This window comes from Lampetra planeri, chromosome 39 (genome assembly GCF_965212315.1).
Source record: "Lampetra planeri chromosome 39, kcLamPlan1.2.h2, whole genome shotgun sequence".
NCBI classification, from domain to species: domain Eukaryota; kingdom Metazoa; phylum Chordata; class Hyperoartia; order Petromyzontiformes; family Petromyzontidae; genus Lampetra; species Lampetra planeri.
The window spans coordinates 3,230,387-3,285,758 of record NC_136145.1 but is presented as its reverse complement, the minus strand read 5'-3'; the positions used below and the strand labels follow the sequence as shown (position 1 = coordinate 3,285,758).

General features: G+C 52.1%; 2 protein-coding genes across 4 annotated transcripts; both read right to left on the bottom strand.

Annotated features, from left to right (window-relative positions):
* Nucleotides 1–4,922: 4,922 nt before the first annotated feature.
* Nucleotides 4,923–39,419, bottom strand: ELP1 (elongator acetyltransferase complex subunit 1). Of its 3 annotated transcripts, XM_078612598.1 has the most exons (35): nucleotides 39,333–39,419; nucleotides 38,219–38,387; nucleotides 37,118–37,270; nucleotides 36,514–36,676; nucleotides 35,612–35,697; nucleotides 34,360–34,459; nucleotides 33,715–33,805; nucleotides 32,700–32,823; nucleotides 31,648–31,750; nucleotides 30,913–31,161; nucleotides 30,125–30,407; nucleotides 27,854–28,072; nucleotides 27,260–27,366; nucleotides 26,244–26,347; nucleotides 25,309–25,362; nucleotides 24,950–25,052; nucleotides 24,137–24,252; nucleotides 22,780–22,853; nucleotides 22,458–22,536; nucleotides 22,291–22,370; nucleotides 21,251–21,433; nucleotides 20,330–20,415; nucleotides 19,217–19,389; nucleotides 18,751–18,874; nucleotides 18,315–18,412; nucleotides 17,329–17,533; nucleotides 16,601–16,662; nucleotides 16,106–16,168; nucleotides 15,544–15,604; nucleotides 14,418–14,531; nucleotides 14,112–14,238; nucleotides 13,271–13,398; nucleotides 12,340–12,488; nucleotides 10,148–10,226; nucleotides 4,923–8,731 (listed from the first exon to the last, which is right to left on the bottom strand). In XM_078612598.1, the coding sequence occupies exons 2-35, from the start codon at nucleotides 38,366–38,368 to the stop codon at nucleotides 8,652–8,654; spliced, it is 4,170 nt and encodes a 1,389-aa protein (XP_078468724.1). In that variant the 5' UTR covers nucleotides 38,369–38,387; nucleotides 39,333–39,419; the 3' UTR covers nucleotides 4,923–8,651. The 3 variants fall into 3 exon arrangements, with proteins under 3 accessions (XP_078468724.1, XP_078468721.1, XP_078468722.1); XM_078612595.1 differs by lacking the exon at nucleotides 4,923–8,731 and having other exon boundaries at nucleotides 8,738–10,226; XM_078612596.1 differs by lacking the exons at nucleotides 4,923–8,731; nucleotides 39,333–39,419 and adding an exon at nucleotides 39,211–39,321 and having other exon boundaries at nucleotides 8,738–10,226.
* A 6,582-nt stretch (nucleotides 39,420–46,001) lies between these two features.
* LOC144731498 (uncharacterized) lies at nucleotides 46,002–50,708 on the bottom strand. Its single transcript, XM_078612594.1, has 2 exons — nucleotides 50,447–50,708; nucleotides 46,002–50,032 (listed from the first exon to the last, which is right to left on the bottom strand). The coding sequence occupies exon 2, from the start codon at nucleotides 49,718–49,720 to the stop codon at nucleotides 47,681–47,683; it is 2,040 nt and encodes a 679-aa protein (XP_078468720.1). The 5' UTR covers nucleotides 49,721–50,032; nucleotides 50,447–50,708; the 3' UTR covers nucleotides 46,002–47,680.
* Nucleotides 50,709–55,372: the final 4,664 nt, after the last annotated feature.

The window sequence follows — 55,372 nt, the reverse complement described above, 5'->3', positions numbered from 1 at the left end:
AAATTAATAAAAATAAAATAAAAATCACGACGTTTCGGAGGCAACACAAGTCTCCGTCATCAGGTGTGGACCGTCACAGCCAGATATGCTGCATCAAGTGAGGCAGGGATTCAAGATGCAAGCTCTTAAATACAAGTTGAAGGGGGGAGGAGAGGGGGGGGGAGCTTATCAGAATGTGGTAGCCAATGAATGGAACGTATCGGGAGGGGGGGGGCGGGGCTAAAAGAGGTCACGACGTGCTCGGAGGCCAGCGGTCGGGAACCTATGGCTCGCGAGCCATATATGGCTCTTCTGGTGACGGCATATGGCTCCCAGACAATTTTGAGTTGAAAAAAAAAATCAGTTTGGAACTGATTTTAAAATACTTGTGTTATTGCTTAATAATACTGTGTCATTTTAAAGTAAACAGAAATTAGTTTTGAAGATAAATTTCACGGGTCACGGGGCCTCAATGCCTGCACGAAGCTCAACCTCACCACGTACGAACCAGACTACAAGGCCATCAGCAAAACCATGCAGCACCAGAAGTCGCATTAAAAGTAAGACATTTAATTTATTATACGTTAAAAATACTATATGGCTCTCAATGCAATATATTTAGAAATATTTGGCTTTTATGGCTCTCCCAGTCAAAAAGGTTCCCGACCCCTGTCGTAGGCGATGACGACGTGGACGTGTTTGTGCGCAAGTCCCTGTTGTTGCACATGATAACGTATTGGAAGGGAGGGGGGGTTATTTTTACGGAAACACATGATCTATCTGTACACAATTATTCTTGTCGGCTTCGTGCAACGTTATTGAGGCACCAGTGTAAAGTGAACTAAAAAAAATGCGCCGTGTCATCTCTCGCCACACTGCCTGAAATGTTGAACTGTTATCTACTTAGTATCTCACGGGACAGTGTTAACGATGATTGTGGTGAGTCTCTTCTTTTTAGATTCGTGCATCGTACATTATATATTTTTTGAAACACACACTCATTCGTGATGTTGTATTGTTAGGAACACTATTACAAGTGTAGCCGAAACGTAGAGTTTATTATTCTTGAAGAGCTTAAATAGTAAACAATATGGTATCTGTTAACATTTGTGTAAGAGACGGCGCATCTGCCAAGTGTAATTGACGGTCATAATTATATCTGCGTTTTGTAAGAAAAGTAGCACATTTGCTTTCTTTCACTGTTGTTAAACAAAAATAACGATCTTAATATTATCTTCAGTTTTTATCCGAATATGAATGTTCCTATTTGACCAATTTACACATTATACATACAGCACATTATTATTCTGTTCAAAAGTAATTTCACTTAAGCTATTTTTACTTACACCTACATACAAACCAATCATTGTGGATTTTTGGTAAAAAAAATACTTGCCTTAGAAATATATTTTTTCATGCATTCATACGATTCAGTAGCAATATCATCAGCGTCGCTTTGTTTTTTTTTTCGAGTTGCATTGTTTTTTACTCCCAAGTTTTGCGAACGCATTCGGAAATTAGTTGAACGTTTGTAAATACATTGCAAGTGTACACGTGGTCTGTTGCTTCTCGCCGCACACAGCGTTAGATTTGCTCTCCTCGTCGCGTTAAGTGTTTACTTTGTTACTGAACTCTAGTAAAAAATATATAAAGTACTAGAAAACAGTGCACTGCGTTTGTCACTCCCCCTAAAAATGCCCCCCCCCCCCCGCCTTTACATTTTTACTTCCCAGCCAGGAATGTGTGATGACAATAGATCCTGCGTGCAGTGTGAGGGGACTAGTGGCCACGGGAGGTAATGACAGGGGAGTCAGCCTGCAGTGCAAATGGACTAGTGGCCAGGGGAGGTAATGACAGGGGAGTCAGCCTATGGTGTGAGTGGACTGGTGGCCACGGGAGGTAATGACAGGGGAGTCAGCCTATGGTGTGAGTGGACTAGTGGCCACGGGAGGTAATGACAGGGGAGTCAGCCTGTCGTGCAAATGCACTAGTGGCCAGGGGAGGTAATGACAGGGGAGTCAGCCTAAAGTACGAGTGCACCAGTGGCCAGGGAAGGTAATGCCAGGGGAGTCAGTTGTGAGCACGTCGGAACTGGTGGCTACGGGAATGTTCGAGAAGGGAGCCGTGGTCAGGTGAAGGAAGAGGACGGTGGAGTCTGCCGGTGGAGCGAGCATCCAGAGTCAGCGAGAAGGTTCTAGAAAGGGGGCGTGGCCTCGTGTCGGTATATAAAAGGGAGATGCGCGGGAGACTCGGGGCTGTTGCAGTGGGGATCTCCGCCTGATGTCAAGTGAACGTGTCTTCAATGAAGTGCCATCTCAAGAGAAGTGTGTCATGTCGTCATTACACATGTACAGAGACCCACAAATATAATCGGCTGAGCCAGCGGACCCAAACAGCCGAGGGGGCAAAACCACGGCACGTGAACCAAAGCTATCGACACGAAGAGGAGTTTCAGGAGAGAGAGTTCATTGTAGTGTTGCTGTTCCTCCGTTGAAGGTCCAGACTACAGTGTGGGTGGGGGGGGTTATGGGTCCACAATTTATGGGCCCTCTTCAGTTTTCCATTCAGGAAGGGAGACGTGCCCATCGACCCGCTTGGTGATGTTCCCATGCGGTTGATGGTTACACCCCAAGTGCCATCGGAAGAGGGACTTCAAAAGAGCCAAGGAGGTGCGACGTGAATTCATCCACGTGGCTGTTTGCCAAATCCCTTGGAGCAACACGTTCTTACATTTAGTTCGCATTGGATCACATACCTGTCAACCCCTTATCGGTGCCGACCTTATTACACACCAATTCGTTTTTTTTGTTTAGGTTAATTAAGAGCAAATTAAAAAATACCGTGCTACCACTAGGGGCGCTATTTTCTCACCCCCCCCCCCACTCCTTTTAATTAGTAAAAGTGGGCTCAACACCGCACTTCGAGGCAAATCCGAGCTTAAATTTTGCTCCCACAAGCGGAAAATTCCGCCTTAAATGCCGCTGCAAAGCCACCAGGGGCGCTCTTGATCACAACACCAAACTTTAAACCTAAAATTTCACAGAAATCACCCCCTCCCCGACTGCATGTCTTCGTAGAGGTAAGCTTTGTAACCGGGGTGAGACTCAAACCCCCCACGCTTAAGTATGCCCCTCGGGGCCGTCCATAAATGACGTCACGCACCTAGGAGTGGGGGGGGGGGTCATACATTTGTGACGAGGTCTTTTTGGTTGGGGTAGTATGGGTTTCTCTCCTCAGCTCCACCTCTGAAATTGTCATCTGGATCTACAACGTCTTCCTCGCTCTCTGACTTGCTGCTCTCTTCTAAAGACGACTGCTCTCTCTCTGGAGGAGTGGGTAGGGGAGCTCATGGCAGTGTGGCACCGGGGTGATGGATGAAGGAAGGTGCAGATACGTGATAGGAGGTGCATTCTTGCCAGTCCGACGTTTGGAAGGGTCCACCATGCAGAAGTAGCAGTTGCTTGAGCGGTCAGTGGGTTCCCGACAAATTCTTGGGATAGTGAACTTCATGGCTCTCGTTTCCCCTCTGTACCATCCTACAAAAATACACTTATTTCACCCATGACTTATGTGTAAGAGATTATCGCAACATTTTTCATATTTGATATATATATTTTCAATAACATTTAAAAGTGTAAACAATATATAAAATTAAAAACTTTCACTATTTTTTTTAACAAATTCTATAACATAAATTTCCAAGCAACAATTGTCCATTTTACCTTCCAGAGTTTTTTTGCATTGCTCGCAGGTGAAATGAGGTGCCCAAGGGTTCGTCTTTATCCCTGACAGGCATGCTGAAATATGCCTTGTAGGCCTCACACATCTTAGCAGATGCGTCCACAGAGTACTTTTTCGCTCTTATCTTGATAAATTGGCCGCAGACATCGCAAAATGCGTCTGCCGGATGCTTGCAGCCTCTTGATGCCCTCTCAGAAAAATGCAGATTTGTATCCACTTAGGCAGCTGGAACTAAACTGAACTGGTGGGCTTAAGGCCCCTGTATTTATACTACTATTTATATTACTGGAAAGTTCTAGAATGTTCTAGAAGTTACTCCAAGTTTACTCAGCACTGAACATATCTGGAATGTCCTGGTCACAAAAGCAAAGTTTGTGGGGAATAATAGCAATTTTCTGTACTTTTGAGGCATAGGCAATTAGGAAATAACACTTACTACCCAGGAACAAACATAAATAAATGTTCCACAGTGTCATATATGCATTGTCTTTGAAACGGACTGGTCTACACCAGAGATGGCCTTCTTTATAGCTAGTCTCACCAGTGACAGACCAGAGAACGCCAAAAGACGACCAGTGGATATGAGAACATTTATACTGATAGGAACCTCCTGGTTACACCAGCCCACAGGGTATTGTGTCCGTCCGTCCGTCGTGCATCCAAAAATGGGAGGGGAGGGGCTGGGTGGAGAGGGGAGAGTGGGGAGGGGCTGGTCACCCCGTGGTGCCCTTATAAAACTCAACGTTTAACCTACTCACGCCGGCTTGTGCCCGCCCTCACAGTCGGCCATATTTGCGGAATACAGCACGCCGCCGTTGACCCTGGCCATTGACCAAGCAACCCAACGTTCCTACCAGTTCCCTCCGCAGGAATGTGTTCTCGGGGTCACCCTGCAGCACAGCTCCTGTCAATATTTAAGTTTTTCCAGTGTGATGAATGTAGCGGCCACTAGTGGCTGCAAGGGAGTACATAAATACATAGACCAGTGGAACCCAACTCCTCTGGACCTTGCGGATCGCTGTAAACCCTCAATATTACCCTCCTGTAAATCGTGGCGTCTGCTTCTACCACAGATTTGAAACCACTGACAAAAAGTATCTCAAAGGGGAGCGCGGTGGCAAAGTGGTTAGCGCACTGCACTCTGAATCGTACGCAGACATACCGTAGAGACTGTTTTTACAACAACAAAAAACATAAAGGGAGCGGGAATGATATTTGTGTTTATTTATAAGAACGGATGACAGATACATTCTCTATACTGCACATACACCGCTAAATTGGCAACTGCAAGGAGCCTGTAACTGTGGCAGACAGTTTTGAAAGCGAGACAGGACGCAGCTTATAGCCCCTCTGTGAATTCCAATATCTTCCACGGTTAAAATCAGTTGTCAATAAGCTTAACTCGGAGTTAAACACTACACAAAGTACATTCACTGCTCAATCCAGCAGATGCAGCAGCTAACTCGGAATCGAGCGGACTTGGACCTTGCCGACTTTCTATCAGCCTCAAAAGCCACGGGAGACGTATTACTCGATTCACCAATGTTTGGTGGAAATCGTAAATTATTTTTAAATACTTTATATTAAGTTCACTTGCTTGCTTGCGTGCGCGCTTACGACCGTGCAAATCTTTCGGTCGTTTTTTAACCCACTTCCCGTGATCCAATCGAGCTGACATTTTGCACACAGACTCGTTGTGCGTGACAATTTATTCTCGTGAAAATGTTTTTCCAAAATTTTACACTTTTTAGGAAAAAATAATTATATTTAATTACCAATTGCTTAATGGTGGCAGGCAATCATCTGACCCATAGGTGGCAGCCATCTCAAGCCAGAGGACGAGAGGACTCTAGCCGCCACGCATATAAAGGATTTATAGTGAAAAACTTTGTTTTTACGGGTTAATTTTTTGCGATCGTTGAGCACGAGATACGCAAGCGAGCTTCAGGCTGGCCTTGTCCTCCGTGGTGAAACCCGTCCACCTCCTCCAATCCACGCGAGTTTGTGGGGGCAGAATTCTAAAAGTTGGTTTTCAGATCGTTGCGGTCTTAAGCAGAGACTCAACAACGGTTGTGCCAACATTTAGCCTCCTAGCCCCTTTTAGAACACCATTTCAACTTAACCTCAATCTGTTACAATTCATTTGCAATGTGTGGCCACGTACGACGCGAAATAAGTTTTACATACATAACGGTCACTGGGTTTCTGATAAATAGGACAAATGACATGGCACTTATATATGCGTACATTCAGCCCTTTATCAATCCACCACTGGACAAGGCCTCCCAACGGTGTTCTCGGTCATCGGGGTTATTTGACCATATTTCACCACGCCAGTGGTGCTGGTGAAGACGGTGACCCAGGGCCGGTTCAGACGTCACTCGCCAACTGGTGTTAGCCCTGGCCCACAATCAAACTTTGATCGCCGGGTTTACAGCGGAGTGCGCTAACCACTGCACCACTGGTCTCAACCCCTAACGGCACTTATTTTGGGTGAAAAGGTGAATTGTATAATCGATATTTTCTGTAATTGTGATGTTTGATGGTGTTGCTGCAATGTTTTTATTTTGTGTACACAGTAAAAAATGTGTTCAGATCATGAACTAAGCCCTCTTTTTCAACGTACATTGATTATATATTTTACTAGGCTGGGACATCTTCATGCATTTCATGAGGTACAGTATTTTAAGGAGAGTAATGCCATTATTAGCCCAAGAAATCCTCACGGAGTCTCTCAAGACTTGTATTCAGGAGAGTCCTGCTACATTGGGCGCCACCAGTGGCGAGATGTTGCGTCCCTCGCCTGGTACGCAGGTGGTCGTGGGTTTGATCCCAACCCTGATGATGCCTGTTGTAATATTTGGAGTCCACGTGATCTCTCTCTCTCTCTCTTCGTGATGGTCGCATGGATTTTTCATGGGTCTTCTGGTTGTGCCCTCTACATTTAGAAGCATGTGTTTAGATGATTTGGCTACGATACATTCCCACGTTTGATGATGATAAGCCACTTCTATGAGCTCGCACGTGTGATCAGGTCACCTCAGTGGGCCTTACCTGGTCAAATAAAACAGTTTATCTTCTTGGTTCTTTCGGTAAAGTCACGTAGAAGGGAAATAATAAAATAATAAAAATAAAACATAATAAAATACAATTCTCACGACGTTTCGGCCACAACGCAAGCAGCCGTCCTCAGGTGAAGAACAGGTCTGTCGGAAAGACAGCATCTGAATGAACACCACCAAGCTTGGCAGCATATATTTAAGCTAAATTCCTCTGTTGATTTAAGCTAAATTCCTCTGTTGATATGCAGATTCCTTTGTCAAGGCGCCCTTCCTCCTCTAACTCAGCTTAAATATACGCTGCCAAGCTTGGTGGTGTTCATTCAGATGCTGTCTTTCCGACAGACCTGTTCTTCACCTGAGGACGGCTGCTTGCGTTGTGGCCGAAACGTCGTGAGAATTGTATTTTATTATGTTTTATTCGTATTATTTCCCTTCTACGTTAGTTTACCGAAAGAACCAAGAAGATGAATCCCTGCAGTCACGAAAGCTTTAAATCGAAATTAAACAGTTTAGTTTAGAGTGTCTGGTTTGTGGGAGGCATTCGGGAGTACCCAGCGAAAACATGAATGGGCGATGTTCAATCTTCTGGCCAAATATCACAACTGCATGCCTACAACACCTGGCAAGCCCCGAGGTAGTTGCCCATGCACAAACTAACCGGGCTCAAACCTTGCTAAAGATTCCAGCGATTTGGCCAGAGACATTGATCGAACTCTTTTACAATACATTACGAGTATGTCCGTCACGACGCTTCGATTCACGCAAGCAAAACCGATTCTTCCGGTCGCAATGCATGCATTGAATCATGCATGTGAGAATAAGTCATTTGCGTTCATAACATACATGCAAATCATATGCTCATTCAGGCTAATCGGGCGAACGAAACTGTACAAACGGGAACAGACGGTAAAAAAAAAAACGAGAAACGATATGAACCTAACAATAGAAACAAGACCAAAAAGACAGTCGACAAATTTGACAATGCCTTCAATCTCCGAGTGGTGGGTTTCACAACCGCTGTTGGCTGCTGGCCATCGAACAAAGACGGTGGTCACCGCATCGCACGGCGCTTTCAGATGCGCTTCTGCGGCCGTCTGGAACGCTCTTCCTTCCGATATGAGGAAGCCGCCGGAGCTGTGCACTTTTAAGTCTCGATTGAAAACTCATTTCTTTAGAACTGCTTTTTGTTTTCTTTAGTTTGTTGTCCTTCCCCCCCCCCGCCGCCACCTCCGATCGGCACAGGTGGCTACGTACGGTGGCGAGAGAAGTTCAACATATACGTACGTACACACGCATGAGCTTCACCGTTTGGCAGAACTCCCAACACTCGCGTTGGGATTCACACGACGATGGACGCAGCTGAGCGACGGCGCACAGCGCGCTGCACAGCGACTCCCCCCACAAGGCGGCCGGCCGAGAGCCTAAGTTCGAATCCAGGAAATCCGCCCGTAAACGACTGCGTAAACAACCCATGAGATTACATTTACACTTATATTTGGATACATTCCAGCTTTGAGGATTAGTGTGGGAAAGTGCACTCACCAGTGTGTAAAGAACTGAGAGAGGCCTTTAACTGACGCAAAGTGCACTACATAAATAAGGAGCGAGTCACGCTAGGGGATCTCAGATGTAGCTCTGTAATATCCGCTTCTGTGGATGGTGTGGGGCCCACTGCTCTGCGAGTTTCCCATTTTACTCCGTGTCTCGTGGCGCGGCGGCGCGATCGGGATAGCGTTGGGAGAAAAATCCAAAACAGAAAAAGCACGCTTCACACGCTCGTGCGACCTCCACTGAGGATTCCACTGCGGACACGGGTGGCTGGGTCGATCCGCGTGTCGCTCCGCGTGTCGTTCCGCGTGTCGATCCGCGTCAAACGCTCGCCGGGTCCAGCGAACGCAGCTTCCACTCGATGCTCTTGCTGAGCCGCGGAGCGGTGAGAGAGTCGTCGTCTGCGAAAGGAGAGCGGCGGCGGCGTTGGACGCGACTCCCAACCTGAGCGGCAGCCCCACAGAGATGGGGGGGTGCCGCCACTGGGCGTGCCCCCTTTCAAATGTGTGCGAGATGTGATGTTAAGTGGGGAGCGGTGGTGTAGCGGTTAGCGCCACGCTGCGATACGAACCCGGCGACGCGAGTTCGATTGCCGCTCACTGCCAACACCAGTGACCATTATCTGAACTGATTCTAGGCCCTCCCCTAGATCGACTCAGCCTCAAATAAGTACCTGGTGTGGTGGGTAAACATTGCCATTGCGCAGACAAAGACGGCCGGGCGTGGTGTTGGCCACCCACCCCCTCGTGTGCCGTGCCGGCCTTCATAGGTGCTCGCTAACAACAGCACTTGCCTCAACAGTCTGTTAAGGCTATACAGGGAATCTTTGTCTTTGTTTTTTTATATTAAACCCTCTGAGATGCCTCCTGGGTATAAAAGGGGCACTGTCAAAATCACGATCGTCGATTGAAAATAAAAACTACAAACTGACAAAAGGTAAAGGTGGAGGGCTGCAATTGACTTGCTCCTGTCACTGTTGGAGAAAAGGCCTCATCAAGCATGAGCATTGGAGAGCCCCCTCTGAGGGTAGTTGGCCTACTCTTCCAGAGGTGGGAGTACCCACATTTTGCTCCACCACACACGACCTACCAATCAACTGTAGTGAGCCACTTTGCTGTGCTGGGTGGGCAGGGGTGGTGTTGGATTCAACAAACTCCTCCCATTGTTTGAAGTGCCATGCTGGGTGATTGAATCCGGCCCACTTCTGGGTTGCAATTCAAGTGGGCGCCACGGTAGCTAGGAGATGTTAACTACCTCGCCCGGTATACAGGAGGTCGTGGGTTCCATCCCAACCCTGACACCTGCGTAGTTTGAGTTTGCGTGTCTCTCCCTGTGGTCGCGTGGATTTTTTTCCGGGTTCCCCGGATTTTCCCTCCACATTTCGAAACAACATCATGCATTTAGAGTATTTGGTTGGCTGCTAAACATTTCCACGTGATAAGCCACCTCATCGAGGTATCATTTGTGGCCAGGTCGCTTCTGAAAAACAGCTACAAAGCTCAGTGGGGCCTTACCTGGTAAAATATAAATAGTTTCGTTTTAGTTTAGAGTGCTGACTGTTACAAACCGACAGACGATACCACGCACAAAAATAAATGCACAAAACTGAGGGAAAGTCAGCAAGAAGCAACACAATGAATGTATAACTACGAGCCAACAGGAGGGGAACACAATGCACACACATTTAATTTATCGCTGATGTAGCAAATTAACGACGTAGCAAATTAAAACTTAGTTCTTTCCGACGAGCATCTTAAGCGCACTTTTAAAAGTCACACACCATGCCAACGGCAAAACCAGGCCGTGGCGATACCAACCTTCCTGACCAGGGCTCGTTTCCCTGGGCTGACTCAGAGACGCTGCAATGCTGTTCACAGTTGAGTCCGGTCCAAACACCTGCAGGCCACCACAGGTTTGAGAACAACCGTCAATGTTAATAGCAGCAGCAGCAGCAGAACAAAAATCAATGACGGTTATGGCGATATCTGCACAAGCGGATAATCTCTCCACGTTCATCTGCAGAACTCCTCCTTGGCGGGCGGCTCCACCAATTTCAATGTCAATTTAAAGATTATTACGTGCAAACACTTAATAATGGGAGTTGGCCAAATACCACCAATGTAGGACCACAGAACTTGGGCAATTGTTGGCGCCAGGTCTGGCCGCCTTCCCCTCTGGTCTGTGGTTTTCTCCTTCCAACCGACACCTTCGATATCCGATTGATATTCGCATCTTTGCTGTACCGCATTTTTACTTTGTTTTGGCCTTTGTCATTTTCGTGACCTAGGGCATTCTTTTCTGCGGCCGTCTGGAACGCTCATCACGAAGTCGCTGGAGCTATGCCACTTCTAAATAATCTAGATTGAAAACTCATTTCTTTAGAACTGCTTTTGGTGTTTAAATTGTTGTTCTTCACCCCCACACCTCCGATTAGCACGGTTGTCTACGTTCGGTGATTAAGTTCAATATACATACTTACAGATGCAACTTTCACGGACATGGCTATATAAAAAGCAACTAATATTATTTATTTATTAATTCATAAATTTACATCATCGTTAAGCTTACGGGATCGTTGTTGAAATAACAAAGCACGTGACCTTTCACTAAATAATTTGCCAGTTTTGTCGGCCCCAGCGATAGGCCAAATTAACCACTGCACAACTCTCCCAAGTGTGCCAACGACACTGCATTGTTGTTGGTTACCAATGAAACAAATAAAACAATCAAGACTTAATCACACCTTGCCGTACATATATAATGTACTTGTTCTAATTATTGCGACTGTCTCTTGCCAAGAAAACCTGGATATTTCTGTGACCCGTGCCCACTGTGCCTCACTCTTTCCTGGCCGTGACCGTTATGGAAGACACGCGGCGTGGGCGGTCATCAAGAAATGGTGAAGTAAAAGTTCTGGCAGCACGCCGTGCGTTGTTTTCCCTTGGTTACACTGCGCGATCCTCTTCATTCGTTAACCGCGACACGACTCGGCTCGTGCTCCCCAACACCAGCCACGCGCGCACACACAGGGGCTTCCTGAGCGGATGACGAGGTTCCAAAACGGCATCTGTTTATTCGTACGGCTGCCGGCACGTAGGTACGCCAACGGACCCTGTGATGTCAACGTGTTGGCGTCACGATTGGTCCCCCGATACGGGGCCTCCCTTTCGTCAAGATCCCTTATCCGGTGGTCGCGTGACTCGATTATAATTTTTTTGTTCACACTGATGCTGCGGGCATTTTTCAGAGCCCATGAATCAACTGCACGTTGACTCGTGTTTCATTGTGGAATACGCCATCAAATCGCCGCTGCCGACGGTGGGACACAAAATTCGCTGCCCTCCTGAGAACCTGATTTAAGCACGGGTGGCGGAAACCCAACATTTAAGAACGCCAATTCAAACCCAGGACCTTAGCAGGGGGGGATCGGAGTCACCTAGCCACCTCGGATGGAATTAAAGGATCATTAGAATTGATTTAACAGAGGCGAGATGTTAACTACCTCGGAGGTTATGGGTACAATCCAAACCCTGACGTTTGTATATTTTGGAGTTTGGATTTTCTCCCCGTGGTTGTGTGGATTTTTCTCCGGCTGCTAGAAATTTCCACATGATACGGCGCTTTGTTGAGCTATCATTTGTGGCCAGGTCAAATTAAAATAGTCTTGTAAATTCTTGAACGTGGCCTTTAGAAAATAATGCGTTTCAAAAGCAATTGTTTCAATTTAGTAATTTTCTCAAAGTCCTATGCCGACTGCTATGGGTGTCACGACGCGTAACTAATGATTAATTCTGATCCCTCCGACAGCATTGTGCGAGAGAACAGCCCGTGGAAGCGGATATCACAGAGCTGCCGCAGAGATCCCTTCAAATGACCTCTGGGTCGACAGTAGAAGGTAGAAGCACTTTAGAACCCAGTCCACGTGGGGAATGAAATCAAGTCATAAAACGAAATTCGTCTACGCCGCTGCGGTGTCTTCACGCGGCCGCTGTGGCCGCTGTGGCCGTACCGGAGCGGCTGACGTGGCCGTCGGAGGCCACACTTCAGGAAGGGCCCTCTCGACCCGCAGCAGAAGGGAACTCAGCTCGGCCTGGAGCTCCAGACCCTCGGCCTCCCAATCGAAGAGCAGCAGCATCCTCAGCAGGTGCCCCACCTCGGCTAGAGGGACCAGGCACGCAGGATCAGCAGCAGCACTTTCACTACTCCACCACCAACACCACCGTCCCCATTATCGTCATCATCATCATCATCACCATTAGGCGTCAATAATTCGATACGAGCCTATGGGTCTCCATGTAAGTCTATGGGGCTCTTTGTAAGTCTGTGCGTATCTATGTAAGTCTGTGAACCTACCACCTGTGATGCACCCGGCCACCTCTAACCTTATCTAGAGTACGGTAAACATTTACAATGCAAGTCCTTCCAGTGGCCTATTTAGCCGTTACACGGATAGCGAACTACTGGGTGCTGTCGGCACTCGCACTCGCTAGCGCCCTCGCTAGCGCCCTCGCTAGCGCCCTCGCACTCGCTAGCACACTCGCACTCACTAGCGCACACGCTAGCGCACTCGCTAGCGCCCTCGCACTCGCTAGCACACTCGCACTCGCTAGCGCACTCGCTAGCGCACTCGCACTCGCTAGCGCACTCGCTAGCGCACTCGCTAGCGCCCTCGCACGCGCCCTCGCACTCGCTAGCACACTCGCACTCACTAGCGCACACGCTAGCGCACTCGCTAGCGCCCTCGCACTCGCTAGCGCACTCGCACTCGCTAGCGCACTCGCTAGCGCACTCGCTAGCGCACTCGCTAGCGCCCTCGCACTCGCTAGCACACTCGCACTCGCTAGCGCACTCGCTAGCGCACTCGCTAGCGCCCTCGCTAGCGCTAGCACACTCGCACTCGCTAGCGCACTCGCCAGCACGCTCGCACTCGCCCGGCACACCTGTGCTGGCGTCGACGGCGCGCGCGATGTCGCCAATGGCGCCCAGCAGGGCCGGCTCCTCGCTGGGGCTGCCCTCCCGCAGGCTGTGCCGCTTCCGCGCCGCCTTCCTGCGGTTCTTGGACGACCGCCTGCGCAAGCGTTCGGTGACTTGCAGCGTGTCTGTGGGTCTCTGTGCGAGTCTGTGGGTCTTTGTAAGAGTCTGTGGGTTTTAAGAGTCTGTGGGTCTCTGCGCGAGTCTGTGGGTCTCTGCGCGAGTCTGTGGGTCTCTATGTGTGTCTCTGGTCTCTATGCGAGTGTACGAGTCTCTATGCGAGTGTACGGGTCTCTATGGTAGTCTGTGGGTCTATGTGAGCGTACAGGTCTCTATGGTAGTCTGTGGGTCTCTATGCGAGTGTACGGGTCTCTATGGTAGTCTGTGGGTCTCTATGCGAGTGTACGGGTCTCTATGGTAGTCTGTGGGTCTATGTGAGCGTACGGGTCTCTATGGTAGTCTGTGGGTCTCTATGCGAGTGTACGGGTCTCTATGGTAGTCTGTGGGTCTATGCGAGCGTACGGGTCTCTATGGTAGTCTGTGGGTCTCTATGCGAGTGTACGGGTCTCTATGGTAGTCTGTGGGTCTCTATGCGAGTGTACGGGTCTCTATGGTAGTCTGTGGGTCTCTATGCGAGTGTACGGGTCTCTATGGTAGTCTGTGGGTCTATGTGAGCGTACGGGTCTCTATGGTAGTCTGTGGGTCTATGTGAGCGTACGGGTCTCTATGGTAGTCTGTGGGTCTCTATGCGAGCGTACGGGTCTCTATGGTAGTCTGTGGGTCTCTATGCGAGTGACGCGGCTCTCGTACCCGGAGATGCGCGAGTTGCTCTGCGAGTACTTGGAGCTGAGCACTCCGCTGCTCGCAACGCTGCTCGCAACGCTGCTCGCGTCCGAGTACAAATCGCACTCCGGTCCCTCGTCGTTTCCTCCATCGGCTTAAAGAAAAAACAAACGCAATCGTGACATTTTCAGTGAAAACATAGCAATACAAATCAGGAAAAAAAATCACGAATACGCATGGATTCTGCAACGCTGCACGACAATGCATCTGCGCCATAATTTTCGCCGCGAGCCTGCGAACGCGCGATGACGGCGCTCGGCGCGACGGCCTCACCCAGGAGGTCGTGTCGTGCCCGCTCCTTGTCGGCCCGAACCACGGCGAGCCGCGCCACGTGGCGCTCAAACAGCGCCGCCTGCGCCCTCACGCTGGCCATCTGCTGGCCGTGCGCTTTGCCCGACGGGAGGGTCGGGAGAGAGAGAACGCCAGGGGGCCTCGATTAGCGCGGCGATACAAGCCACGGGGGGGCGCGAGCGCGGCCGTTGGATCCGGTCAAGCGCTGCGCATGGCGCGGCACCACCAACTGCACCAAGCGTACGACGCACAGAAGCCTTTCTTGAGATCACCGACTCACACGGGTTCATTTTGTAGTTTTTGTAAACACGGTACCATGACGGAGACAAGCGTGGGACTGAAACGTCAGATTTCACCCTTTCCCGGTGCGAGATTTCAAGTTGCAGGGTGGGACCTGTTCACCTTTGAATGTCAGAACGCGTAAGCGGTTCAGCATACATTTTATTTAGAGAGGCATAGCGCCGTTGTTTTTAAAGACGTCGCACTCACCGCAGAGAACCGTGGGCGACATGACCGCACATTATAACAACTGTGCCACACGCCCTCCCGCATGGCCTTGCGGGGGCCTCGGTACCGACAAAGTTCTATTATCTTCTTGGTTCTTTCGGTAAAGTCACGTAGAAGGGAAAAAAAATAATAATAAAAAAATAACATAATAAGATACAATTCTCACGACGTTTCGGCCACAACGCAAGCAGCCGTCCTCAGGTGAAGAACAGGGCTGTCGGAAAGACGCTGTCTTCACCTGAGGACGGCTGCTTGCGTTGTGGCCGAAACGTCGTGAGAATTGTATTTTATTATGTTTTATTGTATTACTTTATTATTTCCCTTCTACGTGACTTTACCGAAAGAACCAAGGAGATGAATCCCTGCAGTCACGAAAGCTTAAAACCGAAATTTAAAGTTCTATCATTTTTTATTCCACTTCCATCCTGATAGTGTACACGCACGTCATCGGAATGGGAAAGGGTTACTCGGGCCCATTCCAGCGAGCGCACACACAGCAGCACGAGCAGGTGCGGCGAGAAGGGACTGGGCCTCGCCTGTCATGCCGACGGCCACGTCGCCGGCGGGCGAAAGGCGACGGGCGCGCGCGTTTATCCCGTACCTTCCTTCACCGCCGGCTTCAGGTTGGTCTCCAGCAGATCCAGTCGGTTGTGCTTGTGGATCTAACGTGGGCGCGCGCGGTCAACAGGAGCGGAAACAAATCCAGGATTAACTTAATTCGTATATGGTTGTGCTTTTGATATGGTAAAGAGTTGTACAATTGGGAATAAAAAAAACATCTGGTGTTTTGTTAAACAGACCGTGGCATCTGCAGCAGTTGCGGGGACCATACCAGTCATCCACCAGTGGACTACCAGTGGACCACCTGTGGACCACCAGTAGACCACCAGTAGACCACCAGTGGACCACCAGTGGACCACCAGTAGACCACCAGTGGACCACCAGTGGACCACCAGTAGACCACCAGTAGACCACCAGTGGACCACCAGTGGACCACCAGTAGACCACCAGTAGACCACCAGTGGACCACCAGTAGACCACCAGTGGACCACCAGTGGACCACCAGTAGACCACCAGTGGACCTCCAGTGGACCACCAGTGGACCACGCCAGTCGTCCACGCACCACAAGTCTGGAACCACAGGATCAGCCAGAGGCACTCACCAGCCGCATGGCCTCCTCCCAGGCTCCTCCCTCCGTGAGCGTCACCACAGCTTCTTCGTGGTCCTGCCCAGAGACACGACCACGGACAAATAACATCCTCGACCTCGTTCGCACAATGAGGCAGGCGCTGTTTGCGAGCGCCTATTAAGGCAAATAATTTAACGTAAATTTTTTTTTGTCCATCGACCTATTGGCTTTCTAGAGGTATGTTAGCACATGGCTTAAGTATGCAAAACTCCAGAGTGGCTTCAATCTCCTGGGTCTCATCAGCAGTCAGGACCTTTTGAACAAATGTGAATAAAACGAGCGGAGGTCTGCTTATTTATTTGATTGCCCAGAAATCTCCACAACAACGCGTGCAGAGTCGGGATCGAACCCACGACCTCCTGTATAACAGGCGAGATAGTCAACATCTCGTCACTGCAGCGCCCATGCTGTAACTACTACGAGGGCAAGTGTCACGGCAATCCACTGCGCCACATCCTCTCCGCTCACCTCTGCATACTGCTCCAGGAGACAGGCAGCTTCCACGTGCTTTCTCTGTGCGGCCAATTTTTCTAGAGGAACAGGAAAAATACGTAAATAATTAATCATATCAACCAGAGCTCTTTAACCGTATTATCTGGCGGAACGGGATAAAATAAGTGTGAGCTGGGGGATCACGTGACATCACATGTGAAACTAAACTTTTTATTTTACCACGCAAAGCTATGTAGGTCTTTTTCAGAAACGACCTGGCTATCACAAATGACAGCTCAACGAAGCGGCTTATCGCGTGGAAATGTACGTCGGCCAAATACTCGAGACGCGTGATGTCGATTCTAAATGTGGAAGGAAAAACCGGAGGACCTGGAGCAAAATCCACGTGACCACAGGGAGAACATTTAAACTCTAAATATACAGCAGCAGGCGTCGGGGTCGGGGTCGAACCGACAACCTCCTGTATACCAGGCGAGGTAGTTAACACATCTCGCCACCGCGGCGCCCCCTCGTTAATGACTGTATCAAGTCACTTGATAATTGTGCTGTGACGGTTCCACCTGAAGACGGGGGCTTGTGTTGCCTCCGAAACGTCGCGATTTCATTTATTTGTTTTCGTTTTCCTTTTTTCACCTACGTGACTTTACCGAAAAACCAAAGAGTGAGGATCCTTGCGGTCACGAAAGCTTCAAATCTAGAACGCACAAAAGTCGTGGAACTCCCCACGCCCCCTCCCGTCTCACCGGCCATGTCGCGCGCGAGCCGCGTCAGCTCCAGCGCCGGGTAGCCGAGGCTCGTGGCGGCGCACAGTGCCTGGCGCCAGCAGCCGGCGTCGCGGAACGCGGCCAGCGCCGCCTGCCACAGCGCGGCGCGAGCAAACACCAGGCCGGCCTCGGCACCCAGGTGCCGCTCCTCCAGCAGGTGGCGGCCAAACGCCTCGCTCAGAGCCTGGGGCACGCAACCACAACAACAGCTGCAGCAACAACTACAGCAACCACGGCTAGAGCAACAACAGCAGCAACTACAGCGACAACTACAGCTGCAGCAACAACTACAGCAACCACGACTAGAGCAACAACAGCAGCAACTACAGAAACAACTACAGCTGCAGGAACAACTACAGCAACCACAACAACAGCTGCAGCAACTACTACAGCAACCACGGCTAGAGCAACAACAGCAGCAACTACAGCAACAACTACAGCTGCAGGAACAACTACAGCTACAGGAACAACTACAACAAACACAATAACTACAGAAACCACAACAACAGCAACCACAACAACAGCAACCACAACTACAGCAACCACAACAACAGCAACAACAAAGTAAATCAGTATACATAGCGCCATTCACACAGTGCCTCACAGCGCTTTACAAGAGATTCCCGGTAAAGACCCTTAACATTCAAACTTGGAGGTAAATAACCGCTTACAGAGACGGATTACGCAAGCGAATTTTTTTTTTCATTTTCAGACGAGCCCTTAAAAAACCTCGACTGACGAGGCCTGTGCCTAACGGTGTGGAAGGAAACGCGCTCCACAAACGAGGCGGCCGACCGCTGAAGGCTCCGTTACCCTCCCCGAAGCAGAATTGCCCGACCCGAACTCGTACTCCCCCGCCCGCCACAACCCCCCGAGGGCGTTCCCGCAGCACGCCACCCGTGTCTAACCTGCGCCAAGCTCCCCCAAGCTCACGCCGCGTGCGAGCGTGTGCACGCGCCGCTCACCGTGTACTCCTCGCCGCCGCACGGGAAGAGACGGAGCGCCTCCCTGTAGAGCGCGCGGCTCCGCGCCAGGCTCAGCAGCTCGGGGAAGCGGTCCCGCCCTGCCAGGGTGGCAAACGGAAGATGTCCCCCGCTCGGCTTCAGGCCCCGAGGCTTCGGGCAAGCGACCGTTACGTTTGGAAGAGGGAGGTGGGAGGGGGGTGGTGTGTGGTCGTTCCAGCTGTTAGCGGGCAGGGACGGGGGGTTTGAGGTGCGTCTCGAGAAACGGGGCCTACGATGCGGGGGACGCGCCGCCATCGCCATACGATGTCGCCGCGCAAGTTGGGGTAGAAAAAAAAAGTGGAGTTTTGCGAAGAGCAGCCGGGCTATAGGAGTTGGCAATGATTATCCGCACCACAGCTGCCCCGGCAGGGCACACCCACCGTACCCGCGGACTCACCGCATCGGCTCAGATGCACCAGGGCCTTGCCGTAGCGCTTCAGGTGATTGTCGATGCTGTAGCGCTGGTAGTTCGTCTCCATCCTCTTCAGCTCGTTCAGGAAGGGCAGGTATTCCTTGGGGTCCTGGGACGTCAAGAGGTCAGGAAGAGATTTAGTCAGGAGCTGCAGCAACATTTGTTGTATGTCGACCTTCTTTCACACTGTACATAGCCAACCGTGCTAATCGGTGTGTGGTGCCGGCCACACCATCCTCTCGTGGGTTGTACCGGCCTTTCATAGGTGCTCGTGAGAGCAGCACTTGCTCCAACAGTCTGTTAAGGCTATACGGGAGATCTCCACCTTTTTATTTTTGTTTCCAATTAGCGCGGTTGGCTACGTACGGTGCAAAAGAAGTTCAACATACATACGTACGTACACATGCACACACGTGCGTGCGTGCTTGTCCACGCCCGTGTACGTGCGCACCTTCTGCGAGCGCTGAGCGACCATGAGCACGAGGCGGAAGTCGTAGGTGCCGAGCGCGCACTCGTACAGCTCGCCCTCGTCCACGAGCAGCAGCAGGTAGCCCAGCCCCTCCTGCGCCCTCCTCTCCGCCTCCTCCGCACCTCCGTCGCCCGCCGCCCCCTCCGCTGCTCGCTCTGAACGAACGGACGGACGGACGACGGGACGCGGATTTGCACCCTTTAACGTCGGCTGCGATGCCGACGGCGCATTACACTGGTCAACACACTTTTTTTGGAGTAAGGTATTCCAACGGTTTTAATGTATCTTCTTGGTTCTTTCGGTAAAGTCACGTAGAAGGGAAGTAATAAAATAATAAAAATAAAACATAATAAAATGTGTTTTATTTTTATTATTTTATTACTTCCCTTCTACGTGACTTTACCGAAAGAACCAAGAAGATGAATCCCTGCAGTCACGAAAGCTTTAAATCGTAGTTTAATGTAATTTTGGGGTGCTGCTTCCAAATGTGGCATCAGTTTTTGTCTATCACATCAGGTTTTTGAGATATCAAATATTGCATTTTCAATAAAAACTGCAGAAGAAAAATATTAAATAAATGTGGATATCTACATAAAATGATATTATAAACACACTATCCTAAAAATACAGCACCATATTTTAACACTAAAGCAGTCACTGACTCGCAACAACTTGCAATCATAAGTGACAGAGTTAATTTCGGGTAAAATCAATGAAAATGGGGTATGCCGATAGCATAAAATGAGATGTGATAGAGCAAATCTGAGATCAGATTTGGAATCAGCACCCTGAAATTAGTCTAAAACAGCTGCAAAAGTCCAGGCCAGAATTTTTTTTATTTTTTTTTGTTGACCAGTGTTATTTAGAGTTAACACGCCGGCAGCATTAACCAGGGCGGCCGACCGGATTGGAACTCTGAACCTCTGCAAGAGATGCTACCGTTGGGCCACACTTCACAGCTTCACTCCTTCTGACGGATTCCACAGCTGTTACAAAGTCGACATCCAACCACCAAGATGTGCACTCACAGTCTCTTTACAAACACCTTGCATTTCTAAGTCCCCCCCCCTCCCCGCCGCCTCGAACGCCGCTCACCGGCCACATCGCGGACTCGCATCAGAGCCGTCTCCACGTCGGGCTCCTTTCTTCTCACCAGCGCAGTCAGAATGGACAGGAAAAACCTGAGCGGACACAAGCGCACGCACGCAATGCAGCCGGGCAAACCAGTTAAGATCCTAGCCCCAAATTAAGCGTTTTTCACTCGGCATTATTTTGCACGTTCTGTGTTGTACGTATGTAGGTTGTAAAAAAATTAGTTTTCAATCTGAATTTACAAGATCGTTCCAGACGGCCGTAGAAGCGCATCTGAAAGCGTGTGGTGCAGTGACCATCTTTGTTCGATGGTTAGCCACAAGCCACTGTGAGGATGACCGGAGTTCGCGTGATGGAAGAGCGGGGGGGGGGGGGAGGCGTGGCGTCAGTGAGATGCACGAACCCGTCTCAACGCTGTGGGATGTTGGTGACGTCATCGCCGTGCACTTGCCCGCCCGCATACCAGCCAGCCAGCAAAACTTTTTTTAATAACATAGTATAATATGAAAATGGCACCAAACTGAGTTGATTTCGTTTTCGATAGTGGCGCCATTATTCGATTCACAAAATTCCGACATAAAAAAACCCAAGAGCTCTCAGTTTGTGTGGTTTTAAAGATACTTTGCACCACCCCGGCTGTATGAACAGGCGATTGAAACCTTGTTCAGTAGGATTCAATTCAACAATTCATTGCTTACAATGAATTGCTGCGTATGTGACGCAATTGCTCTCCCCATCAGCCGTTTACAGCCGGGTCGCCGCCAACCCCAAATAAACCGACCGATTGTGACCTTTAAGATACACGCGTAGCGTGCTATGCATTAGAGAGCTGTCTATTTTACAATTTACAGGGACACGGGCAGACGGGCCATGCAGCCTCCGCTCGCATGAGTGAGTGAACGGGGCGGGCCGAGTGTGCACCACCTGTCTGGGTCCAGGGCCTCCATGGCTGCCCGCAGGCCGTCGCACACGGCGTTCACTTTGTCGGTGCTGCGTGCACCGGGCTCGGCGGTGACGGTGGCGGTTGTTGTGCCGGTGGCGACGGCGGCAGGCGGTTGCGCCCAGCCGTATGGCACAGGGTACATGGTCCGCGCGACGTCTTCGTCCCTGTGCGAGCGAGGACATCGGTACGATCTCGTATATTTCGACGCCCGTTGTGTATTTGGAGTTTGCGTGTCTCTCTCCCTCTCTCTCTCTCTCCCTGAGGTCGCGTGGATTTTTCTCCGGGTCCGCCGGTTTTTCCCTCCACTTTTAGAATCGACGTGCTTAGGGAGAATTTGGCTGCTGTACATTTCCACGTGAAAAGTCACTTAGTCGAGCGATAATTTGCGTTAGCCAGGTCGCTTCCGAACAAGAGCTACATAGCTAAGTGGGCCTTACCTGGTAAAATACAAAGTTTAGTTGATCTATCACACAATGCACAAGTCTCAAGACTCCTTTTTCCAGAGAGACCTTTATAAGGAGTTTCTTGGGAGAGACGGAGTGGTGGCGCAGTGGTTAGCGCACTGCACTCTCAACCCAGCCGCGTTCTGTTCGATTCCTGGCCGCGGCTAACATCGGTGGCGAGTGCGATGTGAAACGGTCCTGGGCTCCCACCGACAACCAACCCCACACTGACCATAACGGTGAAGTCATGCCAAGCAATCTCCGTCAATGACACAACAGGCGGAAACCTTCATCCAGCAGTGGAATGATAAAGTGCCGGCAAATCAGCTTGCTTCCTCCATGCAAAACACGCACCCCCCCCCCACCCACCACAACCTCCTCCTCCTGACCGCACCCCAGCACCCTGAAAGTCCCAAGTCGCTGGCACCTACCCTGCCGTGAAAAAATCCTCAAGAGCAAACTTGCCACATCCTCAAGCGATCCACCAACCCCCCCCCCCCCCCCTCGGGCACGACAACGCGGGGCGCGCCGAGCCGAGCGACGTCACGGCCAGACGGACGTGAGTGCCCGGCGCTCACCTGAGCTCGGTGAGGAACAAGTTGACATTGCCGGCAGACTGCACTTGCGTCAGAAATTCCCCAATGTTGTCCATGAACGCCTGCGAAGGTGGGAAACACGGCTGAGCGGTGCGCGAGCGACGCAGAGGGGCGCGCGCCGCATGCTCTGCAAGCACGACGACACTCACCTTGGGGTTGTGATCGTAGAGAAGATTCAGGTTTATCCTCTGCTTTTTCATGCACTCGAAAGCTTCCTTGAACTGCAGGCTGCCGGGGATTAACGACACAAAGATTATCATTATTATTTGTTTTTGGCGTAGCGCCCTCCCATACGCCGGCGTGTCTCGTCTCGATGGGCACCCCCAGTAGCAGCCGTCCCTGTGCGACACAAGGCGACCCCAGCACCTGGCCTGCGGGATGCTGGTAGCGGCGCAATTGAAACGCAATCGGGAGAGAAAGAGCAGGATCGGGTCGATGAAACGACAGAGGCCTCGACAGTAAACGTCTCACCTGTCCAGCCACTTGCGCACCTGCGACAAGAGCAGAGCCCTGGGCTGAATCGTCTCCAGATTCCCCCGCGGCATCTGCCAGACGCACGAATGCACGCGCACGCAGTGAGTTTAACACGTAGCAGGCTTTCGCGACCAATATTATTCATAATCAACGTTTTTGGGTTTAGATCGCGTTATTTATAAATGTGTCGTAACCCTCCACCACCCGACACGGCCAATCAGTAAAAAAGTGTCACGTTGACAAAAGACAAATAGTTCACTGCTTTAGCCCACCGGTGTGTTGAAGCGTGAAACCACAACATTTACAATTTTTGAGTACTGTGACGTTTCGCTGGTAATTGCATCCAGCATCATCGGGCAATTCGCCTGAATGGTGAGGCTCTGCTCTGTCTCCCGTTCTTATATAGAGCAGCAGCAGGGTGACGTCATCATTAACTCATCAACTCAGGGCAAGCGACACACGCAGTGAGTGGCGGTTGATGCCGGTCCCTTAAGATATACAGCTCCTGTGGGGTCAGGGGTCAACAGTGCTGAGCCAGCGCCGCTGTAGAGAGCTGGTTTCGAAGCTATTTATTTTTTATTTGTTTTACAAGGCAGGGGCCACAGAGAGCTACATGGTTCTTTTTCAGAAGCGACCTGGCCACAAAAGATAGCTCAACGAAGAGACTCATCGTGTGGAAATGCATAGCAGCCAAATGTGGAGGCGAAAATCGCAGGGCCCAGAGAAAAATCCACACGACCACGGGGAGAAAATGCAAACTCCAAATATGCAGGCATCCAGATGCCATGAGAGTCGTGGGGGATATTTTGATAATACTTCACCACACTGATCGGTGCGGGCCGGCGTAGGCAGGGAGTGTGCATGCACGAGTGTCTTGATACAGAGTGTTTCTGTTATAACGCGGCACTCGTGACGAATGTGGCGTTATTGTTACGAGGGTTTAGTAATTTTGATGTTGCCGTGTGACTTTAGGGTTGCTGTGTTGATACGTGTGTTTGTTAAATCGCTGGGTGGCGTGACGGACAAGTCTACTGCACTGTGAACACAGCCACCAGAGTTCAATTGCACGGCTAGCATCAGTGGCAAAGCGATGCCTGAACCGGTCATGGGTGCCCCCTTGGCCAACTCGCACTGACCTAAATGGTGAAGTAAGCTCAATCGACCCACAAGAATTTAATTAACAGGTATGATGTATTTGTTGTATCTCCGTCATAGTTCACGACGCATCAACAAACGCCACGCGTAAAAAAAAACACGTTGTCGGCACTACTAGCTACAAGTCTGACCGCTGCAACCATGTAACTTGGGCCAAGCAGGGCCGGGGTCAGGGGGTCACGGAGGCGTCAGCCGAGACCTGCAGCACGAGCCTGCAGTCGGAGGGGACGAGGGCGACGATGCGTGAGCCCCGCTCCACGCGCCGCACCGTCTCGTCTCCCGGGAGATCGCCTCCTGAGGGCAGCCCGGCCAAGGCTGCGGGCACACGGGTCACGGTGGACATGAGGGCAAGCGACACACACGCAAGGGGGCAGGGATGGTGCCGTGGCGCGACGATTAGCACGTCGGACGGTCGCCACGGGACGCGGGTGCGAGAGGGGTCCGAGCTTCGGTGTCAGGCGAGGCTGAGGCTTCTGGCCCGGGCTGTGTTTGTCATTTTCCGCGTGCCTCCCTCCCTTGATTTGGACAATGTTCATCACGGGACCTTAAGTAGCGAAGGTTATAGTGTGATGCTGCTGCGCTCTGAAGGCTGCGGTGTAAAACTTCAGTTTCCTGACGCGACAGCTGAAATAATGGGCTCGTTTATTTAATCCCCTAGCCTCTGTCAATGGGGCAGTACTTTCATAGTACACCACAGTTAGTCCAACGGCAGCTCCCGTCAAGTGGGGTAAAGTGTGGGTGACTCTCGCGTCTCGCAGGACGTCTGGCCGGCGTGGCAGAATAGGCTAAAAACACTCTTCAGAGGGGCCCTCTAGAGTTGCATTGAGTGGCAGCTCAGCCCAGCAGAGGCTCACGCTCGTGGAGGTCCATCAGCCAGCAGTGGCACGAGCAAGAAATTACAGGGCTACAGCTTTCCCTTGATCCATGGTGAACAGAGGGCAAAAGTGAACGCGATAACCCCTGCGCTACCGTCACGGCACGCGGGTGCGCACGGCGCAGCGCGAAGCTTCACCTGCGACGGGGGCGAGGCGGCTCACGCAGCGCAGCGTGTGGAGGCGCGTGGTGAACAGCAGCAGCTCCGGGTGGACGCAGAACGACGTGCAGTTGGACGCCACCTGCCGAACGCGCAGGGCCCAGGCACGACGGCGCGGTTAAGGCCAGGGGTCACGCGACACGGCGAGCCGTCGTCGTCGTCATTACCGTCGTCGTCACCGTCATCGCCACCGTAGCGCCCTAGCCTATACGTGAGCTTGAGCGTGGCATCATCACAGCACGATGAAGAGTGGCAATGGCATGGAGAGGCCGGGCAGATGACAATGATGATCACGATGATGACTAACGCACTGACAAGGATGTGCCAATGAATCTTACCTCAGTGTCGTTGGCGAACAGCCTTGCCCGCTCAGTAAGTCCCAGGGCAACTTCCTGCGAAGGGGACAGTGACACGATTACTACGATTTATGCTCGTTTACACGGGAGAGCCTCGCCCCCAGTTGACTTTGTGTGAACAGGGGAGAGCTCAAGGAACCAGGAGAGAGTCTCGTTCGTATGTTGAATTTCTTTCGCACTGTACGTAGCCAACCGTGCTAATCGGAGGTGCGGGCGGGGGGGTCGGGACAACAAACTAAACACAAAAAGCAGTTCAAGAAATTAGTTTTCAATATAGATTTGAAAGTGCATTGCTCCAGTGAATTCCTAATATCGGAAGGAAGAGCGTTCCAGCCGGCCGCAGAAAAGAATGACCTGGGGTCACCAAATTGACAACGCAAAACAAAGTAAAAATGAGGTACAGCAATGATGCGCATTTAAATCGGAGTCCCGTGACTCTCTTTGCAGGAGGGTCCTGCCAAGTGGAGTTTCCACCACTGGCTCAACGGCTGTAAACGGAAGATTGAACGCTGCCCCAATGCTCATTGGAGCACGCAGCCACTTGACAAAAACTAGATTTGAAAAGCCATCGAATCGTGGGTGAACAATTCTACACCAAGTACGGTAATGCAGTGGTCAGTGAGCAACAAATCCCGTGGCCCGAGAGTTCCCGCTCATGGCCAACACCTGCCCTGGTCCTCCTGTAGGTCAACTCAGCCTCAAACGCGTATCCCGTGTGATGCGTAAACATTGCCACAAGGACAGACAAATGCGGCTGGGCGTGGCGCTGGCCACCCGTGTCCTCGTGTGCCACGGCCGGCCTTCATAGGTGCTGCTCGCTAACCGCACTTGCCCCAACAGTCTGTTACGGGCTACATGGTGGGAACTTTGTCTTTGTACTCGGTGCGCATTCCCCGGTCCGGGACGCCGCCACTCACCTGCCCCGCCATGGTGCACACCTCCACGTGCACGCAGGGCACCGGGAACGACACGGGACGGCCTCCCGCGTCGGTCCACGCCTCCACGCTCAGCGGCTCAACGGCTGTGGGCGGACACGGCGACGCTCTCTAGGTCCGCTCAGCCCAAAAAACGGGCATCTCGGTTGGTGCCGCACGCAGTCGCGCGCGTGCGTGCCCGAGGTGGCGTTGTCATCGTCGCACCCGGATTCGAATCCCAGTCACAAATGCCACCAGCCAATTGGATCGGGGGGTTGTGTCAGGGGGTGGGGGCGAGGGGGATTGCGTCGTAAACGGGATTTAAGCCTCGTCGGTGTGGCGCTCGCAATGCCCTGCCACCTGTGGTCAGACGGGCGAGGTCACTCACCTTGTTTCGGTGTTCTCTAAAGACTCACCTGTTTCCCCTGGCCTAAACTTCCCATGTGTAATGACAATAGAGCCTGCATGCAGTGCGAGTGGACTAGTGGCCACGGGAGGTAATGACAGGGGAGTCAGCCTGCAGTGCGAATAGACTAGTGACTAGGGAGGTAATGACAGGGGAGTCAGCCTGTAGTGCAAATGCACTAGTGGCCACGGGAGGTAATAACAGGGGTATCAGTTGTGAGTGCGAAGGGACAGGTGGTGACGGGAATGTTGGAGAAGGGAGCCATGGTCAGGTGACGGAAGAGGACGGTGGAGTCTGCTGGTGGAGCGAGCGTCCAGAGTCAGAGAGAAGGTTCGAGAAGGAGGGCGTGGCCTCGTGTCGGTATATAAAAGGGAGATGCGCGGGAGACTCGGGGCTGTTGCAGTGGGGATCTCCGCCTGATGTCAAGTGAACGCGTCTTCAATAAAGTTCCATCTCATGAGAAATGTGTCAAGTCGTCGTTACACATGCATGACCAGTGTTCTATTTCTATTTCCTTACTTTGTACACGGCGCACTCAAATCCTTGGATAAACGTCAATTATTATTATTATAACTTAGCGCTCGCTAACGGAACTTGGCGCTCACTCGCTCACCGTGGCAGCAGCGCAGGAGCTCCCCGTTGGAGAGCTGCAGCAGAGCGGAGTCGCCGCCAGGGACGAGCGTCACGCTCAGCACCCGCCCGTGCAGCTCCAGCGCCGAGCTGCAAGACGTCATTAATTAATCCCGTGTGACTTACAACGTTCATCTCCTTGGTTCTTTCGTCGAAGTCACGTAGAAGGGAAGTAATGAAATAATAAAAATAGAACGTAATTATTTTATTACGTTTTATTTTTATTATTTTATTATTTCCCTTCTACGTAACTTTACCAAAAGAACCAAGAAGATGAATCCCTGCAGTCACGAAAACTTTAAATCGAAATTTACAACGTTTACTTTGTTCCGTCTTCCTCTGCCAAGACTATTCGCCCCAAATAGTAGTAAATTCGCGTAAACTACAAAGATTTAGACTCCATGGAGATTTAGACTCTATACAGATTTAGACTAGAAAGATTTAAAACTCCATGCAGATTTAGACTCTATATAGACCAAGACTCTATACAGATTTAGACTAGAAAGATTTAAACTCCGTGCAGATTTTGACTCGATGCAGCTTTAGACGCGATACAAATTGAAACTGCCGAGTTCACCCGACGGCTGTGAGCGGCTCCTCGGCGGGTTCCTCGCCGCCGTCCTCGCGCGGGGAGCCCCTGAGCAGCATCACGACGGAGCGGCACAGGGAGGAGCCCTGGCTCACGGCCAGGAAACGATCCCGCCCGAGCCACGTGAACTCGCGGAATCCTCGCATCGAAGACGGCGGCGACGACCCCCCCGTCTCTCCTCCTTCCGCGCGATCGCTCTCCCGAATCCTGGGAGAAACACGACGGACGAAAAGGATGAGACGATCGCCGTCGTCGCCGTCGTCGGCAGCCGTCGCCTATCCACGACCGTCGCCATCGCTAATGGCCCAGTGCTATGGCCTCATCCATCTCACGCTTGCGCGCGGACCGACCGCGTCGCTCCGTCCTTCCGTCGGTTGTCCTCCGCAGGGCGTTCTCCACGTTGGCTGCGATTCTGTCGCCGGTCGCGCCCGTTATGGCCATCGTGCCGTGACGAGTCCGGCCCAAGCACCGCTGCTTCCTTTGGTTGCCAACATAACCTCTCCGATTGAACCTCTCCGATTGAACCTCTCCGATTGAACCTCTCCGATTGAACCTCTCCGATTGAACCTCTCCGATTGAACCTCTCCGATTGAACCTCTCCCATTGAACCTCTCCGATTGAACCTCTCCCATTGAACCTCTCCCAATGAACCTCTCCCATTGAACCTCTCCCATTGAACCTCTCCCATTGAACCTCTCCGATTGAACCTCTCCCATTGAACCTCTCCGATTGAACCTCTCCCATTGAACCTCTCCCATTGAACCTCTCCCATTGAACCTCTCCCATTGAACCTCTCCCATTGAACCTCTCCCATTGAACCTCTCCGATTGAACCTCTCCCATTGAACCTCTCCCAATGAACCTCTCCCATTGAACCTCTCCCATTGAACCTCTCCGATTGAACCTCTCCCATTGAACCTCTCCGATTGAACCTCTCCCATTGAACCTCTCCCATTGAACCTCTCCCATTGAACCTCTCCCATTGAACCTCTCCCATTGAACCTCTCCCAATGAACCTCTCCCATTGAACCTCTCCCATTGAACCTCTCCCATTGAACCTCTCCCATTGAACCTCTCCGATTGAACCTCTCCCATTGAACCTCTCCCATTGAACCTCTCCCATTGAACCACTCCCATTGAACCTCTCCCATTGAACCTCTCCCATTGAACCTCTCCAATTGAACCTCTCCCATTGAACCTCTCCGATTGAACCTCTCCCATTGAACCTCTCCCATTGAACCTCTCCCATTGAACCTCTCCCATTGAACCTCTCCCATTGAACCTCTCCCATTGAACCTCTCCCATTGAACCTCTCCCATTGAACCTCTCCCATTGAACCTCTCCCATTGAACCTCTCCCATTGAACCTATCCCATTGAACCTCTTCGATTGAACCTCTCCCATTGAACCTCTCCGATTGAACCTCTCCCATTGAACCTCTCCCATTGAACCTCTCCCATTGAACCTCTCCCATTGAACCTCTCCCATTGAACCTCTCCCAATGAACCTCTCCCATTGAACCTCTCCCATTGAACCTCTCCCATTGAACCTCTCCCATTGAACCTCTCCGATTGAACCTCTCCCATTGAACCTCTCCCATTGAACCTCTCCCATTGAACCACTCCCATTGAACCTCTCCCATTGAACCTCTCCCATTGAACCTCTCCAATTGAACCTCTCCCATTGAACCTCTCCGATTGAACCTCTCCCATTGAACCTCTCCCATTGAACCTCTCCCATTGAACCTCTCCCATTGAACCTCTCCCATTGAACCTCTCCCATTGAACCTCTCCCATTGAACCTCTCCCATTGAACCTCTCCCATTGAACCTCTCCCATTGAACCTCTCCCATTGAACCTATCCCATTGAACCTCTTCGATTGAACCTCTCCCATTGAACCTCTCCGATTGAACCTCTCCCATTGAACCTCTCCGATTGAACCTCTCCCATTGAACCTCTCCCATTGAACCTCTCCCATTGAACCTCTCCCATTGAACCTCTCCCATTGAACCTCTCCCATTGAACCTCTCCGATTGAACCTCTCCCATTGAACCTCTCCGATTGAACCTCTCCGATTGAACCTCTCCGATTGAACCTCTCCGATTGATGCGAATTCCCTGATCGTAGTGTTCCTCGAAGTAGCCTCACATTTTAACTGCAATGTGACTCTGAAACACTGCACAGAAAACCTGGTCTTGTGTCAATCAAGCTAAATTGGCGATAATTATCCCACTCCTGCGGGCGAGCGAACAATCCCGCACCTGTACGTCCTGACGAGCGAAGGCAGGCCCACGCGAGTCCTGAAGCCGTTGCCGCAAGCCTGCCCGAGGCGCACGGTGGGGTCTGGCGCGGCGCCGCCGTCACCGCCGCCGTGGGCGTACACGAGCACGCGGCGCCGGTCGCACAGCAGCACGGCGACGTCGTCGGCGTGGCCGCTCTCCGGGCTGAAGGAGGCCCGCTCCGCCGCGAGCGGCAGCTGCAGGTGGAAGGCGGCCATGGGGGGCGGCACCGTCATCCAGCGGAAGGGCGTCAGCAGCACGCGGTCTGTGCACGGGGCGGGGGGTGGGGGTTGACGACACGCGGGGGGTCGTGTTGTTGACCGCAAGGAAACAACAACCAAGGCGCGATCCGTCCGGCAACGTTTATAAACCGTCAATTCATTTGTTTATTTATACCGCACGCCTCCTGCTAAAGTGTGCGTGCTTCCATCCCTTTCAAGAAGGGTGGCCAGAGTGGAAGAGTAGGCCAAATGCCCACTTGGAGGGGCTCTTTCGAAGAGCACCCTCTAGTGCAGGCCCTTCCACCCAAGCAGTAGTCGTGCGAGCGAGCAATTGCAGGGGCTGCACCTTTTACTTTTCACCGCCACTCCCACGCAGGAGACCTCAGCGGCGCGAGAACACATGGGGCGGAATTCGGGACGGTTACTCGGCAAGCAAGCGATCGCAGAGCGAATGATCGCAAACCAAACTGCAGAGGCAACACGCGGAATCGAGTCGAACCAGTTCACCGTCGTCCTCGCCGCCGCCGTCGCCGCCGCCGCCGTACTCACCCCCGTCGATCACGGCCACGCTGGAGCCAGCGCCCTCGTCCACGCAGCGCCCCGCGTCGGTGCCGGGCCACCACTCGCGCACCACGTAGGCGCCGCCCGCCGTCACGCAGTGCAGCCGCTGGGCGCACTCGGGGTCCCAGCACAACGCCGCCAGAGGCTCGCCGCCACCGTCGCCGCCGCCTTCGCCGCCCCCCATCTCTAGGCTCTGCTTCAGGTACCAGTGGTAGTTCCCCACCATCCACAGCTGCACTGCTCGATGGAGGAAAAAGGGATGGAGGGGAGTGCGGGACGATCGTTGTTTTTTTGTATTATTACGACCGCTTCGCTTGTTCACCCGGGATGCTCTTATCAAATGTGTGCGGTAGGCAGCCATGCCTGTGTAATGACAGGGTGCCACCTGTTGGCCTGAAGGGGTAATCGCAGTTATGGGTACATTACGTAACGCCTAATTATGAGGGAGGTGTATCTTAGGTAAAGGTGAAAGGCGGAGTCAGTCGGAGCTCCGCGAACCTGCTTGAGGGTTCTGGAAGGGGGCGTGGCTGGAGGCGGGGCTTGACCGCGCTGGGGCCTATATCGTCATCCTCAGCAACGTCATTCTCACCACCGCCATTACCAGCAGCGTCAGCATCACTACCGCTATCGTGACGACGACTTCCCACCTCTACCACCAGGACCACCACGGCCACCACCGTAGCCTCCACCTCCACCATTGACCAGCAACCACCCCCGACTCACCGAAGCTGCGTCTGTCTCCGGCGGGAGTCTCCGTCTCCTTGCCAAGCTCTTCGAGCCACACGGCCAGGATGGTGGAGTCCACGTTCCACAGCAGCTCCCTCACCTGGCGGGACGAACCAGGAGCCGCGAGGGGTGAGATCAACGGAGGTGGAGCCCCGGAGCGTTTTGCTGACGTTACTGCTGGCGACAGTGCCCCCCGTTGAGGGATCTCTAGGCCAGGGGTCCCCAACCCCCGGGCCGCGGACTGGGACCGGTCCGCGGCCTGTTAAGAACTGGGCCGCACAGCAGCAGCAGGTGAGAGCGGTGAGTCCGTGTGTGTACACACTCTACACACCGCATAGTGGAGAGCGGTGAGTCCGTGTGTGTACACACTCTACACACCGCATAGTGGAGAGCGGTGAGTCCGTGTGTGTACACACTCTACACACCGCGTAGTGGTGAGCGGTGAGTCCGCACGTGGCCCGCCCCCATTGTTTTATTATTGACCACTTCCGTCCGCGCCTCTTTCCCGCACTGCGCACTCGTCTCAGTCACGGTTTGGGTAAGCCCACAAGCTCTAACGCCTAGTAGCCTAAATGAGTAAAAAACAAACGTCGCTGGAGAGCTTCTTTGAAGAAGGGGAAAGACCCAATGATGAACCCCCCCTCCCCCCCCGCCGGTCCGTGAAAAAATTGTCTTCCACGAAACCGCTGCTCTCGGCAACCCACCCCTCTTGAAGGTAATTTGGCCAATTCTTTCGCACTGGCCAGAGGTCGGGGTGCCTACACTTTACCCCAACGCACGCGACAAGCCCATCGACCGTGTTCGTTCCTATTTCCACAGCTGTGTGGATTTATAAACGTACCCAGTCATTTCAACCGCCGCCTGGGGAAATCGAAATCAAACCGGCAACGTCCCTGCACCGCCCTAGCCATTACAGCATGTGACATCATTGCACCTATCTGCTGCTGTTAAAGACTCCCGCGATGTACATGGTCCACTCAAGCACCCAGTGAATAACAAACGCTGCACAGGCCGCCCGGAAGCCTCGGCCTAGCCTGACCATCGCGCACCTGCATGTCGTCGCGGCCGAAGGGCAGCGTGAACTCTCCGTGCGCCAGGCCGTTCCGCTCCAGGAACACCACGTCGTGCCGGCCGGGCTTGCGCTGCGAGCTGGCGATCAGGCTTCCCGACGGCCTGCACGGCGCGGACGTTAAAAACACACAGCGGGACCATTAGTGGGCCTCGCTGCGGCTACTGTGCGGGCGGCTGTGGAGAGAGGGGGCGGCTGGGGTGAGGGGGGGCAGCTGGGGTGAGGGGGAGCGGCTGGGGTGAGGGGGGGCAGCCGGGGTGAGGGGGGGCAGCTGGGGTGAGGGGGAGCAGCCGGGGTGAGGGGGGGCAGCCGGGGTGAGGGGGGGCAGACGGGGTGAGGGGGGCGGCCGGGGTGAGGGGGGGCGGCCGGGGTGAGGTGGGGCAGCTGTTGGTGGAGGCTGCTGTACGAGGAGTCCATCGTAAGGGGCGACCACGTGGTCGCACTTCCCACCAAATTGAATTGTCACGCCCATGTTTTGGCGAGCGGAGCCCTACGTTTAACATACGTTTTAAACGCACCCGATTACGGTTTCGTAGTATGTGACGCAGGTTAAATGCACTGGAACGCCATATTGTGTTGCATTTTGGCGTCGGCACTATTAGGGTTGGTTGCCGAGGAGATGCTGCTCAGGCAGGAAGCTGCTGCTCAGAGAGAGAGGCGGCTGCCCTGAGGGTGGCGGCTATGGCGGCTAAGACCGAAACAGAAAGACTTCTTCATATTTCTGGCAAATCGCCTGATGACACTGTTTGTAATCAACATCGAAACGTCGTTACTCAAATTTAACATGTTGTGGATTTACTCTCCAACACACTGGTGTGTTGAAGTTTACGTGACAAACCTTACTAATTGGCTGTATCGGGTGGCCGTGGTGGGTTAACGACACGTTCAAATTGACGCGATCTAACCCAAAAACACCTCTATTACGGACAATATTGGTCGCGAAAGCCTCCGTGTTAAACTGTTGTGGGTGGTTGCTATGGGAACGGCGGGCTCACTTCCAGGCGAGGGCGGGCTCGAGACCTGCGAGCATCTCGCTGGTCGCCTGCAGCGCGCACTCGCGGCTCCACACTCGCACGCGCCGGGCTCCTGCACACGCACAAAGACAAAGATCTCCGTGTAGCCTTCACAGACTGTTGGGGCAAGTGCTGTTAGCGAGCACCTATGAAGGCCGGCACGGCACATGAGGGGGTGGGTGGCCAGCACCACGCCTGGCTGCCTTTGGCTCCCCAGTGATGATGTTTACACACCGCACCAGGTACTCATTTGAGGCGGAGTCGACCTAGGAGAGGCCCAGAACCGGTACAGATAATCGCCACTGCTGTTGACCATGAGAGGGAATTGAACTTGGGTCGCTGCGTTTGTCGCGCAGTGCACTAACCGCTACACTACCGTTCACACATGCACACACAAAACAAAGATCCCCCGTATAGCTTTAACAGACTGTTGGGGCAAGTCTTGTTAGCGAGCACCTGCGCACGCACACACACACACACCCATGTGTACGATTAACGCATGAACACACACGCAGGCATGCACACACACACGCCTGCACGCGCGCACACACACGCTCGGCACAGCCCCCGACGCGGGCCGGTTTGTGCGGTGGGGAAAAAAAAAAAAGTCGGAGTGGGACCTCTCACCCGTGTGTGGGCACACGGAGCTCACGGCGAAGAACTGCCCGTCGCCACGCCAGCTGACGCGCGGGCGGCCATCGTCCCAGGTGAACGCCGGCGCCACCACCTGCAGGGGGCGAGGACGGAGCGATCGAGAGGGAGCGGTGATCCCAGTACCCCCCAGCCGGCGCTGAAGGAGCTTGCCTCAACGAACTCCCCCCACCCCCACCTCCATTTCCCAGCCTCGCAGCGGCGGCTTTTGGACAGCCATTGAACAAAGACGGGTCGGCACATCGCGCGTGCTTTGCGCTTCAATGGCCGTCTGGAATGCTCTTTCTTCCGATATTAGGAAGCCACTGGAGCTACGCACTTTTAAATAATCTCGAATGAAAACTCACTTCTTTAGAACCGCCGTGTGTTTAGTTTGTTTTACTTTGCCTCCCACCTACGATCAGCGGAGTTGGCTACGTACGGTGCCAAAGAAGTTTAACTTGCATACAAACAGGGACCTCTCCGCCAATGTCCTTGGGAAATGAAAAAACTGCGCGTGCGGTCACAGTTACGATTGTTTAGTCTCTTTTGTGATGCTGATTATTGTGACAATTAACATTAATAAATAAAAAAACAAAGGGAATCATTAATTTCCAGCTTCGTTTGGTCGAGCACGGTAATGAGGATTAAATAAACACGAGTGATACTTGGCTAACGGCTGCGGACAGGAGAATTGAGATTTCTAAGTTCTATTATCTATTTATCATCCTCATCAGCCATGATCAATCCACAGCTCAGCAAGAAAAGCTTCACCCAAGCAGTGACCATCTCGCACCGCCTATTAACACGATTCGCTACGTACGGTGTGAAAGAAGTTCTCTGAATTCTACGATTCTCTATCATCGTCACCATGGCCATCGCCGTCACCACCAGCCGTGGTCAATCCACTGCTGTATCATCTCCCATTGTCCTGCGATGCAAACAATGCCAGCTGGCACCTGCACACGGGCCGATTGCAACGCTCCATCACCGCTCGTGAAATCCTTCCGATGAGCAGGAAATGTCCCAGAAAAAAAGTTGGGCCGGACGGCCAGTCACGAGTCCCCACGGTGACGTAAAAAAACTATTCATCTCGCCGTCAATTTCAATTCACTTGACCCGTTACCCGTCGCGTAAGTTCACTGCAGCAGCGGCGGCAACTCCAGCCAAGTGTTTGGAAACGTGGCGAGCGATGAGGTACGGTCGCGCGAGACGCGGGACGAGAAGCGGGGAGGGGGTCGGCGTTGACCTCCTGCTTCTTGTGCGCCGCCTGCTTCCCCTCCGAGCCGTGGAACTGAGTCTCCTTCCGCCCCCAGCCGACCGTCACGAACTTGCCTACGGGAAAACAAAGCGGCGGTTGGGGAGTCTCCGCCGAACGCGGCACTCCGAAGAATAAAAAAAACGCTTTACCGCAAGTAAAAAAAAAAATCCGAACGTAAAAACGATATATATCAACCGCAAACTATGTATGACGTTGAAATTCAACTCGTGATTATTACGAGTGGCGAACATGCCGCGCGACTTGAGATGGCCTAGGCAGAGAAACGCAGACGTGCGTGCGATGGTGGGTGAGCGACCGCGTGATCCTCTGGTACCGCGAGCGGCCGTCGGTGATCGTGCAACGAAAACCACAGCGCAGTAGCTTTGACCTCTCTCGAAGTAAAATGTGTACTAAAGATTTGTTAATAATAACACTTTCTCGGGGTTTTTTTCTTCCTCCGTTTGTTTAGATTGTTTTAAAAACGTCAGGATGTAGTTCATGCATCGCCCGCAAGCGAGCATTAAAGATGGTGCGACGGTATTTATGGACATCACTCGTGACTTGAAAGAGATATTACAGGTAGGAACAACAGTTCCACACTGCCCACCAGGAATTATTTGTCTGTCTGTCTGTCGTGCATAGCCACGCCCTCGATTTGTATTTCATAGAGCGCTTCGGGCGGGCTCAGCACCACGTGACGCGCCGCCCCACGCAGCTTGCGCCGCGTGACACGGATCGCACGAATGCGCTGTCCAACCAAGTTCCTACCTGCCCACTCCGAAGGAACGTGTTAATTTTCATATACTCACACAAGACTCAGGAGAGACAGGAGACTGTGAGACAGTGCGAGTGAGTGAGTGACAGACGCACAGATCTCGATAGATCGATACCTTCTCCGAAATCATCCTGGTGCATGGGCACCTCGGTGAGCGGATCGAAGTCGCGCGTCATGGCGATGATGGTGTCCGCGCCCGTCGTCAGCACCATCACGTCCTGGTCAGGGCTCCAGCTCATGGCCGTGAGGCCGCTATCAACGCTGCCCACGCACTCCAGCTGCGAGCGGCGGCGAAACACAGAGCACACAGAGACGGGGAGATGCAGGATGACAGGGAGACAGAGACACGGGGACAGGGAGACAAGAGACACGGGGACAGGGAGACGGTCAGTCAGCGATCGTCTCATTTGCCTCCCACTGGGTGCACAGGAACCTGGCCAGGTGCAGCAGCAGCGCTTCTGCGGCCGTCTGGAACGCTCTTCCTTACGATATTCCGAAGCCACTGGGGCTATGGACTTTAAATATAGATTGAAAACTAATTTCTTAACAACTGCTTTTTGCATTTAGTTTGTAGTCCTTCCCCCGGCACCTCCGATCAGCACGGTTGGCTAAATACGGCCGCAGTTTGCCGGCGGGCGGCTTTGCGGAACCCTTCGTCCGGCAGCGGTTTAGAACAACGGCCGACGGACGGCAACGGCGGCGGACGACCACGGTCGCACCTGGGCCCTTGTGACGCTGTAGAGCAAGACGTCGCCCTGCGAAGTGGCGACGCAAGCCGCGTCGGCGTCGGGCAGCGTCTGAATCCCGACGACGCGGCCGCTCCCGTCGCCCGCCAGGTACCCCTCGTCCACCAGCGACACGTCCACGACGACCTGCGGAGGCGCCGGGAAATCAGACCCCGCTCGTTATCCACGTGCGGCGACCGTCGGCGATTGCGAGCCCAGTGTGCGAAGCTTGACGACGCGGTGGCAAGACGTTAACTACCTCGCCGCGTGTGCAGGAGGTCGCGGGTTCGATCCTGACCCCCGACGCCTGCTGCTGTATATTTGGAGTTTGCGTGTTCTCACTTTCACCGTGGGCGCGTGGTTTTAGAAACGTGCGTTTATGGTATTTGGCTGCTATAAATTTACACACGATAAGCCACTTCGTTGAGCTATCATTTGTGAGCAGGTCGCTTCTGAAAAAGAGCTATTTAGCTCAGTGGGCCTCACCTGGTCAAATCAAAAGTTTAGTTTAAGTTTAGTTGAGCGTCCCCCCCAAAATTGAACATGGAAAGTAGTTCACGTTCAGTTTTTTAACCTCTAACGGCTTGAATCTGGAGGGTTTAGAAGTTTGCTAATGGATTGTGTCGTGGTCAGCACGTCGGCCTCGCAGTACCGGTTTGACATTTCGACACGGCAGTTGAAAGTTTGGAAAATTCCTTAAATCTCCCCGCGCCTCTGTCCACCCAACAGTCTAAATGGGTCCCACCACAGTTAGTCTATCGGCAGGTCACGTGTGGTCAGTCAAAGTTTGATTTGCTCCAACCTCTTCCACGATTGTGGGACCAGCGTCGATGAGAAGGCCAAAAATACAACTATAGCGGGCCTCGCCTAGAGCTCGCTCTGGTGGAGGCCCTTTCGCCGGCAGTGGCGCGAGCGAGCAATTGCAGGGCTGCACCTTTACCGCTTCTTAGTCTACCGATGGCAAGCCGTTCGCTCTTCCAGCCGAACCACCTGGCCCTTCCTTTGGCCATGGCGGTGCTGGTGTTTTTTGACGGGCGGGCATTCACGACTCCGACAGATCCGCGCGCCGGGGCCGCTCGACCGAGCGCGTCGTACCTCTCCGCTGTGCGGGTCGAGCCCGGCAAGTCCCCGCGCCGAGCCAACGAACACGACGGCCGTGTCCGTGTTGACGCTCACGCAGTGCGCCGCCGCCAGCGCGCGGTGGGGCCGCACGTGCGAGCTCAGCGCCAGCCGGAGGTTCCTCATCGCGGCGGAGACCCCGTGCCTGTTTGGCACGCACACCGTGGCGAGATGTTAACCACCTCGCGTGGTATACACGAGTGCGTGGGTTCGATCCCGATCCCGATCCCGACGCCTGCTGCTGTATATTTGGATTTTTTCGATTTAAAGCTTTCGTGACTGCAGGGATTCATCTTCTTGGTTCTTTCGGTAAAGTCACGAAAGAACCAAGAAGATGTATATTTGGAGTTTGCGTGTATCTCTGGCTGTGGTCGCGTGGATTTTTCTCCGGTTTTCCCTCCACATTCACAGCCTGCGTTTAGAGTACTATATGGCTGCTATAAATTCCCACGTGATAATCCGCTTCATTGAGCTATTATTTGTGGCCAGGTCGCTTCTGAAAAAGCGCTATATAGATCAGTGGGCCTTACCTGGTAAAATCCAAAGTTTCATTCACAGTTTATCTTTCACACAATGCCTCATTCTCAACTCCCTTTTCCAGCGACACCTTTTGAAGGAGTGTCTTGTTTTTTTGTGGGAGGCCAAGCGGTGAACTTCATATCGCCGACATGCACTTGCCCCTACAGTCTGTGAAGGCTATACGGGGTATCTTTGTCTTTTTTTTTACTGTACATGCATCCAGCAGCACGTACGGGGAGCGGTGGTGCAGCGGTTAGCGCGAGCCGAGTGCGATTCCCTGCTCACGGCCACAAAAAGCCCAGCGACGGATGGTCTCGAACCGGTCCCGCGCCTTCCCCTAGGTCGACTCGGCCTCAAAACGAGCGCGCCGGTGATCCGCGCAAAAACATCGCCACTGGGGCCGTTGTTGTTGTTGTCACACCCCCCCCACACACACACACTTCGCGTACCGTTCCGGCCTTCTTCTCGCGAACAGCGCTTGCCCCAACTGTTAAAAGCTGTAGGGGGGGCAGGGTAGGGGGGGTAATGTTAGTCTCAGCGCCTCCCCCACCACGCTCGACTTCTCCCGTACCTCGAACGCGATGCGGTCTCTGACAGCGACAGCGGCTGCCACCACCACCACCACCACGCCTCCACGTGGTTCCTCGCACGCGGATGACGTCACGGCTCGCGCGCGCCAGCGGTGACGTCATCTTCAACACACGTGGGCGTCTACATCATTAGACCTCGATTCAAAGCTTTCGTGACTGCAGGGATTCATCTTCTTGGTTCTTTCGGTAAAGTCACGTAGAAGGGAAATAATAAAATAATGAAAATAAAACATTAAATTATTCTCACGACGTTTCGGCCACAACGCAAGTAGCCGAAACGTCGTGAGAATTATTTTATTTTTCGATGTAAAGCTTTCGTGACTGCAGGGATTCATCTTCTTGGTTCTTTCGGTAAAGTCACGTAGAAGGGAAATAATAAAATAATGAAAATAAAACATTAAATTATTCTCACGACGTTTCGGCCACAACGCAAGTAGCCGAAACGTCGTGAGAATTATTTTATTTTTCGATTTAAAGCTTTCGTGACTGCAGGGATTCATCTTCTTGGTTTTTTCGGTAAAGTAGCGTAGAAGGGAAATAATAAAATAATAAAAATTTAACATAATACAATAATTCTCACGACGTTTCGGCCACAACGCAAGCAGCCGTCCTCAGGTGAAGAACAGGTCTGTCGGAAAGACACTGTCGTGAGAATGATTTAATTATGTTTTATTTGTATTATTTTATTATTTCCCTTCTACGTGACTTTACCGAAAGAACCAAGAAGATCATTAGACCTCCTTTGCCAGTACCAAAATATGATAATCGGGTTTTCCCCCTTTTGTCTGCATTTGACTGCAAGTATTGTGGTTAATGCAGTTACATGAATCCTTGTAAAAAGGTTTCAGTTTTGTTGTCAGAAAAAAGGGGAAAAACCCGTATTATTATATTTTTGTACTGGCAAAGGAGATCTAATGATGTAGATGCTCAACCCGAGCCCCTCATTACTTTGATAGTGGAATTGTCTTTGAGCTGTTCGCCTTTTGGCGTCATCTGATCGAGCGCCAATTGGGTCGAGGCTCAAAAGAAAGCCGTCTCTGGTGTGGACCAATCAGTTTCAAGGACAATGCCTCTATATTATCAGTGTGTTTTTTGTTTGCATTTTGACTGCAAGTATTGTGGTTAATGTCGACATGAATCCTTGTAGAAAGGTTTCAGTTTTGTTGCCAGAAAAAAGGGGAAAAACCCCTATTATCACACGGGGGGTTGTTTTTTTTAAGGGGCAACGTTTCAAGTTGCACCCCCCCTCCCCGTGTCCCCCTTGGGGCCGTCCATAAATGACGTCTTCATCAGGCGAACCGCTTTTGTTGCGATCGAAACGTGGTGGGTTTTTAGCTTTTATTATTTTCTGTTTATTATTTTACATTTTATTTAATTTTATTATCTTTTATGTTTATTTTATTTTCGATCTACGTGAGAACTTTACCGAAAGAACCAAGAATATCAATAGTCACGTCTCGATTCGTGATGTCACAATCGATAGCGATCGGATAGGCATCGATTATAACGCTCACAAATCGACACGTCCAAATTCGAGTGCGTGACAAATTGATGATTTTCCATTCGGCCAAATTGTAATGGAAGGTCGTAATGTAACAGGCCCGTTTGGTCCATCCACTGCTGGATGATGACCTCCCCCACACCGTTGCCCGTCGGTGATGGGGTCATGTATCCATACTTCACCACTCTGGTCCGTGCGGGTTGAGCGAAGGTGAAGGACGGAGCAGAGACGCGCGGTGCACCAATGTAATGTGCTGCACTGCCCCCTGCTGACCATTGCGTGGTCTTTTACCTTTCGATTTAAAGCTTTCGTGACTGCAGGGATTCATCTTCTTGGTTCTTTCGGTTATTGTATTACTTCCCTTCTACGTGACTTTACCGAAAGAACCAAGATGATGAATCCCTGCAGTCACGAAAGCTTTAAATCGAAATTTAACCGCCACTACGGGGTGGGATTCCATAAAACTTTAAGAGCCTTCAACGAGCTCCGTGATAAGAAGGCTCAGCTAATCGAGTCTCTCACCTTTCTGAAGAGATGCCACGACTCTAAGACCTGGTCTTCACCTGAGGACGGCTGCTTGCGATGTGGCCGAAACGTCGTGAGAATTATTTTGTTTTATTTTTATTATTTTATTACTTCCCTTCTACGTGACTTTACCGAAAGAACCAAGAAGATGGTCTTTACCGTCAGTGGCTTTGGGGGGGGGGGGGGGGCTGCTGGAACGATCGGTTACACTTGGACTCGGCCCAAGCCAGAGGTCGAGTCCCCGATCTCCCGGCGCGGCAGTTGAATTGATGAATTTTTTTCTACTCAAATCACGCCCCCCCCCCCCACTCCGTCTTCTCTGTCATACCCGGCAGTATTTTCAGGGTGCTTCAAATATGTTAACACTTTTAGTTTCAGTTGTGTGAGTTTGGGTGTAAAGAAGAATAAATCCCTCGATGAGCAAATGAACGGATGATACTATGCTGTAACACAACAAATGTAACGTCAATAGCTTCAGAGAGTCAAAATCTCCACTTGTTCGCCATCGTTGTCAACGCGTGCCTGGAATCTTCTCCAGGTGGTCTCCAGAGCCCGAAGGCAGATTTCTTGCGGTATTGTTGCAAATTATCAGAAGTGTTCACATTTTTTTTTTATCCTTTATATTAAGTTCGCTTGCTTGTGTAGTACCGTTGAGGACGCGTGGACACCCGAGTAGAGGCACACGTATTTATTTCACAACAGTCACTGGGGACATACAGTACTGGAGGGGGTATCGGCCCCCTCACCCGGATAGCTGGGAACACACGGCTAGCTACCCCTAGCCTGCCCCCTAATCCTCCAAATACTGGGCTGGGGGAGGCTGTCTGGCCCGACACTGGTCAGTCGGGCTACGGTACCCGGAGTCCCAGAGTCCTGGCTCTGGTTCACGGGACCACGCTGCTGGCTCGGTCCTGCGCGGCCCTGACAAGGGCGGCGTCCCAGGGGAGTCCAGGGCTCTAGCTAGGCAGTCTTCGGTCTTCAAGAGTTTACTTAAACATTCTGCCCTGAGCTCTCCGGCTCATCCCCTTATATCCCGAACCCCCCCCCGCTGGGGTCAGCCCCCCCCCCCGGCTGCCCTGTGCGGACGTCGTTGCGAGCACCCTCCCGTGTGCTCACGAAGCCCCGCCCACTGTGCTAGTTTCCCGTTTGATCCCATACATACAGCTCCTCCGTAACACCCCTACACTTGCTTACGACCATGCAAATCTTTCGGTCGTTTTCTAACTCACTTCCCGTGATCCAATCGAGCTGACATTTTGCACACAGACTCGTTGTGCGTGACAATTAATGTTCGTGAACATTTTTTTCCAAAATTTTACACTTTTTAGGACAAAAATATATTTAACTACCAATTGCTTAATGGTGCAATGCAATCATCTGACCCATAGGTGGCAGCCATCTCAAGCCAGAGGACGAGAGGACTCTAGCCGCCACGCATATAAAGGATTTATAGTGAAAAACTTTGTTTTTACGGGTTATACTTGTTAAACACTCTCTAGCACACAGCATTGATATTCTGTGCTTTTTCTGGAAGACTTTGCCGTTTTTTCCTGGATTTTTTCTGTTGCTCGTAGTCACTTTAAGGTGTTTCTTGTTCATGTTTTTGTTTGTTGCGGTTGCACCCGATTCAAGAGGCGAATGGCTCACAGGGCTACACCTAATAAATGAAACTGAAAACTGAAATCAATGGGTCCACCCGTCAAACGGCAGGTCACGTGTGGTGGGGTAAAACGTGGGCAACTCGGACCTCTACACCACGAGCTTCTGCCCAGCGTGGAAGTAGCAGGTCAAGGTGGTCTCCCGAGCCGGGATCTCGGGACTGCGAGCGAGACATTGGGCAGGGCTGCAGATTTTAAACGCCTTCCACGCGAAAACCACGAACACGACGCGTGCTTGAAATGCTTTCAAATATATTTCATGTCCATTGAGCAACACGCAGTCCCGTGCAGCCCAATCCGAGCTACATTTGAATATTTACCCCGCAAGTCACAACGGCAGAAAGCTGTTCGTGTCGAGGAAGTATTGTTTTCGCCTGCACGAAGACGTTCAACCGATTTGCCGGGAGCGGTGGGGCAGCAGTGAACAAAACGCAATTTGAACCCGGCGCTGTGGGTTCTGTTCCGGGCCACGGGCTAGATTCAATGGCGAGTGACATCCGAAGCGGTCCTAGTCCCTTCCCTTAACCAACCCGCACCGACCAGCGAGGTGAAGTATGGACAAACAAGCCCGTGACCAACAAGCTGGAGGCGGGAGTGCATGGTGGGGGGGGGGGGGAGTCTTCAGCAATAGATTACCAAAGGGCTGAATTTTTTTTATTAAAGATATATTTGCTTTGGAAAAGTAAAGCCGAAATGAAAACAAACTTGTCCATTATATATTTTGGTCTACAGATTTAGATCTACCTTTAAGTCCCTCTTTACCAAATCACTCACCCAGTTGTTTACTCTTGGCTTGCCATGGGCAAACACGCAGAGATGGGGTCACGGCATCGGCTAATTGGAATCATTTCATACTCTTTGTTTTTTTTCGGTAAAGTCACGTAGACGAAAAATAAAAAGTACTTTTATTTATTTGTATTTGTATTATTTTATTTTTCATCTACGTGACTTTACCGAAAGAACCAAAGAGTATGGATCCTTGCAGTCACGAAAACTCCAAATCTAGAATGGAATAATTTTGTTGTTGGTGGTGTACAGCTTCTCCGACGTGTTTTCTGGTTGTGCCACGTCCTTCTGTTCCACACCACTTGCTGGCAGCTTATTATCAGGAATTATTGACACAGAATGATTTACACCATTGGAACCTCATTTGCCAGTAAAAAATATGATAATTGGTTTTTTACCCTTCTATCTGGCAACTCGTCCAACACATGTGAGACTAGGCTCTAAGGAAAGCTGTCTCGGGTGTGGACCAATCAACTTCAAGGACAGTGCACATTAACAGAGTTTTGTTTTTTGTTTGCATTATGACTGCAGGTATTGTGGTCTATGTAAACATGACTCCTTGTAAAAAAAAAGGTGTCAGTTTTGTTGCCAGATAGAAGGGTAAAAAAACAATTATCACAGAATGATGTTTTTGCGATCGAAATGAGCAGCTGTCAGAATTTAGAGATCGTTCAAAACGCGAGACAATGCCCAATCAATACGCAGTACAAAAGGGTCATTAGCTCATTAACTATTACACAAAGATCGCCCGTATAATCCCCAGACCGTTGGCGAGAAGTAACTGAATGCCGGCATGGTACACGAGTCGGTGGGTGGCCAGCAACCCACGCCCGGCCGCCTTTGTCTCCCCAGTGACAATGTTTACACAGCGCATCAGGTGTGCTCATTTGAGGGCGTATCGACCGAGGCGAGAGGCTAGGACCGTATCGGATAATTCGTCATCGGCGTTGGTGGCCGCGAGTGGGAAATCGAACTCGGGTCGCCGGGTAGGCCGCTACTACTACCGCTACCAGTAACTAGCGTGAAAACAAGACACACATTCTTAGGTTTTTTCGGTAAAGTCACGTAGGTAAAAAATTAAAATTAATAAAAGTAAAATAAAAATAAAGATCACGTTTCGTGTTGCCTCCGAAACGTCGTGATTTTTATTTAATTTTTATATTACTTTTATTAATTAAATGTTTTTACCTACGTGACTTTACCGAAAAAAACCTAAGTATGAATCCTTGCGGTCACGAAAGCTTCAAATCTAGAAGACACACACACATGATGCACGACCCGTGTACTTCCTCACACACACACACATGACGCACGACCCGTGTACTCCCTCGTACACACATGACGCACGACCCGTGTACTCCCGCTACGGCCGATTTGGAGTCTTGACAGTTTAAAATGAAACACAGGTAACGACATTTGCCGTTCTCATTTTATAATCGGAGGGATTTATTCTTTTTTACACCCAAACTCACACAACTTAAACTAAAAACAAAACTGAACTATTATTTCGATTTAAAGCTTTCGTGGCTGCAGGGATTCATCTTCTTGGTTCTTTCGGTAAAATCACGTAGAATGGAAATAATAATAAAATTAATGTTGTATTTGTATTATTTCCATTCTACGTGACTTTACCGAAAGATCCAAGAAGATGAACTATTGTTATTATTTTTACCAGGTAAGGCCCACCTAGCTATATAGCGCCTTTTCAAAAGCGACCTGGCCACAGATGATAGCGCAACGAAGAAGCGGTTTAACTTCTAAACTTGTAAGCCACAGCATTCCACAACCCCCACCCCGGAGATCACGACCGACACATTCAAGGATTTGCGTCACCCTAGAATTCAAATAGCTCTCATCGTGGCAGCAAGTCCGCTGTCGTCCGTGTCTTTACAAGGCATTTCGAAGTCACAATTTTGCCTTCATAGGATTTACAAACAAGATTGAGAGGGCGGCGAATGTGCACTATGTATATATAGCTGTCGTACCAAAACGGAAGAGTAGACCCTGTGTTCATATGAAGGGTTCTCTCCTTTGCGAACCGGTCAAACAAAAAAAAGGTGGGGGGGGGGGGGGGAGTTGCCAAAAAATAAATCGAGATACCACAAAACGCATTTTGCAATCACAGCTACCAGTCGGCGTCCATGCTGCTATAATAATGAAATGCTTCCAAAGACAAAAAACACGTGTTGGACAGCGTTTAATATATATAATCTACAAGTATGCATGATTCCCCCCCCTGCCCCACAACTCGTTTCGCATGAACGTCGACGAGTCGAAAACGACAATTATTATATCCATGAAATTACACAATATCATCGCACACTGCAACATGTGTGTATAGTGACACACACGCGTTTCTGCATAGCAGCCACATGAAACGGCATCCATGCCCTGCGGAGTCTGCACCGAACATGTGACACGGACGCGATGGTTCACCCCGAACCACCGTCGCGATTCGATTTCAAGATCGATTTTCTTGTTTTAAAGTGGTCATTTGGGTGACTGGGTCACGTGAAATCATTTACATCGGGAAACAAATACGAATGGCCCAAGACAAACATTCATTCGCACGCATTGAGAGTGAACTTAAAGATCAATAATTGGAGCCGTTGAATTGGACGCATTACAGCCAAATTGAACCCTCCACCCACCAACCCCGCTCCCAACTTCTCTCCATCGTTGTTGCTCCCCGGCGTCACGCGAACACAACGATCACAAGTCGGAACCCTCACACAGCAGCAGCAGCAGTGCAGGGGACACCTTCACCCCCCCCCCACCCTGGGTTCGAGAACGGACCGCGGAAGTGTACATCGCAGCCGAACTTCTACCGAGATTACTCAGATCCACAAAGTCGGGGTGTTTACACACAAAAACAAAATGTTCCGACGCGCCCTGCTATACAGATGAGCAATGCTGGTCACACGACAGTCAAAATAGATCAACGTTTTGTTTCTACTCGTACGATCATTTTGTGCAGTCGTCATTGGCGACTGTGCTGAGACCATCAGCTCGCGACACTCGAGAACTCCGCTTGAAGCCACCAGGTGGCCCACCTCTTTACACTCCTCGTCCGATGCGAACAGCTATAAGAACGTTTACATACGAGTCTACTGCGTTTGCATACATTCTACTCAACGTCACTCGTGGGGCATGTAGTCCCCAAGTGCTTTAAATATACTTTACGTGTCCTAGTCAACCAGGTGAGAGGCAATTGAAAAAAAACTATACTTTATGCAAGAATATACCATGAATGGCTTATCATTGTGATGGGTGACGGGTGGGCGATGACGCGATGAGGATTATGACGAAGGGAAGATTGATGAGCGGAAGGGAAAATGCATCGAAAGGATGAACGCGAGGATTATAAATAATGATCATGATGAAGAGTGATTGATGACCGATGGGAGGATTAGTATCATGACGATACGGTTGATGAATACGATTTGCGGATGACTGATGAAAGAGGATGCGCGCTTACAGGTTTCAAATTGTATAAAATGACAAATTCAGCTAACGCATAACAATTGGTAACATTTACTACATTTAGTAACAATTTCCAATTGTTGGCTAACGATATAGGGGCCAAATTACAATTGTTGCAAGATTATTGAGGAGCCAGTTTTACAAAGAGCCAGCTCACCAACCAATTAGGGACCACAATCACACAGCACCTCTTTTCAGCTCCACCACCACCACCATCATCATCATCATCATCCCAGGTCACTCTTGCAAACGAGACTCATCCTGGTCTCCCGAGTTCCCACCTGGTAAAAAAAAAACCCCCGCCCCTCCCCAACGTGAACTTGAAACGTAACAACAACAACAACACCCACCACGACCCACAAACCGGCATCAACCCTCAAGCGTCCGTGCCGGGCAGAAGCTTCTTGGTGCTACCATCCTCCTCCCCTTCCTCTTCCTCCTCGGAATCCGAATCGTCCTCGCTGTACGCGAAGTCGTCGTCATTGTCTCTGGACGTTCTGGCGAGCAGGTGCGAGTAACGCACGCGCGGCTTCCGGCACAGCAGCTGCACGACGGCGAAGATCACGGCCCACGTGGCCGTGCCGACAGCGCACGCTCGGAACAGCACCTCGTAGCCATAGCCAGCGACGAGCACACCGCTCGCCACTCCTCCGGCCGCGCAGCCGAGGCCGTGGCACAGCGCGAACAGGCGGTCCCTCCCGATCACCCACGCGACTCCTTCTGGTCCCAGGTGTCCCTCGGTGCTCGCCGCGCCCCCGGCGCCAACCTGGCTGCGCTCCGAGTGGCGCATGGAGGAGCTGCGCAGAGCCGGGCCGCCCAGCACGGAGAGGAGCTGTGCGGGCAGCACCAGCCACGGCGCGGAAGAGACGAAGGAGAAGGCGCCCAGTTGCCCGGCGGTGCAGGCGAGGGCGAGGAAAGCCGAGACGCCGGGCGGCACGCGAGGCGAGCAGACGGCGCAGCGGATGCACCGCGGCCAGGGGGTCGCTTCGTCATCGGCTGCGTGAGAGCACTGCGAGGTGAAGAACACCGCCTTGGCCAGGCACGCCGCGGCCACGGAGGAGCCGAGCAGCAGCTGCGTGCCTCCCGCGTCCTCGAGGTGCCAGAAGAGGAAGTTGTCCACGGACACGGCACCGACTCCGGACACGAACGCCGCCACGAGGTAAGCGACTCCGCGGACCCGTTCACGTCTCGCCACGGCGCCATCCAGCAGTTGCTGGGAGGTCTTCTCGGAGTGGGCGACCTTCGTCGATGGTAATGAAGACGACGGTGACGACGACGACGGCGATGATGACGACGAAGGGTAGAAGAGCGCTGGCAGCATGGCCAACGAGGAGCCGAGCGAGAACGCGTAAAAGTGCACGGTCAGTCTGCTCATGCCGAGCGCGATGACGCAGTCCAGGTGGGCCACGACGGCGCAGACGCCGAACACCGCCACGGCCGCCGCCACGTAGCCCGCCCTGCGACCCAGGGCCCCCGAGTAGCGGGGCCACGAGGCCGGGGCGAGCGCGGCCACCGCGGCCGAAGCGCCGCCGTCGAGAGCCGCGGAGGCCGCTCGCTTCCTGATGTAGGAGCGCAGAGAGCTCCGGCTCGCGACCTGCACCGTGGAGAGGCACACCCCGGCCGTGCTGACGGCCAGGAGGACGTAGAAGAACGCGGGCTCCTGCAGGAACACGTCGCGTAGCAGGGCGACCCCGCGAGGAGTGCCCAACGTGACCGAACCGCGGTCACTCACGTTCACTCCCCGCTGCTGCTGCTGCTCCGGGTGGGTGGTGTTCGCGGTGGACGCGGGTGCTGTTGGTGGAACAGCGCTGCTGCTGCTGTCGTTGGCGACAGCTGGCAGTAGCGCTGCTGATGACTCCCACCGAGTGCTGTTGGACGTCCACGCGGTAGCGTTGGGCTGCGGCGTGGTGCTGCTGCTGCTGTTGGTGTTCGCTTTGGGTCTCGCAAACGGCCAACCGCTGCGATGAATATCAGAAGCAGGCTCCACCACCAGTGTCCACCCGGTAGCGCATCCTTCCGTATCTGCGTTGTCGCCATAGCGATGATCTTTTAAACGGCCAGCAGCAGCGGCAGCAGCAAGAGGAGAGAGCGCTCCGTCATCACCAACACCGTAGCCGTCCGGCTTGATGGCCGTCAGACTCAAATTGGCCGCTACGGCCACGAGCAGCAAAGCCACCATCCCAATTCGGAGCCCGCTCGCCGAGCCCGCCCAGCAGCGGCTCAGCAGCGGTGCCAGGCCGAGCGCGAGCAGAGAGCGCACCGCTGAGATCACCCCGAGAGCGTCGGCGCTGATGCCCAGGTGCCTCAGGTAGATGGGGATGAAGGGCAGCAGGCAGCAGAGGGAGGCGCGGTACAACACCTCGAATGAATTGGCCACGGCCAAGGCGCGGCGCACGCTCCGAGATTTTGAAGCCATTGGGTCCCCGGCGGTGTTTGTATTTTTTTGTTATGTGGATGTGTGTGCGCGTGTTAGAGAGATGTTGTTTGAAAATAGAGGCTGCTTCCGATTGTGGCGGTCGACGACGACGACTACAGCTGGATGATGCCAACGCGTGCCAATGGCCAACTCGGCCGTCGTACGCGCTTAAAAGTTTGAGCAACGGATGTCATTAAAGACTTGGCACAAATGATCTTCTCCGTTCTAGCTCGACGCTTCTTGGTCAAGGCTGTTACCGCTCGGATGTCAACGTGCCCTCTTGCTCTCTCACCAACCGACCATCACCGTCACCTGCGCGAGAAACATCGGACAGCGAGAGCATCAGCGGCGAGCGCACGACTTTAAATCCCGCGTGGTGCCTATGGTCGCGTGTCGCGTCACTGCAGTGGCTTGCGCACTCACCCATCTACCCACCCCACCCATGCACCCATCTACCCACCCACCCACGCACGCACGCACACAGACACCCACGGGCCCACCCACGAGAGCACGCATCTAGCTGCCAGCTTAATTCCATCCGTCCGCGCGAGCGAGAGACGGAGAGACACGGCAACAAGCCCTGGCGTTACCAAATCTCCGAGCGCGTGTCAATCGTTTGACCGGGACACGGTGGCAAGCAACGGTGGAGTCTTCTCCGTGGTCAATTTCTACTCTTTGGGTGGCGATTCACTCCCGAAGAAACACGCAACGCGCACAGAAACTTACCGCGCAAGATCACGGGGGTGGTGGTGTAAACGCGCTCCGTACGAGGCGAGCACAGGCGGTCCCGACAGCCCTCGACAAACTCGATAGATCAACCTTTTCTTTTTCAAACAAAGCAGCGGAGGAGTTCGAACGCGGGTCGCCGGTTCCACCACACGGAGCACAAAGGGCGCGGGCTCTGCACGTCCCAGCAAAGTCTTGATCGCCCCCACTCCTCGAGCGAAAGAGAGAGAGAGAAACGCCCCGCTCCGACTCCGCACTTGCAACCAATTAATAATCACCCACGCGCTCCCACCCCTCCACCCCAACGACTCCGCATCGCCGCTCGAGTTTCAGACGCGCTAATTGCATTGGCGGGCGCACGCGTGGTGTGTTCTCCTAATAGGTTGACTCGGCATTAAACGGGTTACCCGGCATAGGCGAAGTTTGACTTCTCGATTTGGGGGGGGTGGGTTCGCTTTGTAGCCCACACTAGGAATCGCGGGTGCATATAATTAATTGATATATGTTTTATGTTAATTATAAAGCATTTAAAATTAATTAATAAACGTGCCCAGTTGACCCCCCCCCGTGCCCCCCCCCGTGCCCCCCCGTGCCCCCCCCGTCCCCCCCCCCCGTGCCCCCCCCCGTGCCCCCCCCCGTGCCCCCCCCCGTGCCCCCCCCCCGTGCCCCCCCCGTGCCCCCCCCCGTGCCCCCCCCCCCGTGCCCCCCCCGTGCCCCCCCGTGCCCCCCCCCGTGACCTCACTTCGCAAACTCAGCCCATGGTAGCTGGTGCGGTGTGTAAACCTCATCAGCACTGGGGAGACAAAGGCGGTCGGGCGTGGTGCTGGCTCCCCCACACTCCTCGTGTGCCCTACCCCGTGTGCCTTCTACGGTGCTACTCGCTAGCAAAACTTGCCCCAACTCTCTCTTAAGGCTACACGGGAGATCTTTGTCTTTTGTATGGAGCGTCCACCCTGCCACCCACACAACCCACCCACAATCGCTTCGTTATCGCCTTTTAAATGATGGTGGGAAAAGTTCAGACTGGTGATGATCACCATCATCATCATGTGACGATGGTGTGGTGATTGCAATCTTCCTCGCCGCTGATCGGACGGCGACGAGATTACAATCAGGCTGCTGCTACCAAACTAGTTAGTCGCGCGTGTAATCAGTCGTCCAGCCGGCTGTAATAACGTTCCAAAGACACAAAGGTCCCCCGTATAGCCTCCAACAGACTGTTGGGGCAAGTGCTGTTAGCGCGCAGCACCGACGAAGACCGGGCAAGGCACCACGAGGAGGTTGGGGGGCCAGCACCCCGCCCCGGCCACCTTTGTATCCCTAGTTATGATGTCGATACACCTCACCAGGTACGTATTTGAGACTGAGTCGACAAAGACAAAGATTCCCGTGTAGCATGTAACAGACTGTTGGGGCAAGTGCTGTTAGCGAGCACCTATAAAGGCCAGAACGGCACACGAGGGGGTGGGTGGCCAGCACCACGCCCGGCGGCCTTTGTCTCCCCAGTAGCGATGTTTAAACACCGCACGAGGTACTCATTTGAGGCTGAGTCGACCTAGGGGAGGCCCAGGACCGGTTCAAATAATCGTCACTGATTTTGGCCGAAAGCGGCCAATCGAACTCGGGTCGCCAGGTTCGTAGCGCAGCGTGGCGCTAACCGCTACACCACCGCTCCCCACTGCACATTGCCCTTCGTGTTAACGCTCATTAATTCAAAAGCTGGCTTGGCTGTGGATGAGGTGGGAGTGCGTGTGGCACCTTGCGTCGACACACGCACACACACACACACACACGTACGGACACACACACACGCGCGTACGCACGGACACACACGCGCACGCGCGCACAAGCACACGTGCACACGCACGGACACACACGCACGGACACACACGCACGGACACGCACGCACGGACACGCACGCACGGACACGCACGCACGGACACACACGCACGCACACGTGCGCACACGCACACACGCACAGGTGCCACGCGCACCCCCACCGCATGCACAGCCAAGCCAGCTTTTGAATTAATGAGCGTTGACACGAAGGACACTGTGCAGTAGAGGCGGGGTCCAGTACCCACGACTGCTTAAAATTGATCAATTGCGTTGTGCTGTGAAGTGTTCGGGCGTGTGGACGGGAGACAAAGGCGGCCGGGCGTGGTGCTGGCCACCCACCCCCTCGTGTGCCGTGCCGGCCTTAATTGGTGCTACTCGCAAAGCGGCACTTGCCCCAAAAAAGTCCGCCAAGGCTACACGGGGGATCAAAGCTTTCGTGACTGCAGGAATTCAAATTCCTTGGGTCTTTCGGTAACGTCACGTAGATAGGTTCAAATAAAATAACAAAAAGAACAACAAAAACGACGACGTTTCGATCGCAACACAAGCGTTCGAACGCTTGTGTTGCGATCGAAACGTCGTAGTTTTTGTTGTTATTTTCTTTGAACCTATCTACGTGACTTTACCGAAAGACCCAAACAATAAGACGGTGGGAATTTAAATCGACGGATCTCATCCGTGGATGTGTCATGCAATGTACGGCGTTTGACAGCAGAGGGAAGTTCGGCCACATCCGTCGTTGGACGGTACTGCTATGCTCCCGCCTCTCCGTTCTACTCCCAGACCGCGCTGACCATCGTGGTGAAGTATGGTCAAATACCCCCCGCACGGCGTGGGGAGGCAGTAGGGAGCTAGCTACACGCAGCGACCGATGTTTTGTGTTGATATTTGTTTCTGTCGTGCAATTGAAGCCGTGCAATTGAAATCGAATTCAAATAAACAAAACACAGCCCGTTGTCAATCCACTGCTGGATGAAGGGCCTCCCCACGCCGTGTCGATCATGAGGTCGAGGAAGACCGACGAAACCTCGCCATGCACGTTCTGATGTTCTCATTTACTTGATACGGCTGTCGTGCTGTGACGGTTCCACCTGAAGACGGAAGCTTGTGTTGCCTCCGAAACGTCGTGATTTTTATTTTATTTTTTATTTTACATTTATTAATTTTATTTTTTTACCTACGTGACTTTACCGAAAAAACCTAAGAATACGTTCAGATGTCACACGCTATAGCCGTGGCCGCGAATCGAACTCGGATAAAATACGAGTTGTCGATTGGTTCCACAACTGCCGTCGAACGCACAACCAGTTTAAATTTCTAGATTTTAAGTTTTCGTGACTGCAAGGATTCATACTCTTTGGTTTCTTCGGTAAAGTCACGTAGGTAGAAATTTACATAAATTAAATTAGCGAAAGCACAACCGCTAAGTTTTCCCCACCTAAAGAAGGACGCTTGTGTTGCGCCCGAAACGTCGTGATTTTATTTATTTTAATTTTCACCTACGTGACTTTACCGAAAAAAACAAAGAGTATGAACCAGTATATATATTTTTATATTTCGAAAGTTGACTGTCCGGTTGATTGGTGGTGGGGTCACACAGAGGGCAGGCACCTTGGCTCGCTTGACCCGTTGTGGCTGAGAGCCAGGCACGAGGGAGCGTGAGTCAGTGAGTTGTGTGTGTGCAGGAGCGTCACCCCCCCCCCCCCCGATCATGCACCACGGGCGGTCGCGTCGTGCTTTAGCGCACCGCGCTTCGAACCCGGCCACCTGGGTTCGATTCCCGCTCACGGACACCGCCGGCAACGATTATCCGAAACGGTCCTGGGCCTCCCCTAGGTCGACTAAGCATCAAATGAGTAGCTGGTGCGGTGTGTTAAAACATCGCCTATGGGGAGACAAAGGCGCTCGGGCGTGGTGTTGACCACCCAGCACTTGCCCCAACAGTCTGTTACAGGCTATGTGGGAGGGGGTGGGGGGGGGGATGGTTGGTGCGTAGGAGCGACACGCCTTGCGCAATCACCAGCAGGAGCCGAGTGACAATTCATCATGAAATTCACTCGCTGCGTGACTCACAGCGCCGGGTCAAATACCCGGTCAGCGTTTATACGATTGACCATCATCGGCTATCGGGGCCTGACCGCTTTTTTGCCTTCACTTCCACCCACCCCACCAAGAGCAAAACGCAGAGTGTCCCGTGTGATATTTGAGATTTAGAACGCGGAGGTAAGACGCGGTTAAATATTCTTAGGTTTTTTCGGTAAAGTCACGTAGGTAAAAAATAAAAATTAATAAAAGTCAAATAAAAGAAAAATAAAAAGAAAAATCACGACGTTTCGATTGCAACACAAGCAATCATCATCAGGTATAAATGAAATAGCAACAAAAAATTCTAACCAGAAAAACTATAGACAGACATATAAGCAGACAGATATCACCAAGATACATAGAGAGAGAGAGTAACACAGGTACAGAGAAGGCGCAGCTCTTGCAAATGATTCCTCTACGCCCACTGCTGGCAGAAAGACCTCTCGACTCGAGGCTGCTCCCAGAGAGCGATTCGAGAGAGGGAATTTGGTCATCATGTACAGCTCGTTACTCAATCTACTGCTGGATGAGTGAGGGCTTTCCAACGTTGTGCATGTTGATGGGGGTTATTTGACCATACTTTACCCCGCTGGTCACTGTGGATTGATAAGCACATGGAAAGGTACAGTACAACAATGGATGTTTCGGCACTGCCCTCTTATTATCCACGATGTACGATAATACTCATTGCCGCCATAATCCTCATCATCAACACCACCATCACCAGATGCCTTGCTCCAAATCACAAATATGACAAATAGCTGGGACGAAGATGGACATTATTTGTTTAATCCACCAACCATAACGAAAACCCGTCCTGTCAAACGACATAATCCCATTGTACACGTGGCATACAAATAATGAAATCTCATACCGTGGCATTTTGCGTGAAGGGCACGATCAGAACAACTTTTAATAAATGTAAATACGACCTGAATGCATGCATGCAAAAGCCGGCTTGTGGTGTCTCTGCTGCCCGTGTTTGTGCAATACAGTGGTGCC

What these genes read in the sequence shown, in the direction of transcription:
- ELP1 (XM_078612595.1), bottom strand. Translation starts at nt 38,368, where the DNA reads ATGAGGAACCTCCGGCTGGCGCTGAGCTCGCACGTGCGGCCCCACCGC. An exon ending in GTGCGCAAGTGGCTGGACAG is followed by an intron (nt 22,537 to 22,779) that starts GTGAGACGTTTA and finishes AATCCCCGGCAG; the next exon opens with CCTGCAGTTCAAGGAAGCTT. An exon ending in CGCCGTCGACGCCAGCACAG is followed by an intron (nt 12,489 to 13,270) that starts GTGTGCCGGGCG and finishes TGGTCCCTCTAG; the next exon opens with CCGAGGTGGGGCACCTGCTG.
- LOC144731498 (XM_078612594.1), bottom strand. Translation starts at nt 49,720, where the DNA reads ATGGCTTCAAAATCTCGGAGCGTGCGCCGCGCCTTGGCCGTGGCCAAT.